The 52,785-nt window shown below is 43.1% G+C and overlaps 1 protein-coding gene across 1 annotated transcript; it reads left to right on the top strand.

Moving 5' to 3' along the window:
- The first annotated feature begins 3,496 nt into the window (after positions 1-3,496).
- LARS1 (leucyl-tRNA synthetase 1) lies at positions 3,497-38,937 on the top strand. Its single transcript, XM_072146137.1, has 32 exons — positions 3,497-3,656; positions 6,678-6,790; positions 6,979-7,066; positions 9,420-9,500; positions 9,574-9,714; positions 9,871-10,032; positions 10,890-11,002; positions 13,995-14,058; positions 14,205-14,272; positions 15,363-15,588; positions 16,019-16,106; positions 16,188-16,264; positions 16,818-16,871; positions 17,229-17,369; positions 18,232-18,309; positions 18,402-18,487; positions 18,650-18,715; positions 18,821-18,903; positions 19,511-19,649; positions 19,733-19,945; positions 20,126-20,183; positions 20,308-20,371; positions 23,303-23,486; positions 24,350-24,440; positions 25,061-25,201; positions 27,977-28,117; positions 28,430-28,540; positions 30,342-30,452; positions 30,749-30,853; positions 31,843-31,938; positions 36,020-36,152; positions 38,332-38,937. The coding sequence occupies exons 1-32, from the start codon at positions 3,651-3,653 to the stop codon at positions 38,535-38,537; spliced, it is 3,528 nt and encodes a 1,175-aa protein (XP_072002238.1). The 5' UTR covers positions 3,497-3,650; the 3' UTR covers positions 38,538-38,937.
- Positions 38,938-52,785: the final 13,848 nt, after the last annotated feature.

Here is a 52,785-nt window from a genome sequence, read left to right as displayed (position 1 = left end):
CTAATGAGACATGTTATCATACAATAGAGTCAGCAGCATTGCCAAATGTTCCTGACTGTGCAGACTGAAGAATAGAGACATCAACAAGGGCTTTAAGTAACCTTTTAGTTACAACCTAAAAACAGCCCTGGAAGTGATGCTTGACAATGTTTGTCATGAAAGACGCCAGTCAAGAGCTGGAGTGTTTTTGTTTGACTTTTTAATAGAGTTGCGCCAAAGTTGTGACATGTAGAACATATCCACCATTACAACACCCTCTGGCAGAGAGTTCCATAGTCCAACTGCTTGCACAGTAAATACTACCTGTCTATGGTAATGGTAGAATCACCTCTCTTTTAGGTGTAGAGGGTGCCCCCTGTCTATGGTGATGGTAGAACCACCTCTCTGCTAGGTGTAGAGGATGCCCCCTGTCTATGGTGATGGTAGAAGCACCTCTCCTCTAGGTGTAGAGGATGTCCCCTGTCTATGGTGATGGTAGAACCACCTCTCTGCTAGGTGTAGAGGATGCCCCCTGACTATGGTGATGGTAGAGCTGCCTCTCCTCTAGGTGTAGAGGATGTCCCCTGTCTATGGTGATGGTAGAACCACCTCTCCTCTAGGTGTAGAGGATGTCCCCTGTCTATGGTGATGGTAGAACCACCTCTCCTCTAGGTGTAGAGGATGTCCCTGTCTATGGTGAAGGTAGAATCACCTCTCTTCTAGGTATAGAGAATGCCCCCTGTCTATGGTGATGGTAGAACCACCTCTCCTCTAGGTGTAGAGGATGTCCCCTGTCTATGGTGATGGTAGAACCACCTCTCCTCTAGGTGTAGAGGATGTCCCTGTCTATGGTGAAGGTAGAATCACCTCTCTTCTAGGTGTAGAGGATGTCCCCTGTCTATGGTGATGGTAGAACCACCTCTCTGCTAGGTGTAGAGGATGCCCCCTGTCTATGGGGATGGTAGAACCACCTCTCCTCTAGGTGTAGAGGATGTCCACTGTCTATGGTGAAGGTAGAATCACCTCTCTTCTAGGTGTAGAGGATGTCCCCTGTCTACGGTGATGGTAGAACCACCTCTCTGCTAGGTTTAGAGGATGTCCACTGTCTATGGTGAAGGTAGAACCACCTCTCTGCTAGGTGTAGAGGATGCCCCCTGTCTATGGTGATGGTAGAACCACCTCTCTTCTAGGTGTAGAGGATGCCCCCTGTCTATGGTGATGGTAGAACCTCCTCTCCTCTAGGTGTTGAGGATGTCCCCTGTCTATGGTGATGGTAGAACCACCTCTCCTCTAGGTGTAGAGGATGTCCCCTGTCTATGGTGAAGGTAGAATCACCTATCCTCTAGGTGTAGGGGATGTCCCCTGTCTATGGTGATTGTAGAACCACCTCTCCTCTAGGTGTAGAGGATGCCCCTGTCTATGGTGATGGTAGAATCGCCTCTCCTCTAGGTGTAGAGGATGTCCCCTGTCTATGGTGATGGTAGAACCACCTCTCTACTAGGTGTAGAGGATGCCCCCTGACTATGGTGATGGTAGAGCTGCCTCTCCTCTAGGTGTAGAGGATGGCCCCTGTCTATGGTGATGGTAGAACCTCCTCTCCTCTAGGTGTAGAGGATGTCCCCTGTCTATGGTGATGGTAGAGCTGCCTCTCCTCTAGGTGTAGAGGATGCTCCCTGTCTATGGTGATGGTAGAACCTCCTCTCCTCTAGGTGTAGAGGATGTCCCCTGTCTATGGTGAAGGTAGAATCACCTCTCCTCTAGGTGCAGAGGATGCCCCCTGTCTATGGTGTTGGTAGAACCACCTCTCCTCTAGGTGTAGAGGATGCCCCCTGTCTATGGTGAAGGTAGAATCACCTCTCTTCTAGGTGTAGAGGATGTCCCTGTCTATGGTGATGGTAGGACCACCTCTCCTCTAGGTGTAGAGGATGCCCCCTGTCTATGTTGATGGTAGGACCACCTCTCCTCTAGGTGTAGAGGATGCCCCCTGTCTATGGTGATGATAGAACCACCTCTCTTCTAGGTGTAGAGGATGTCCCCTGTCTATGGTGATGGTAGAACCACCTCTCCTCTAGGCGTAGAGGATGTCCCTGTCTATGGTGATGTTAGAATCACCTCTCTTCTAAGTGTAGAGGATGCCCCCAGTATAGAGGATACCCCCCCTCCATGTGTTACCAATGTTTTGTATAAAGGTAAAACTATGAGGGGCAGTTTTCAAACTTTTAAAGTTTTTTCTTTCTTGCACCTTTTCAGCGTTTTCGTGTATTTTATTGTAGCTTTTGCTGCCGTCTTACAAAGTTCGCCATGTTTGTTTTGTCAGAGTTGCGCCTGATTTGTCATTAGTTTCCAGATGTTTGACGAATGAAAATGTTGCAGTTATGGCGCAAATCTGTTAAGAAGTCGCATAAAAAGTCGCAAAACACTCCAGCTCACTACAGGCGTCTTTCATGGCAAACAATTTGAAGCGTCAATTTCAGGGCTGTTTTTCGTTGGAAACGCATGCGTTTCAGGTAGACCCCCCTCCTCGTGCGTTTTGGATGTGTTTAAAAACGCGACGAAAATGGCACGTGGGAAGTCGTCCTCAGACTATTATCTACAAGCAAGTTTGATGCTTGCTACATCAAATTTGTATCAAGTTGTTGCCGAAATGTCCGGCCCAAACGCTCAGAAAGAGGAACTAAATTCTGCATGTCAGTTTACTTCCGGTTTCTGAGTGTGCGGGCCGGACATGAAAGCACGTGATGTGGATTTGATCGAGTTGGACCCATCAAACTCGCAAGAGGCCTATGGCTCCCTGCACATGACACGTGCAGGTATACAGCACGCAAACAAGGATCCTCTAATTCACAGCAGTGTGCATGAGCCTATAGAAGCACATGAGGATGTGCGCTACATGTAGTAAATACATCCGCAATTCAAGATCAGAGAAAAACGGTTTTCAGACGGATGCAAATCGTCCGTTACGTGTAGAGATTCGGCACATTCATCTGCAAGGGAGTATTAGGGTCTACTCATACCTCGCCCCTTTCATATTTTTTTCGCTTTTGCACCAACATCTACATCAAATTTATTAGCACCAACAATAAATGAATTGTGATGTTTTGTAATAGATTATTTACACATTGTGTAAACCTATGAGAAAACTGCTTATGCTCATACAGATCAGCAGAGCATCTGCCATGAGCCCTCTAGTAAATATGTGAAAGGTTTATCAACCTGTGTGAACATGCCCTTATGTTTCCTAGAAATACCTCCCCTCACAGGGTATCAACAGGACCATGTATTATTGTACTCCAATACAAGGGAAACCCCCCCAAAACCTAATACCTCCTATTGTACACGAGAGGGCTGAGCACTAAGGACCATTGGGAGCAGTTGTTATCCAGCACCTCAGTGTGAATGTGCCCCCATGAATTCTGGTTCTCCAGCCGTCCCATTGGAGAACCAGTGACATGTAACGAACGCTATTTGTCAATAAAGCTGATGCAATGTCCTGCGCGATGCATGCTGGGAACTGTGGTCCCTGGTGAATTCTAGTGTCAGTCGCTGGAAGGAAATAAACACTACATTGCCCGGCATGCTTTGCAGGGGAAAAGTCTTGGCTTCCGCTTAGTAGCCGGCAACGTGTGTGACAGAGGGGTGAAGCCTGCAGTGTGAGCGGCCTGTGGAGCATCATGACGGTGGGTGCACATAGGGAGGGCTTATTACCGGGTGTGCAGACGCCATCTGGACGTATAATGTAGGGGTCGGAGGGGAGGGCTCCATATACGGACATGGCTGCTACATGATCAGATCACTGTGTGACAGCACCCGTAGAGATCCATACGCAGTAGTGAGCACAGCCCTCAGTCTTGTATACCGACTCTGAGCCTCTGGCCCTAAATCATGCCCCCCCCCCCTCTCATCACATCACAGCTGTCAGTCATGCTCCTGGTGACAGCTGGGGAAGTGCACGATACTGCCCCCCCCCCCTATTATATTCATATGTAACTTTCTGTTCTTATGTTGCTCAGTTAAACCTCCTGTATATAAATGAATGGATTTTGTCTGACTTTTTAGCCAGTGCTAGTAGTCAGCCTGTGCAGACCCCCCCGCCTTGTAACATATGGAGCAGTAGTGAATTCTACTATGTACCCTTTGTATATGGATGCATGTAATGTATACTATATTACTGCTTATAGCTGTGTGATATGGTACAATCTGGCAAAAGTATTAGTAATGTATTATGTGGATTACTTAATATTACATTTTTCATTATTATGTTCTTAAATAAAGAAAACTTACCATCTGAATGAAGCATGAGAAACCAGGGACAATTACTGATAGATCCAGGCACTGACAATAATCTTCTTATATTTGTTATGTATAGCCTCCTTCCTTCTAAAATCAACTTTTAAAATTATGATAATGAGCCTGAACGACTCCTGGGGGTGTTCTTCCCTGCTGCAGCTACACAGGTTGTTACAGTTGGTAAAGAGCACCGTGTAACAACCTGTGAAGCTACAGCAAAGGGCTCTTTTAACATCCTTATTTAGCAATTAAAAATGTAGTAGAGCATGCCCCCCTCAGACATGACCACTGGCAGAAGGGCACACAATCAGATCTGTCCTTCATTAAATACATTGGATAATATAAGAAGATTACAGTAGTCACAGTGCCTGGGTCTATAAGTAAGTGCCATTGGTACTAAACACTGTACTGTCCTGTATCAGGACAGATCTGGTTGTGTGCCCTTTTGCCAGTGGTCATGTCTGAGGGGGGCATGCTCTACTACCAAGAGGGGCAGTGGTGCTCGGTGGGGGAGAACCAATTTCAAAATATTAATAATTTGTAGTAATTTTGCCTGCATATTTGTAAAACTGATGATAAAGAGCTCAACCCATTTGTACATTATCAGCTTTTGCCTCAAATTTCTCATTACACTTTTAATGGAGTTGTCTGAAGTTGTAAAGTTATCGCCCATGATCCAAAGTCCCCTCCTATTTCCCCAGTTTGCTTAAGCAGCAGGTTGAGCATATGCACATCTGCTTCATTCATTCTCTATGGGATTGCTCGCTATGGCTGGCCTATAACAGTACGCTTTGATAGAAGAGCTGCACTTTTCATTTCAGTAAATAGGAGCCCCATTCTTGTGATCAGTGGTGGGTTCCCATATGAGGACCCCCAATGACCAGTAACTTGGTTATTTTTACTACTCAGGAAAGCCCTCTTTTTGGTGATAGCTCTTTGATACGTATGTTCCTATAGCGTTTTGGATTATTTACAATGCTGAGTTGTTCTTTGTGCCTGTACATCCAGCTTAATAAATTCATCCAGTGTGCAAACTTCCTTGGAAGACCTTTCTCGTGCTGCTCTGTGTATACACTGTGGTGTTTGCAGTAATCCTCGTAATTAAAGGAAACCTACCACTTAGTATGGCAGGGGTAAGCTGTAAGTACCGAGCACCAGCTCAGGGTGAGCTGGTGCCGGTACTTACTTTCGTTAGTGTTAAAACCGCGGTATCGCGGTTTTAACACTTTTTAAACTTTAGGGCAGAAGGGGCTTCGGCGCTGCGCGCGACCGTGCGCGCGCAACATCTCCGCTATTTCCTATGGAGGCGCGCGCACGATCGTGCGCACGCAGCGCCGAAGTGTCTTCTGCCCTAAAGTTTAAAAAGTGTTAAAACCGCGATACCGCGGTTTTAACACTAACGAAAGTAAGTACCGGCACCAGCTCACCCTGAGCTGGTGCTCGGTACTTACAGCTTACCCCTGCCATACTAAGTGGTAGGTTTCCTTTAAAGGACACCTGTCATCAGGTCTGTGTCACTTGTCCTGTCACTACTACCTGTTGGAGCAGCTCACAAGGATCCCATCCCAACCTTTATCTAGTTATTTCATACATTAATCATTGTAAAATCATCTATTCTTTATCATGTAAATGAGGCTGGTCACATGGTCAGAGGCAGTGATGTCACCCCTGTTACCCCTCCCCTCTCCTCCCCCTGCTCATGTCTGTGTATAATGTATAGTAAAGCATGGCTAGTGTGTGTGCTGCATCTGCTGACATACTGCATCCTCCTAATACACAAGTGAGAGACACAGACATCAGCTACACATGAATCTGACATGTTCTGCTATAACATGGCTGCCTGGAGCTGCTGTATCTCTCCTATACACACACACATGCACACACAGGCTGCAGGGGGTGTGGCCACCAGCACCAGGAAGCACATCATTATACAGCCTCACATCATTATACAGGCTGTCAGTCATGCACTGGGGGTGTGGCTGTGCCTCCCACTCATGAATAGAGTGGACAGCTTGAATATGCTAATGCTTCATTGGACATTTCACAGGTCATTTGCATACAGCTTTAGGACCTCATTGCTTAGGTTTACAGGCATGTAGAGGGACAATGAAGGGATAGAGGCAATGCTCTCTAATGGCAGTTTATGAAAATATATTTAGTTTAGGGGGGTTATTTTGCATGACGGGTTCTCTTTAAAGACATATGGACAGTCACTGAAGTGAGGACTAATGTATAAATGCTTATAATTATAAGGCTATGTATTTGGCAGCCCCCCATAAAATAGTACACCTATTAGATGTCACTTTTTAAAGCTTGGCTTTAGAGCATGCATCAGGGGTGAATTGGAATAAGTTTCAGCATTCTGAGTTTTAAAGTGCTGGTACGTCTCTAACATTGTCTTTTAATTTAAGGAGCGAAAGGGAACGGCTAAGGTTGACTTCCTTAAGAAGATTGAAAAAGATATCCAAGCACAATGGGAGAGTCAGAAGATCTTTGAAGTCAATGCTTGTGATAAAAACAACAGGTAAGTTTAAGTTTATTAGCACCAGTTCACATTAGTCAGTTTTTTTAACCTCAATTTAGCACTAATGCAAAGATGCTGACTGCAGGTTAATAAACTGATGGGAACTAATACACGGACTGCTACATCCTTGTGATACAGAACTTGATAGTACCATCTTCATTTATGGTTTCCCTTACTTTCTGTTATAGCAAAGACAAGTACATGGTGACCTTCCCTTATCCCTACATGAATGGACGTCTTCACCTGGGCCATACATTCTCCCTGTCTAAATGTGAGGTAAGACATCATGTGTGCTATAGGCTGCTTAATAATATTTGTTAGGGCTCATTTACATGGCCGTTTGCTCTTTCTCCCTCCGTCAGTAGCTGCACCCACTTTTTGTTCCTTCCTGCTGTAGCTCCTGTCCCTGGTTGAAGATGATATAACTGGAGCTCAGTCTTTCAGTAAAGATTGCTGATGCTACAGCCTCTCTGTGCTTTTGCACACCTTACTATCTGCAGGATCGGGCAGTCGCAGTCGTTTTAACCATTCATGACCCGCACCCTTTCAGACACTTGCCAGTTGACATTTTGCATTCATTGGTTCATCTCTAGGTTGACTGGCGTCGTTCCTTCATTACCACGGATGTCAATCCATATTACGATTCCTTTGTAAGATGGCAGTTCTTAACCTTGAGAGACCAATACAGAATATTGCTTATACTAAGTGCAATACCTGTAGAGGGATCCCTTTACATCACTAATGACACTTGGGCTGGGTTGCCCGGGCTGCAAGGCGCCAGCCGCGCTCTGGACTGGTCTGGGTCGGGCTGCGAGGCGTCAGCCGCGCTCTGGTCTGGGTCGGGCTGCGAGGCGTCAGCCGCGCTCTGGTCTGGGTCGGGCTGCGAGGCGTCAGCCGCGCTCTGGTCTGGGTCGGGCTGCGAGGCGTCAGCCGCGCTCTGGTCTGGGTCGGGCTTGGTCGGGCGTCAGCCGCGCTCTGGTCTGGGTCGGGCTTGGTCGGGCGTCAGCCGCGCTCTGGTCTGGGTCGGGCTTGGTCGGGCGTCAGCCGCGCTCTGGTCTGGGTCGGGCTTGGTCGGGCGTCAGCCGCGCTCTGGTCTGGGTCGGGCTTGGTCGGGCGTCAGCCGCGCTCTGGTCTGGGTCGGGCTTGGTCGGGCTTCAGCCGCGCTCTGGTCTGGGTCGGGCTTGGTCGGGCGTCAGCCGCGCTCTGGTGTGGGTCGGGCTTGTTCGGGCGTCAGCCGCGCTCTGGTCTGGGTCGGGCTTGGTCGGGCGTCAGCCGCGCTCTGGTCTGGGTCGGGCTTGGTCGGGCGTCAGCCGCGCTCTGGTCTGGGTCGGGCTTGGTCGGGCGTCAGCCGCGCTCTGGTCTGGGTCGGGCTTGGTCGGGCGTCAGCCGCGCTCTGGTCTGGGTCGGGCTTGGTCGGGCGTCAGCCGCGCTCTGGTCTGGGTCGGGCTTGGTCGGGCTTCAGCCGCGCTCTGGTCTGGGTCGGGCTTGGTCGGGCTTCAGCCGCGCTCTGGTCTGGGTCGGGCTTGGTCGGGCGTCAGCCGCGCTCTGGTGTGGGTCGGGCTTGTTCGGGCGTCAGCCGCGCTCTGGTCTGGGTCGGGCTTGGTCGGGCGTCAGCCGCGCTCTGGTCTGGGTCGGGCTTGGTCGGGCGTCAGCCGCGCTCTGGTGTGGGTCGGGCTTGTTCGGGCGTCAGCCGCGCTCTGGTGTGGGTCGGGCTTGTTCGGGCGTCAGCCGCGCTCTGGTCTGGGTCGGGCTTGGTCGGGCGTCAGCCGCGCTCTGGTCTGGGTCGGGCTTGGTCGGGCGTCAGCCGCGCTCTGGTCTGGGTCGGGCTTGGTCGGGCGTCAGCCGCGCTCTGGTCTGGGTCGGGCTTGGTCGGGCTTCAGCCGCGCTCTGGTGTGGGTCGGGCTTGGTCGGGCGTCAGCCGCGCTCTGGTGTGGGTCGGGCTTGGTCGGGCGTCAGCCGCGCTCTGGTGTGGGTCGGGCTTGGTCGGGCGTCAGCCGCGCTCTGGTGTGGGTCGGGCTTGGTCGGGCGTCAGCCGCGCTCTGGTCTGGGTCGGGCTTGGTCGGGCTTCAGCCGCGCTCTGGTCTGGGTCGGGCTTGGTCGGGCGTCAGCCGCGCTCTGGTGTGGGTCGGGCTTGTTCGGGCGTCAGCCGCGCTCTGGTCTGGGTCGGGCTTGGTCGGGCGTCAGCCGCGCTCTGGTCTGGGTCGGGCTTGGTCGGGCGTCAGCCGCGCTCTGGTCTGGGTCGGGCTTGGTCGGGCGTCAGCCGCGCTCTGGTGTGGGTCGGGCTTGTTCGGGCGTCAGCCGCGCTCTGGTGTGGGTCGGGCTTGTTCGGGCGTCAGCCGCGCTCTGGTCTGGGTCGGGCTTGGTCGGGCGTCAGCCGCGCTCTGGTCAGTTCGGGCTGCTTCACCTCAGAACAAAATTGCTAAACCAAACAACTAAAATGTGTGTCTAGGTATCTGAATGGGATTATTTTGGTTTCAGCCACGTTTTTGGCAGCTTCCATGAGATGTCTGGAACAGTTTCCAGTATTCAGCTGTGTATGATGTAAATGTGTATATAAATTCTCGTAACTCTTAGTTTTTTGCTGTCGGTTTCAAACATATGCTGATTTGGGTAACTATTGTGTATTTAGTTTTCTGTAGGCTTCCAGAGACTAAAAGGCAAGACATGTCTGTTCCCTTTCGGTCTTCATTGTACCGGCATGCCCATCAAAGTAAGTGACAATGAGAATGTGTTGTGGTATGGTGTGTTCATAGATTCTCTAGTGACATGATTCCTTGCTTTAGGCGTGTGCCGATAAGCTGAAGAGAGAAATGGAGTTGTATGGCTGCCCACCACAGTTTCCTGAGGAGGAAGATGATGAAGAGGAGCCATTGTCTAAGAAAGAGGATGAAATAGTTATCAAAGACAAAGCTAAGGGGAAAAAGGTAATGAATTATACAACCAGCAACTGTGGATGTGTCTGTCTCAGTAAATACTTGAGTTCCAGTAGAAGAACCTCTGCTGTAAGAGATGTGTGTTTTCTTTTAATTCTTTGTTGAATGTTTTTAAAAAAGAAAAATTACCCCTATGTTGTCTGACAGAGTAAAGCTGCAGCAAAGAGTGGTTCATCCAAATACCAGTGGGGAATAATGAAGTCCCTGGGCCTTTCCGATGGAGAGATAGCAAGTTTTGCTGAGGCTGAACATTGGCTTGGATATTTCCCCCCTTTGGCAATAGAAGACCTCAAGGCCATGGGGTTAAAGGTAAAGTCCATTGTTAAAACATATATTCAGCTTTGCAAAAATAGCATTGCACTGTGGCTTTGACATCTGCATTTCCATAAAAGTAATTGCTACATGAGCGGACCGCCTTCTCCTTAATATATATCTATTATTATTATTATTATTATTTTTTTTTTTTTTTACAAATATGCTAATGAGATCTAAGTGCTCCTATTGCCATCTCCAGAGCTCCGGCTGCACAGTGCATTGCACGGAATATTAAATGTTGCAGCTAAAAAGTAGGGTTTGCCCTCAAACCCTCAAACATCTCTGTAAACAAAAAAAAATTATTATGGAATTACGAAAGTGGGGAGTGAATAACAGAAATGCAAAAATGAGGATGGGCTGTGTACTGTAAGGGTTAATATGTAGCACATAGATTCCCCACTTTTATGATTGATCACGAGTATGATTGGGGGATGTCCCAGTGGTCAGCCTCCTACCATGTAGATAGTTTTAACCTATATCTGTGTATGGGAAATAACCAGAATATCCCTTCAAATTCCCAATTAGTCTCCGGCCGTCTGAATATTATTGAACATAGGAAAGACAGAAGTTACTTCATTTCTGAATAAATTATACATGGGGATAACGGGCTGCAACACTATCATGGCAATTGTCCATTCCACTTTTTTCATTACTTGTAGATAAACAATGGCCTCTTCTTTTATGTGGTTCTACGGGTGTAACAATGTCTTGGACACGTGTTCTCTGCACCGGCAGTTGCTCTTGACTTTTCCTTGTTCTGCACAATGTCTCGTATTGTTTTAACCATTCATGACCCGCACCCTTTCAGACACTTGCCAGTTGACATTTTGCATTCTTTGGTCCATCTCTAGGTTGACTGGCGTCGTTCCTTCATTACCACGGATGTCAATCCATATTACGATTCCTTTGTAAGATGGCAGTTCTTAACCTTGAGAGAGAGGAACAAGATCAAATTTGGCAAACGGTAACATTTTAATGATCATTCTGCTGAGGGTAGGTTGTGCCCTCATAGTGGACTGCTTCATATTTACAGTATACAGTCTTGAGTTTTGAGAATGACACAAATATTATATTTTCACATGATCTGTTGCCCTGTTTTTTTTTTTGTGTGTGTCAGATGTTTTTATCACATACAGAAATACAAGTGCAATCATATTATGGGTAACAAAAGCTTTTATTGACAGTTATAATGAGGTAATGCAGCAAGTCAATATTTGCAGTGTTGACCCTTCTTCTTCAGGACCTCTGCAGTTCTCCCTGGCAGCTCTCAATCACCTTCTGGACCAAATCCTGACTGATAGCCGTCCATTCTTTCACAATCAATGCTTGCATTTTGTCACAATTTGTTGGGGTTTGTTTGTCCACCCGTCTCTTGATGATTGACCACAAGTTCTCAATGGGATTAAGATCTGGGGAGTTTCCAGGCCATGGACCTAAAATCTCTGTTTTGTTCCCTGAGCCATTTAGTTATCACCTTTGCTTTATGGCAAGGTGCTCCATCATGCTGGCAAGGTGCTCCATCATGCTGGAAAAGGCATTGTTGATCACCAAACTGCTCTTGGACGGTTGGGAGAAGTTGCTCTTGCAGGACTGGATTCTGGTACCATTCTTTATTCATGGATGTGTTTTTAGGCAAGACTGTGAGAGAGCCGATTCCCTTGGCTGAGAAGCCGCCCCACACATGAATGGTTGCAGGATGCTTTACAGTTAAAATACGAGAGGGCCATGTGCTATACCAAAAACAACAGTCTTTATTCAACATGAATGAAACAAATGACATATACACCAGACCAACAATAAAAACAATTAAAAAGGAAATGATCCTAAAAACTTAGACCCAGGGGAGGTTTGGGCACATGATAATGCCCCTAAAAGCAAATACCTCCCTACCCAGCCCTACACCCAAAGCCTGTCCAGCAAGATGAATCAAGTGACAAAGACCATGAAAAAATAACATGGCAAGTGCAACCTTGCAACTAAACAATGATAATAAAATAGGATACAATAATTACCAAACAGGCCAGACAGCTAGGGGAGGGACTGGGAGAGCCCCACGCGTATCGCCACTCACAGTGGCTTCCTCAGGGGTGACCCCTCACCCCTGAGGAAGCCACTGTGAGTGGCGATACGCGTGGGGCTCTCCCAGTCCCTCCCCTAGCTGTCTGGCCTGTTTGGTAATTATTGTATCCTATTTTATTATCATTGTTTAGTTGCAAGGTTGCACTTGCCATGTTATTTTCTCATGGTCTTTGTCACTTGATTCATCTTGCTGGACAGGCTTTGGGTGTAGGGCTGGGTAGGGAGGTATTTGCTTTTAGGGGCATTATCATGTGCCCAAACCTCCCCTGGGTCTAAGTTTTTAGGATCATTTCCTTTTTAATTGTTTTTATTGTTGGTCTGGTGTATATGTCATTTGTTTCATTCATGTTGAATAAAGACTGTTGTTTTTGGTATAGCACATGGCCCTCTCGTATTTTTGCTTGATTTGTATTTGCATGTGCCCAACTCTTTACTACAAGTATAGTTCCCCCTCGTTATAATAAAGGATGCTTTACAGTTGGCATGAGACAGGACTGGTGGTATCGCTCACCTTGTCTTCTGCGGGAAGGGGATTCATCAGAGAAAATGACTTTACCCCAGTCCTCAGCAGTCCACTCCCTGTACCTTTTGCAGAATATCAGTCTGTCCCTGATGTTTTTTCTGGAGAGAAGTGGCTTCTTTGCTGCCCTCCTTGACACCAGGCCTTGCTCCAAGAGTCTCCGCAGTCTCACAGTGCGTGCAAATGCACTCACACCTGCCTGCTGCCATTCCTGAGCAAGCTCTGCACTGCTGGTAGCCCGATCCCGAAGCTGAAACACTTTTAAGAGACTGTCCTGGCGCTTGCTGGTCCTTCTTGGGCGCCCTGGAGCCTTTTTGGCAACAATGGAATCTCTCTCCTTGATTCCTTCTAGGCAAATATTGACTTTGCAATTAATTGCTGTTAAGCTGATCACTCTTTATAACATTCTGGAGTATATGCAAATTGCCGTAATAAAACCTGATGCAGTGGACTAAAAATTAACATTTGTATCATTCTCAAAACTTATGGCCATGACTGTAAGTAAATGTAATGATGCCACAATTTTAGGGACATATAATCCTTTTTTCAGGGTTCTTCTGTATTCAAGTCAGGTGAAAAAAACTTGAAGATCGGCTTAAGCCCAGTTCACATCTGTGTTTTTCTGCTATTTACTTCCATCCTGGAAGCACATACTTCCATGGAGGCTGTGAAAAGTCTGTTGTGGATATAGTGAACATTTTAACAGGGGGTTATCGTCTTATATTTGTTATCCATGACCTCCTTCCTTCTAAATCAAGTTTTAACATTATGCTAATGAGTCGGGAAAGAATGGCTATGGGGGATTTTTTTCAAAGCCCCTTGGTGGATATGCCCAACACAGCCCTTCTTGTTCATTAGCATCACTTATATATAAATATACAAATATAAGAAGATTACCACAGTCATGGTGCCTGGATCTAGGAGTAAGTGTCCCTTGTTTATTATGCTCGATTTTGATGGTAGATTTCCTTTTGAAGTGAACCTGTCACCAGGGATTGGGAATTGTAAGCCAGCTCACCTGGAGTGATGTCAGTCCCGAGTGGATAGTCGAGCACGGCTCCTCCAATCAGAAACAGACGTGATCCGGCTCCAAGACAAACGCTCCACTATTTTCTTTTAAAAATTCCAGAATTTTATTGTCATCTTAGCATAAAAGCATTCACATACGGAGTCAATCACAGGGGGGTCACCAGGAATGTGATTTTTAGCTGGTGACAGGTTATGCTATGCTGAATATAAAAATTACTTTGTCGGCATTCTGAATCCTTTTTGTAGTTTATAGAAGTTTAATTTGAATTAACTGGCTCACTGCCAGCAGCAGGTCAACTCTCAATGAGTTTTGCTTCGTTCCACTCAGGTACACCATTTATTCACCACGAGATGGTCAACCATGCATGGATCACGATAGGCAGACTGGAGAGGTGAGGATTTTGGTTCATGTTTTATTAATCTTGTATGTTAACTTATTTTTACATACAGTTTAGATATTTGGGTTTTATTAGATTCAGAGATAAAATTTTTAAAATTTAAAAGTGTTCATCTTTATGATTTTTTTTTTTTTGCTTAGGGCGTGGGACCTCAAGAATATACTCTCATCAAAATGAAAGTCCTGGAACCTTTTCCAGCAAAATTGAGGTACAAGTCAAACAACTTGTCTAATAATCTTGATTACAACCTCTATATATCTCCTATGCAAACCTATATATTTACAATCTACCCATCTGATATGTAGTTTCTATACATTTATTCTTCCTCAGGCTCCTAATATTGCTAGCTAACTCCCGTGAACTCTAGTTACAGCATATCAGTATTATTTACACAGGGCTTCATTCTTCCAGAAACTACACCTTTAATCATTTAAAAGAGGATATAGACACAGTCTAGTGCATTCATAAAGGGGATAGGAATAATAGTAGCTTTCATATGGTGTGCTACCTGAGCTCTTAACTTGTAGCTCCACAAGCAATATGTGGGGATAAAGTGGACATTAGAAGTAATTGGCGGACAACATTATGCAATTTCTACCTTTTTGAATAATGCACACAAAGAAAAACACTCTATAACTTGCATTCTTTTTTTTTTTTTTTTTTTTATAACTCTCAAGCCCCAACAAGCTTTTTGGCAACGTGTCCAACAGGACAACTTGCTTTCGTATACATTAAACGTGTCTTTATACATGGCAGCTGTGGACATCCTTTTTGGCTTCGTCTGCACAGTATACCTCCAGCAGGAAACGCTAGATGAAAAAAATGTGACAATCTTCGAGTCCTGGGAGGTCACCATTGATGGTTTTTATAAGGACGGTTACATTAATTGGTCAGCAGCGGTGATTTACTGATGCTGATGTTCGCTCCTCCGACTTTTAAGGGGGGGACGTATTCGCATATAGTAGAATACGTCGCTGCCGTCCGGCATAAGGATGTCCGGAATCCTTCCAACATATCGATACAGCGAGGGCTAAAAACGTACCGTGAATGTAGCCTTGCTTTCCAAACCTCGGCTCAGGGAGAACCAAGAGCTATGATGTACCTCACACTCGGCAGGCAAATTAGAGGGAGTCTACTCATAATCATATTGGACATAATAGAAAAGTAGTGATGTGTGTTTGTGTCACCTTTCCCTCTCTGTTTTTATGTATTGTAGAAAGACTCTGAAGTGTGAATGTCAGTTTTATTTGACATCCGTTTGCCAATAACAACTTTTTACTCTTCGTATACATTTCTAGTGGTCTGAAAGGGAAGAATATTTTCCTAGTCGCTGCCACTATGCGGCCAGAAACCATGTTTGGACAGACTAACTGCTGGCTCCGACCTGACATGCCCTACATTGCATTTGAGACCGCCAACGGTGATATATTTGTCTGCACGCAAAGAGCAGCCAGGAACATGTCATATCAAGGATTTACCAAAGACAACGGGGTTGTCCCAGTGGTCAAGGAACTTATGGGAGAGGTTAGCATGTCATGTTTACATAAGCCTGTACTAGGTGTGCCGGATTCTCGGAATAAGCAGTCCCCTACTTAAAAACACCTGACTTACAGACGATCCCTAGTTTCAACTGGACCGCTGGATGTTGGTAATTTACTGTACTTTAGCCTTAGGCTACTATATACAGCTTTAACATCAAATGTTTCCGCAATTTAAGCTGTATTGTTAATCCTGGTTCTTATGACAACCCAACATTTTTAAAATTCAATTGTCACAGAGAAAATTTTTTGGACGGGTTTACAATTATAAAATATACAGTTCCAACTTGTATACAAATTCAACTTGAGAACAAATCTACAGAACCTATCTTGTATGCCTGTATATGTAACAGTTGTTTAACTCCGCTGTCTGTAATTTCTTCCTCTTGTGATGTATATTTATCTTTAACATTTAGGACCTCCTTGGAGCTGCCTTGTCTGCACCATTGACTTCCTACAAAGTGATCTATGCGCTTCCCATGCTTACCATTAAGGAGGATAAAGGTACTAGTCAATGACCGTCCCTCATTCAAGTTCACGACTTTAGAAGGATTATTTATTGAACATCCTTTCTATATACTACAGGCACTGGGGTGGTCACTAGTGTCCCTTCTGATGCTCCAGATGACATTGCAGCTTTAAGAGACCTCAAGAAGAAACAGGTTAGTACTGATTTTCTGTTACATACAGTACGTCACATATGTGTCGATGGCATTGAGCGGACTATCCATCAGTTATTCACCCTGTGCCTAGAACATAGTTAACCATTGCACAAGCTTTCCTTTGTCCTACTAAGTGAGTGTCAAAATCTTACAAATGTCTTTTCTGACTATGATTCCTATGGTCGGCTTCTATTGCTATACATTTGCAATATTCAGACGGCAAAAGCCAACCTTGCTGCATTTTGTATCATCTGATCAACCCGAGTATTTGTGATCTATGAATACATTGTCAGTCTGTGAAGCCTGAAGTGCTAGTGATCTGGGTCATGTTGCAACAACAAATTCAGTGCCTAATCCTTATACAGTTTAGGGTCCCGGTGCCACTCCATTCACTTATTTACTTCAGTGGTCACAGGTAACATGGCAATCTTTGAACATGTGTAACAAGTCACGGCCAAGATCAGCATGTACCCCTAACTTTGGTCATTTTATGGATTTCCTTATAATTCTAAACTACTGTACTTTGTTTTGTTACTGTTTTTACCCTATCTAGGCACTGAGAATGAAGTATGGGATTAAAGATGAAATGGTTTTGCCCTTTGAGCCTGTAAGTATTGTTGTATTGTGGTGTTCGTTTCCACTTGATGGTGCATTTGTCAAGGAGCAGAGCAGGTTGCCTGCATATTATCTTATGGTTGTTTCAGATGACCGTGGTCGTGACCTGCAGTGGCAGGATCTCTAGAACTGATAACTTCCTGCTACTTGTATCATATACCACTATGATGCTCAGCATCCCATCCCTTATAATGTGGTCGGTTTGCAAAATCTAACCAGTTCATGGTCCATGATTTACAGACCTACAACAGCTGTCTGAAACATCCCTTAGTTTGTAACCATTTTTCCATTTGATGTTATATGTGAAAGAAGAGAGTAATCTTCTGACCTTCATTTTTTCTTCCTTTAGGTACCCATCATTGACATCCCTGGATATGGAAATCTTTCTGCTCCATTGGTCTGCGATGAGCTGAAAATCCAGAGCCAAAATGACCGGGAAAAGTTGGCAGAAGCAAAAGAAAAAGTTTATTTGAAAGGATTTTATGATGGAGTATGTAGATGTTATTTTTCTGTTGGCTCATTTATTTTCCATTGTTTACGATTTAATGGTTTATAGTCTTAGGGGGTTTAAAAAAAAAAAATAAAAAATTCGGGTTAAGCCAACCTGAGTCAGAACAAGTATTTACACTTTAAATGCTGATAGTCATCGCTTACTGGCATACCACTAAATGATGGAACTGACCATGGGGATCATGAGAATTACGGCACTGTGTTAGGCAACATTCACATTAACGTATACGGCCTGGCGGGCAAATATTTGCTGCGAAGGAGAGGAGGAGGGGTGATCCCTCTCGATAGAGATGCATGCCGCACGGTGCTGTAATACGGGGAAAGATGGGACATGTCCTATATTTTCCCCGTATACAGAGTGGTATAATAACACTCCGTGCACCCATTGACGGCCTATGGGGGATGTATATACAGCCGCAAGCTTGTACGCCCCCCAATGGTCTGCGGACCGCTCAATCGTCGGATATTCCGATTTGCGCCGCATTTAGCAGGGGTTTTTGGTGCACGTGATTGGATTTTGGCGCATCGGCACCGACATTCATGCGACTCAAATCAGGGGGGGTCCTCACTGATTCGGACTAAGTGCAGGATTTAGCATTTAAATTGTGTTGCAATCCATGCACTTACATGTAGAGGGAAGAAGATGGTGAACTCCGGCGGACCTGAGCGGGGAAGGGACACATGCAGGATATCGGGCACACGATGTAAGTGAATCGCGCCAGCTGTGCATTCTCATCAAAGATCGCACCTCTGGATCTGTTAAGTAAATGCACCCCACTGTCTGTTAATACTCTTAGTATGGGTAGTTTATCTGATTTGCCTACTTTTTCTTTGTGTCTTAGGTAATGATAGTTCCTGGATATGAAGGCAAAAAGGTACAAGATGTGAAGAAGACCATCCAGAAGAAGATGATTGAAGATGTAGGTTTTGTTACTGGTTTACTTACGTTTTGAAGGCAGAGCTGGTAACATTATTTCCTAAAGTTTGTTAAATGTATTTATTTTTTTTATAGAATGCTGCTGTGATTTACATGGAGCCAGAAAAGCAGGTTATGTCCCGCTCAGCAGATGAATGTGTAGTTGCGCTATGTGACCAATGGTGAGTACAAACTTTAAAACGTTTTTGCAAGTTTCTTGGAAGTAAGAAATTTTACATATTTTTATTGAATTCCTTTATTATGTTGAAGTTATCACTTATTCTTTAAGGAAACTGCTTTGATATTGCAATGACTGGTGACCTTCTGTTGTGTATACTACTCAGGTACCTGGACTATGGTGAAGAGAGCTGGAAGAAACAGACTTCAGAATGCTTAAAGAATTTGGAGACGTGAGTTTGGCTTAATCTCACCGCTTGGGGATGTAATATTCACTTAGGGGTCTCTAGTATGTCTGCATTATATGCAAGTAATAAGTAAATTTGTATTCATTAAAGGTTCTGTGAAGAGACCCGAAAAAACTTTGAAGCCACTTTAAGCTGGCTACAAGAACACGCCTGCTCAAGGACCTATGGCTTGGGTAAGTCTTGTTACTCTATATAACACTGTTATTATTGTAATAAAAATATAACAATGGGGTACAGCATAAACTGGCTCTCTTTTGATATGTTGAATTTCAAGTCTACCCAATTCTATAGCATTTTTAGCTGCTTGATCAGAATTAAGCATGAAGTTTCTTAAGCAGAGAAAATCCATTCTCGCCATACTCTGCATATATTTCCGGGTCATCAGGTTCTGTATTGTCCTCTCCTATGAATCTTAGCCTTTAGAACACATGCAAGTGTCAGTGAATAGAGCAGTGTAAAGTTAGTCTGACGACTTCACAGTTGAATTCTGTGCCAGATATATCATAATTTATTATGTATCTCAGTAGTTTACAACTGTGGAGTCATACCTTAGTCTAGAAGACCCTATGGACAGTTTTGGCTTTTCCTTCAAACAATTTGACAACTGCAATACTATGATAAAATTATGTCCTTTTTGGTTTTGAACTTTCATATTTTAATAGATTTTATTGACAAAAAGGTGTTTGTTTGTTTATTGGCAACCAACAAATGTGTGCTCTATAAAGTAACTTGTAAACAAAGTCCTAATAATAATGTTCAATCACTTGTGTCTTTTTCTAGGATCCCGCTTACCTTGGGATGAGCAATGGTTAATTGAGTCTCTTTCAGACTCCACGATTTACATGGCCTATTACACAGTGTGCCACCTTCTGCAGGGAAATGATCTCAGTGGAAAGCAAGACTCTCCCATAGGTATCAGGTAATGCATCTTGGTCCAGTTTTCAGTAGAAATGCCAGTTGCCTTGTTCCCCCTTGGTGCTGACTCTGTCCCTTTATCCAAAGGCCAGAACAAATGACCAAGGAAGTGTGGGACTACATATTTTTCAAGAAGGCACCCTTCCCAAAAACATCCATTCCTAAGGAGAACCTGGACAACTTAAGGAAGGAGTTTGAGTTTTGGTATCCGGTTGATCTGAGAGCATCTGGAAAAGATCTTGTCCCAAATCACTTGTCGTATTACCTGTACAACCATGTGGCTATGTGGCCTGAAGACAGGTGAGACAAAGGCCTGACATTTTACATCATTCTCTTTTTAATCTTTGCTATAACAAGTTGTTTCTATTCAACCGTGTAGTTAGTTAAAGGTTCATAACATTGGGGACATCTTGTGACTAATTTGTATGAACAATGGATCTATACAGTAATCCTTTATTCTTCTCTGTATTTTTACATTAGTGGAAAATGGCCAGTGGCTGTCAGGGCAAATGGACATCTTCTGCTCAACTCAGAAAAGGTATATTGGTGTCACTAGACTGTTCTACTACTTGTCTTTATGTAATCATTAAGCGCACATATTGAATTATATTATGTTTCAGTTCACTATGTTTTCTGTAACTTTTTTTTCTTGGTCTACTTAGATGTCCAAGTCAACAGGAAACTTCCTTACTTTGAAAGAGGCTGTTGGAAAGTTTTCAGCCGACGGTTAGTAGTGTTTTTATGTTTTTACCTCCGGTTTCTTTAAGGGCTCCTAAATTCTGATATGTGTGACATAAATGAGACTGGAGTCAAATTGTAACAACCAGTTTAGCCTATTATTCAGCAATCTTGATCCAGAGGAAGGTAGAACCCTACGAGGTAGAATACAGTGTTTGTTATCTATTTGTGGGTGGGGAATAATATAGGAATATATAGGCAGCCTCCATACACACACACTATACAGCCAGGAATATATAGTCAGCCTCCATACACACACATTATACAGCCAGGAATATATAGGCAGCCTCCATACACACACGCACTATACAGCCAGGAATATATAGTCCGCCTCCATACACACACACTATACAGACAGGTATATATAGTCAGCCTCCATACACACACACTATACACCAGGAATATATAGTCAGCCACCATACACACACACTATACAGCCAGGAGTATAAAGTCAGCCTCCATATACACACACTATACAGCCAGGAGTATAAAGTCAGCCTCCATATACACACACTATACAGCCAGGAATATATAAGCAGCCTCCATACACACATTTTACAGCCAGGAATATATAGGCAGCCTCCATACACAAACATTATACAGCCAGGAATATATAGGCAGCCTCCATACACACACACATTATACAGCCAGGAATATATAGGCAGCCTCCATACACACACACTATACAGCCAGGAATATATAGGCAGCCTCCATAGACACACACTATACAGCCAGGAATATATAGGCAGCCTCCATAGACACACACTATACAGCCAGGAATATATAGGCAGCCTCCATACACACACACACTATACAGCCAGGAATATATAGTCAGCCTCCATACACACACACTATACAACCAGGAATATATAGGCAGCCTCCATACACACACACTATACAGCCAGGAATATATAGGCAGCCTCCATAGACACACACACTATACAGCCAGGTATATATAGGCAGCCTCCATAGACACACACACTATACAGCCAGGAATATATAGGCAGCCTCCATAGACACACACTATACAGCCAGGAATATATAGGCAGCCTCCATACACACATACACACTATACAGCAAGGAATATATAGGCAGCCTCTATACACACATACACACTATACAGCCAGGAATATATAGTCAGCCTCCATACACACACTATACAGCCAGGAATATATAGTCAGCCTCCATACACACACTATACAGCCAGGAATATATACTCAGCCTCCATACACACACACTATACAGCCAGGAATATATAGGCAGCCTCTATACACACACACACACACACACACACACACACACACACACACACACACACACACACACACACACACACACACACACACACACACACACACACACACACACACACACACACACACACACACACACACACACACACACACTATACAGCCAGGAATATATAGGCAGCCTCCATACACACACACACACATACACACTATACAGCCAGGAATATATAGGCAGCCTCTATACACACAAACACACTATACAGCCAGGAATATATAGGCAGCCTCCATACACACAAACACACTATACAGCCAGGAATATATAGGCAGCCTCCATACACACACGCACACACACACTACATCCAGGAATATATAGGCAGCCTCCATACACACACTATACAGCCAGGAATATATAGTCAACCTCCATAGACACACACACGCACACTACAGCCAGGAATATATAGGCAGCCTCCATACACATAAACACACTATACAGCCAGGAATATATAGGCAGCCTCCATACACACACGCACACACTATACAGCCAGGAATATATAGGCAGCCTCCATACACACACGCACACTACAACCAGGAATATATAGGCAGCCTCCATACACATAAACACACTATACAGCCAGGAATATATAGGCAGCCTCCATACACACACGCACTATACAGCCAGGAATATATAGGCAGCCTCCATACACACACGCACTATACAGCCAGGAATATATAGGCAGCCTCCATACACACACGCACGCACGCACACACACACACACTACATCCAGGGATATATAGGCAGCCTCCATAGACACACACTATACAGCCAGGAATATATAGTCAACCTCCATAGACACACACTATACAGCCAGGAATATATAGGCAGCCTCCATAGACACGCACACTACAGCCAGGAATATATAGGCAGCCTCCATACACACACACTATACAGCCAGGAATATAAAGGCAGCCTCCATACACACACACTATACAGCCAGGAATATATAGGCAGCCTCCATACACACACACTATACAGCCAGGAATATAAAGGCAGCCTCCATACACACACACTATACAGCCAGGAATATATAGGCAGCCTCCATACACACACACTATACAGCCAGGAATATATAGGCAGCCTCCATACACACACACTATACAGCCAGGAATATATAGGCAGCCTCCATACACACACACTATACAGCCAGGAGTATAAAGTCAGCCTCCATATACACACACTATACACCCAGGAATATGTAGGCAGCCTCCATACACACAAACACACTATACAGCCAGGAATATATAGGCAGCCTCCATACATACACACACGCACGCACACACTACATCCAGGAATATATAGGCAGCCTCTATACACACACACTATACAGCCAGGAATATATAGTCAGCCTCCATAGATGCACTATATACAGCCTGGAATAGAGATGTAAAAGTTACATTTGCCTAGAACTTCAATTATAAAATATACAGTTTCGACTTACATACAAATTCAACTTAAGAACAAACCTCCGGACCCTATCTTGTATGTAACCCGGGGACTGCCTGTACTCGAGTATATACGGTATAATAGTAAATTGTTCAAACCTGACACAAGATTAAAGTGATCTCACACAACAGTTGCACTTTAGGTTGCTGTTACTGTATTTTCTATTAGGAATGCGACTTGCCTTAGCTGACGCTGGGGATACCGTGGAAGATGCCAACTTTGTGGAAGCCATGGCTGATGCAGGCATTCTTCGTTTGTACACCTGGGTTGAATGGGTTAAAGAAATGCTGGCCAACTTTGACAGCCTGAGAAGCAGCACCAGCCATACATACAATGATCGTGTGTTTGAAAGGTAAATTTATAATTGTATTCAGACTGTGTGAAAATTAGAGAGTACATATTCACCTGCCTGCTACTGCAGGGATCTAGCTCTGACTTTTTGGTATCTGTTGTCTTGCTTGCAGCATGTGATCTGCTGCTGATACATATTTACTATGCCATATACTTGTAGTGCTTTAAAGCTGTTATCCCATTCTTGATTGTTATGCACAGGATAGGGGATAACCATTTGCTCATTGGGGATCTGACTATTGGGATCCCCACAGATCAAGAGAATGAGAATCCGGTTCTCTGTATTTGATGGAGCTGTAGGTTGAGCGAGTGTCCTGCCCTCCCTGCAATGTTTATGCGAGTGCTGGATATAGCTGTTATACAGTAGGGCAGTGATGGCTAACCTATGGCACTGGTGCCAGAGGTGGCACTCAGAGCCCTTTCTGTGGGCACCCAGGCCATCACCAGAGATGACTCCAGGTATCTTCCTGCAGTCCCAGACAGCCCAGGACTTGCTGTGCACAGAGCTATTTTAAAGTGACAGCTCTACCTGGGACTATTTTCTGCTTTATTGGTGTCCTCAGGGGCTGGTATCAATGAAATCTGTGACAGAGAAGGGAGTATAAATCACAAATTAAATTTCTGTGTTGGCACTTTGCGATAAATAAGCGGGTCTTTGTTGTAGTTTGGGCACTCGGCCTCTAAAAGGTTTGCCATCACTGCAGTAGGGGATAACAATCTTACTTAGGAGAAGACCTATATTAAATAATACTACCAGAAATAGTATTACTATATTAATACCATCACACTTATCATAGCCACATGAGTTTCTGCTGCCATATTCTCCTTTATCTCTCTACTTTTAATACGGTGGCTTCTTTACAGTGAGATGAATGCAGGAATCTTGAAAACTGAACAGAATTATGAAAAAATGATGTTCAAAGAAGCATTAAAAACTGGATTTTTTGAATTTCAGGTGAGATTTTAAGAAGTCCTTCATGCATTTTGATGAATCTTTTCTGCTTTGCTGAATATATTATTGTCATTGTGTGTCTTTGAGGCTTCATGCACACAAACTAGTGCAAGAATGGGCTGCTTTTGTGCCCCGTTTTTGGCTGGGTGGAGTAGAGGGATGTGAGCGCCTCTTCATAGGCAGCTGAGAAGCCGAGCTGATAAAACTGGCTGGAATAGATGCGTCATGCAACCCTATTCTATACAGTGATCTATTGTGTCATACCTATGGCTTGACCTAAGAGCTGTCAATTACACTGCAGCAGCTCTACATGTGGCTCCCAGATATATGGATAATACCATGGACCACTTCTGTCGAGCTGGGTTTCAATCAATATGTTGCCATACATTGTACGGGCATGTTCAGGCAGATTTTCAACATATGCACCATTTCCTTGCATATGGCACAGACGTATACAGTGTAGAGGTGGTGGGTAAGGAGCTTTCTTGATGTATATGTTGAGTATATACCATAAACGTGATGTGAACCAAGTCCTATCAAAGTTTAGGAGTTGTTTCCATATTTTGTATCTAGCAAAATATCATAATGCATATCTTACATTTCTGCTAACAATTGCCCTGCAGGCTGCAAAGGATAAATACAGAGAACTGGCTATTGAAGGCATGCACCAAGCCCTAATTTTCCGCTTTATCGAAACGCAAACGTTGCTGCTGGCTCCTATCTGTCCTCACTTGTGTGAATATGTGTGGTCACTACTGGGAAAGGTAAGTCATTCCAGTTTTGAAAAATACTGCTTTTTACACGGTCTTCTGCATATGTCATATACCGTATATTCCGGCGTTTAAGACGACTTTTGAAGACAGAAAAATCTTCTGTCTTCTCTGGGGTCGTCTTATACGCCGGGCTGAGCCCTCTCCATAGCCGGTAAGTCTTTGCTGCATATTGCAGCAAAGGCTTACCGGTAACACCCGCGATCGGTGCTAGCACCGATCGCGGGTGTTTTCACAGCGTTGGCAGTGAGGGGTGTACCGCACACGGGGAGGTGCTGGATCTGACAGCTCCAGGACTTGAGGGTGAGAAGACAGGACAGTCCCGGGTAAGAACATGCAGCCTCGCCGTCTCAGCAAGCACTCCGTGTTGGGCAACAAGCTGGGCACTGCCAGGGCTGCCCCCAAGACTGGCATGAAGGAGCCGCTGCCGGCGCTGGGCACGGGGTCACCGGCAAGGCACGGACGTGGCGAGGACCAGGAGGAGGACGAGGAGGTCGCTGTGCAGGAACAGGAGGCACTGAGACCCCAGTGCCCGCGGTCTGTGAGGTGCCCGTACCAGGTGGGTGCCCGGCAGGAGTGGGTGTGCGCGGGTAGCCATGTGCTGCAGCAGGCTGCTTGTTTCTCTGCTTGTAACAAAGGGAACTAGTTCTCGTCATGTAGAGAAATGTCTCCAGATTTACTGATCTGCACCTAATGAGGCTTTGTGCTGCCTGTGCCCCCTCATCCCTGCCAGGGGTGCCCCACATCCGGGGGTGAGCTCCATCCATGCAGCACTGGCACAGCCTCACACATCCCCTTTTCTGGAGAGAGAAACACGTGCCCTGCCAGTGGCTGTATCTCACCCAGAGCTGGGTGCCAGGCTCTCACCCATGCCCTCCCCTGTAGGCTACAGTCATGTGGGGGGTCATTGTGTGACAGCAGCCCCCCCAGGGAGTCACCTCTGTGCCATCTAGAGATAACCATCTGATGTATCAGTGATTGGCACAGAATTGTCTCTGATGCCCCCGTAAACAAAGCAATTCAAGTTGTCAAAATCAAAAAAATAATTTTTGTACAGGAGGTTTTCATTTTTGTAAATGTATGAAAACATTATAAAACCTATTCAAATTTGGTATCCCCTTAATCGTACCGACCCAAAGAATAAAGTAGACATGTCATTTGGGGCGCTCAGTGAAAGACGTAATATCCAAGCCCACAAGAAAATGGCGCAAATGCGTTTTTTCACCATTTTCATTGCATTTGGATTTTTTTTCCCGCTTCTGAGTACATGGCATGGAATATTTAATAAAATAAAAATTTAAGGTAAAGTATGGTAAAATGGACGATGGTAATGTTGTTGTTGTATGCCTTATGTTTATGATGAGCTTCCTGCTATATACCTGCATGTCATAAGAATTTAAATTAAAAAAAGGACCATGTTAAATTCAAATCTGTTTTTTTTTTTTAATTTTTACCGGTGTTTTGTATGCGTTGGAAAAGGGGTAGTCTTATACGGCGAATATATCTTAAACTCTATATTTTAAACAGGAAAGTAGGGGGGTCGTCTTATACACCAGGTCGTCTTATACGCCAGAATATACGGTATTTATGTAAATTTTCAGCAGGAGAAAGGCAGCAGTGGTTAGAAACACACTTTATTTTACTTTATTTTTCCTCTCTTTGGGTAAATAAGGATATACGTGTCAGACTTTACACCACCTCCTTAATTTTGGTAACTAGCAGTTGTCCCATAGAAATGAACCTGCTTCAGTCTTAATATGATTAGCATATCCCAGTAATATGCCAGAACTGTCAGTATGGAGGAGCCTCCAATTCAATGCTTCAAGGGGTATTCCAGGAATCAGCATAATTCATATGCAAATGGGTACTCAAAATATAAGCTAATGTGTAATTAATGGTTATTTAAAATGTTGCTCCCCTTAGCAGAAAATGCTGGTGACATAGACTGTAATGAAGAATTAAAATGCTACCGGCCCTTTAATCAGTTAATTTCCTCCGCGCGGAGCAGAGACAGGACAGAAGATGGCCGCTGGTCACATGTCCACATCACATGTCCTGTATCTGCCTGGGCAGGTCATGTGATCACCACTACGTTTGGCTGTAGTCAGTTGGTTGCAGTGCATCCATTATGGCCAGTGTTGTGGTGATGGCAGTTACACATCATTACTATGGTAACAGAGCAAGAAAACCTGTTACATCATCACTGGGAGCAGAGCATAAGAGGGAGGAGGAGTTACTGAGAACTAAAGGATCATGGAACTTGTAGTTTCCAGTGTCAGCCATCTTAGTGATAACTCCACCTACTTTAGAGAGGCCATCAATTTTGTAAATCATAAAATCAAACTATTTAAGCTCCATTTTGTGACTAATGACATTGAGTATTGTTGTATTCATTTACTTATATCATCACAGGTTTTTGTGTCAGACGTTCATATTCCCGGAATACCCCTTTCAGTTCCACTCGCAGCCCGTGGAGCAGTGTAGTGCTGATGTCTGGGAAAGTAGCCATGATTGTAATCCCACCGACCTAGAGTCAGGCCCACCAGATTAGTACTTGTACCCTTAGAACTACAGTAAGGAAAGGCTCCTTTTGCAGATTTGCTAGAACCGTGTATTCAGATTTGGTTCATGTGTGTATATACTGTAATTATTTGAAATGAGGATACATACTACTGCAAGTAATGGAGACATTGAAAGAGTAATATTTCACCAGTATGGCTGAATCCACTGTTATTTTCATTGTGATATATCTTGTCACACTTACTACAGCCGGGATCCCTTATGAATGCCACATGGCCAGTCGCAGGTCCAGCAGATGAAGTCCTGATCCGCTCCTCACAATACCTGACAGAAACTGCTCACGACCTTCGATTACGGCTCAAGAACTACTTGGCTCCAGCTAAGGGGAAGGTAAGAGGGTGGCTTTGTGCCACACCCTGCACAGCCGAGTTGGTTACAGCCGTGTCCATAGTTTTTTTGCTGTTTATGGTGTTTATATTTGAATTGCCTCTTATTAAACAAGGGGGCGGTAACCTTATATTTCCATTCAAATCCCTCAAGAGAAAATAAAAGGCTCACGCCCTCTTAGCTCATCCACACTGAAAATGGGCAGGGGTTACCAGCTATTGGTATGTCTTGATTAGGAAATGTGGACTACAATTAGTTTTTATTGTGCATTTATTTGCTACTACGATTCACACCTCATATTTTCTGTTCTTTTAGAAAGGGGACAAGCTGCCACCACAGAAGCCGTCACATTGCACCATCTATGTGGCCAAGACCTACCCCCCCTGGCAGCACATCACTTTATCAACTCTTCGCAAGCATTATGAGGTGAACTGTCTGATTACTAGAAATGTATAAATTCACATGGGGAGTGTTGTGTGCAGAGGTCTCATAGACATGTGTACAGGGAATTTTACTTTATTAATAAAGCCCTGTGTGCATAAATCTGCGCAGGACATTTCTCTACCTGTTGCTGTCAACTCACAGCTCAATGTAAGGTCGTGTGACTCTAGCGGTGTTCCGGGCACATGACCTCACACAGTGGCTGAGAGGAGCCTTGCCGTTCTCTATGACACTGTTAACTCCTGCACACATGGGATTGGCATGATCGGGCAGTCACACTGACAGCCCAATCCTGTACTTTGACAGAGGGACGAAATCCTCAGCATACTGAGCGCTGAGAGGCATTCCGGGAGGATGTTATGTGCATCCTCTCTGTATGTACTTATACAGATCACTGATAGCGGAGATCCTGTGGGCTGTTACCATTAGATCATTGTTATCTATATAAAAGAGCGGCAGGGAACACATGAACGTGCTCCCTGCTAGCTGTTGCCCCAGTTCCATAGTTTGGTCTGGGGTAAGGCAGGGGCACCATCATCCATAGTTTAAGGTGCGGGAGATTGGTGTCATCAGATATAGTCCTATCTGTAGGTTTTAGTTTATGAGGAGATGTAGAAAAGTTGTGCTCCCTTTGTTTCATGCATAATCAAAATTACTAGAATGATCTCAATTTTTCTAGGAGGAGTATTATTACCTTCTGGAAAACTGTTAGTGGGATCTCAGGTTATGTGTTCAGCTGACAATATACTGGAGAAATAAAGTTGGCCATAGCCATATGACACATGAAGAAGGCGACATTTAGGCTAAGAGGCATACTTTGACAGTGTTACCCAATCCAGTGGTATACCGGGTACAAATTAAGGAACAGTGTCCAGACAACAGATCCCCTCTGTCAGTGTGTGGTACCCTGGAGGTATGGGCCCTCAAACACAGACCTGCAAAGAGCTCCAGAACACCAATAACATTTGCCTTTATTGCAGAATATTCAGCAAGAGAAAAAACTTGAACACCTCAAGATAATCAATCTGTTTTGGCTTTATGCCTTACTTGTGATCTCATTGGATCTCATTAGGAGGTGTAAAGCAGAAATGCATAGATTTTTTTTTTTGTGGTGGTTTTAGTCCACAATAAGGTGAACTCCTTCCTTACTGGAAGATATAGGATACGTATTAGAGGGAGTTTAATCTCTAAATTAATGAAGTGACAGGCTGAGCATGTTTTCTACTGCTCCATTCTCTGCTATAAGAGTGTTGGAAATTGCCCGACACAGCGCTCAGGAACCTCCATTACTCCCGTAGACATTGAATGGAGCAGCAGTAAATATGTTCGACCTGCTCCTCCATCGATTGGTGAGAAGAGGACCGTAGTTCTCATGAATTGTGGTGATCTCAGCATTTGAACCTCCACTATCAAATTATCCCCTAATATGGATAGGGATGTTGAAAACTCTTGGGATAACCCCTTTAAATGTGAGTGAAGGACAATATTTACCCTACTTTTATCAGTCCCCACCTTTCTGTTAAAATTCCAAGCACTTATTATACTATATATGTTTGTGCAAAATAAGGATATGTATATGTAAGTTTGTGTATGTTGGGGGTTTTTACATAAAGTGGCATATGTCACCCATAAATAGTGGTATTCTGGAGTGTGCAAAGAGGTTATGGGAAACCTTTATTGGGTGATTGGAACAAGCCCAAGTTGGTAGCTGAGGTCACAGGCTGTATAGCCAGCTTCCACCTGCTTTATCCTGGATTATTATAGAGAACTTTGTGTATTTCATTAGGCAAATGGCGGCCACCTACCAGATAATAAAATCATAGCAACTGAACTCAATGGTTTACCTGAACTGAAGAAATACATGAAGCGAGTCATGCCATTTGTTGCCATGATCAAGGTGCGTAAAAGGTTTCATTTATTTTATGCAGATGTCTATTGAATGTAATTTACATTCACTATTGGGAATGCTGGCGATCTTCCAGTGTATCTCCCCATACAATAGTCTGTACATGTCTAAGCGATGTCTCTATTAGTATGAGCTCAATGTTCAGAACCCATTGATATTACTTATACTATCTACGTATTTTCTGGAACTCCCTTTGGACTCCCTTTCTGTATCTCTTTTATGTGTTCTGTAATCTTTTGTTGTACTAGTATTTGCTTGTGTTGATCTCTCTCATTCCTCTCCCACAGGAAAACCTAGAAAAGAAAGGAGCTCGTATCCTGGACCTTGAGCTGGAGTTTGATGAGCGGGCTGTTCTTGTGGAGAATCTGGTCTATCTCACCAACTCCCTGGATGTCAGTACCGTGTGCTTGTGTTCCTTCCCATTACTCTTGTGTTTGTCCAGGCTCTTAGTAAATGGCGGGTGCGGCGTCTGACATTCATCTCCATATCGGATGATGGCGTAGGGGAGTGAAGTGGGCTCTGCTAGGCATTGAGATGTTGACAGTGGCGTGCGGCGCTGATTGTATATGCTCTTTACTAAAGATGAAGGGATTAGAGGTTAATTCTGCATTATTTTTCCTGCTGCTAAGAGCTTTGGAGTGAATGTTAATTTCTAGTAAATTCTATCCGGTTGTGCCATGTTCTTCTATTATCTTTCCTAAGGTTAATGTGACAGACCTCTTGGCTGTTCTACATCACGGATGCCTCGCTTACCTCATTTAATATTGCAGCCGCATCTCTGCTTGTGTCAGTCACTCTGTCGCTTATTTTTTTACCTCTGTTTAAGAAGCCGATAGGAGTTAATTATCCACCAGCAGACATAAAAAGAGCTCATAGAGGTTGATAAATTGTGAGATTGGACTGGAAGTACTTACCATCTGATCCCATATTATCACGAGCTCTATGGACAGAAGAGCAGTCCCATTAATGATGATAACTCTTCATCTCATGTACTGTGTGTTGCTCTCTCTCTCGCTCTTTCATGTCCTGTTTGTGGCTCTCTCTCACACGTCCCCTGTGCCCGCCTCCCTCTCACACACGTCCCCTGTGCCCGCCTCCCTCTCACACACGTCCCCTGTGCCCGCCTCCCTCTCACACACGTCCCCTGTGCCCGCCTCCCTCTCCCACACGTCCCCTGTGCCCGCCTCCCTCTCCCACACGTCCCCTGTGCCCGCCTCCCTCTCCCACACGTCCCCTGTGCCCGCCTCCCTCTCCCACACGTCCCCTGTGCCCGCCTCCCTCTCCCACACGTCCCCTGTGCCCGCCTCCCTCTCACACATGTCCTCACTGAGGCTCTCATTGTTTGTTTGTTTTTTTTTTTGTTTTTTTGTTTTTTTTTTAGTTGGATCAGATTGATGTTAAATTTGCATCAGACGCTGATGATAAAGTTAAAGAAGACTGTTGTCCTGGTAAACCATTTTCTGTCTTTAGAACCGAGGTAAGTGGTAGTAATATTCCAATAATGTAAACTGTAACTTGAAGCTAATGTGCCCCACCTGATAATAATCTATGGTTTATACTACTAGTCTTCTCATATGGTAAAGTAACACCTTATGGGCCCCTTAAGCCTCTAGAGCCTGCTTGCAACCGCACCCTCTGCACCCCCTCAAGTTACTGTCCTGAATGTAAATCAGTATGGCAAACTCCTTATGGTAGTTCTCTTCATAATATATGGTCAGCACATGAGCGGTTGTTCTGGCCATATTATAGGGATTGGGGAAAGACCAGACGGTCAGCAACGGCATTAAAGGTGTTGTCCCCTTTCAGCAAATATTTGATATTGTTTGTGTAAGGAAAAGTTATAAGTCTGAAGCTTATGCATTTCATATTGACCTATCCTAAGGAGGTCCTGCCAGTGACCTCATCATCTGTTCACATACGCAGGGTGAGGCCTTGTACACACAACCTCAAATGGGGGCCTTGAACTAGCTGCAAAAACGGCAGCTATTTCACAGCCCCATTGACTTCTATTGTGCGTTGGGGCTCTGCATGCACCGTGTTTCAGCACACTTTTAACGTGCCAATCGGGCGCTCCACGGATTATAACACCGAAAGTCCATGCTTGGCACTCAGTTTCAAATTGAGGAGATTTATTATTTTTGTTATCATCGAATTCAATCAAAATAAAAAAAATGTACATGTCTGGCTATAAGACTGAAGCATCAGGAGAATGGTGACGCTGCCGCACTTGTGTAGGGCATCGTGTGCCGACAGCCCACCGGCTCCTTAATACGGAAAAGGTGACTGTGCCATGCCGAACACCGATGCATACTGTATAATGGAACCTTAATGGTTCTATATGGATAATGTGTGGGAGGTTTCTGTGTGTATTGGGTTTTTTTTTACATATTTTATATTTTTCTGATTTGGTATTTCTACTTGTATATTTGAGTATCTGATAAAGGTCAAAAATGTTATTTATAGTGAGTGAATTCATATTTTCCGGTGATATAACCGCAAAAAAAATAAAAAGTCTCTACAACTTGAAATTGAATGTCAAGTATGGATTTACTGGTATATTCAGTGGCGGTACTCCAATTTGAGCACCAACAAATCACATAAAGACCTAGAAGTGACGTGTATTAAATCATTACCTTGCATTATAAAACTGGTTTATTGCTGCTCCAGTTTGTGGAGAGGCGCTCATTTTCTATGGACATGGTCAGGGTCAGTGGCGCACAAACGCTGATGTCAAATGGTCCATTTTCCCTGTTTGCAGTCCATAATGAACAGACTTGGGTGTGCATAAGGCCTTACAGTGTAAAATCTGCTCGTTTAATGAGTACATTATACAGTACACATAGCACAGTGTTATCCATGCTGCTATCTTGGTGTACTGTAAGGACACACTCCTATGAATAGGCAACAACAATGCTGTAATAACCTGCTCATAGCCGGGTGGGAATACGTCCAGTGCTCAGGAGAGGTGGATCCACGGCGTACAGCCGTGCGTGCAAGGAAAAGTAGGACATGTCCCATCTTTTTGCCATGTATTGCTCCATGCGACCATTGCCGTCTATGGGGGGCGTTTGTACAGCCACAAGCTTGCATTCAAGTGAATTCGGCCTTCTATCTAGAATATAATGGCATCAATTTTGGTACAGCCTGTTGCCCATTAAGGTGTACTGTAAAAATAACAGAATTTCTCTCTCATTTTCAATTATAGATGTGTCCTATTACATACTGTATAAGGATAATGGCCCAGATTTATCAAAACTTCACTATGTGCCTCACTAATTTGCAGAGTGCCCCAGATTATTGAATACTGGGGCACAGTCTTCATTAATTTGGTGCACTGTTTGGGAAGTGTGTCTGACTTTTTTGGTGCTCCTTTAAAACCCCTTAAGGACCAGGCCCTTTCTCGTTTTTTTCGTTTTTATTTTTCACTCCAACCTTCAAAAATCTATAACTTTTTTTATTTTTCCATGTACATAGCTGTGTGATGTCTTATTTTCTGCGTAACAAATTGCACTTCGTAGTGATGGTATTAAATATTCCATGCCGTGTACTGGGAAGCGGGAAAAAATTCTAAATGCAGTGAAAATGATGAAAAAACACATTTGCGCCATTTCTTGTGGGCTTGGTTTTTACAGCTTTCACTGTGCGCCCCAAATGACATGTCTACTTCATTCATTGGGGCAATACGATCACAGGGATACCAAATTTGTATAGGTTTTATAATGTTTTCATACATTTTACAAAAATTAAAACCTCCTGTACAGAAAAAAAATTCTTAATTTTATAGTGTTCTTGCGCTAATAACTTTTTCATACTTTAGTGTACAGAGCTGTAGGTGGTGTCATTTTTTGCGACTTCTGGTGACGTTTTCAACGCTTTTATTTTTAGGACTGTGCAACCTTTTGATCACTTTTTTTATAGAATTTTTTCTATTTTTCAAAATGCAATTTGCGACTTCGGGCGCTATTTTCCGCTACGGGGTAAAACGCAGTGAAAAACCGTTATTATATTTTGATAGACCGGGCATTTTCGGACGCAGCGATACCTAATGTGTTTAGGATTTTACTGTTTATTTATATTTATATCAGTTCTAGGGAAAGGGGGGTGATTTGAATGTTTGTTTTTTTAATATAATTTTTTTTTTTTACTATTTTTCAGACTCCCTAGGATACTTTAACCATAGGTTGTCTGACTGATCCTACCATACACTGCCATACTACAGTATGGCAGTACAGGTGGTCCCCTACTTAAGGACACCCGACTTACAGACAACCCATAGTTACAGACAGACCCCTCTGCCCACTGTGACCTCTGGTGAAGCTCTCTGGATGCTTTAAAATAGTCCCAGATTGCAATAATCAGCTTAAAATTGTCTGCAATGAAGCTTTATTGATAATTCTTGGTCCTATTACAGCAAAAAAATTTGAAACTCCAATTGTCACTGGGGCAAAAAAAAAATTGTCGGGAACTACAATGATAAAATATACAGTTTCGACTTACATACAAATTCAACTTAAGAACAAACCTACAGTCCCTATCTTGTATGTAACCCGGGGACTGCCTGTATATGGGGATTTTGCACACCATCTATTACAATGTGCAGATTGCGCATTGTAATAGATGGCCTTGATCATGATAGCCTTGGATCTTTGTGTGATCAGAGGCTGTCATGACAACAGATCGCCGCTCCCCGGTGACGTCCCGGGGAGTGACGATCGGAGCCAAGATGGCTCTTTAATGCTGCCGGCAGCTTTGCCGGCGGCGATCAAAGGGTTAACACCCGGGTGTTAGCGATGGGCCTTTGCTTCATTATGAAGCAAATGCCCGGTGAGTATGAAGAGGGCTCAGCCTGTGAGCCCTCTTCATACTCCCCCATGCGCAGCAAGACGTAAGGGTACGTCTTATTGCGCTATGTGGTTAAAGTACAGCATGCAGTTGCAGTAATAAATGTGGTGCATGGCACAGAAAAATGGCACAGATGTTTTATAAGTACAGGTGCAAGCAGATTGCACGTTCTTTTTAGACAGAAAACTGGCGCAAACGCTTTAATAAATGTGGCCTAGTGTGTCTAATATAATTGCTGAATTAAAGGGTGTCCTACAGTTCTGACGGCAGACTGTTCTAGGTAGCAGCCCCAGAGAGCTGTGTAACCATATATTTATGTGTCTTGTTAGTAGCAGTAGAACAGTGAAAATGCATCTGTTTCCAGATTGTTGCTGGACTTCTGCTGTACTGGTGTGTGAGATCTTTTCACTGAACACAACAGCCGATCTCCGCCGATTAACTGCTAACTCCTAGAGAAGCTGTGCTGTGTCTAGGGAACGGATCTCATACAACAGTGCGCCATATCTACAATTGCTGTACTTGACTATTTAGCATGAGATGTCAGCATCAAGCCTTTGTCTTCTGCCTTCAAAAAAAAAGTCTGGAGAGTCTGTGAGAGATGTCATCAACACAACCTGTGGCTGATTGTATATTTATGTGTGAAGAATAATATTCATATATTATAATTGTCGTTAGAAATAGAAGTCACGTTATTATGTTTCCCCTCCTGCTCGTAGCCTGGTGTGTCAGTATTCCTGGTGAACCCGCAGCCATCGAATGGTCACTTCTCCACAAAGATTGAGATCCGCCAAGGCGACAGCAGGGATTCGGTAATAAGACGCTTAATGAAGACTGATCGTGGGATCAAAGGTAACTTGCGGACAGGAAGAGGGCGGTATAGTGATGAGCTGGGCTGAATGTTCTTCACAGGTCTCGGAGGATCTGAACAAATGACTGGCAGTAAGGGGGATTTTAATGAGCAATTATTGCAGTCTGAGTGCTTTTATGATCCTTATTGCAGAGGCTGGAGACGGCGTCTTTCAGTAACCATCTTGTTACTATGCATGATGACCAAACGCCCAAGAGAGCCCTACAGAACTCTGTGTAGTGGGAAATCCGAGCCCTGTAATTTGTAGAGATCATACAGAATATGTTTAATTTTCAGCAGAAGAATATAATTCCTTTTCAGACAGGCCGCCTCTCAATTACATTGTAACCCTCCCCCTATCAAGGGAGGCTTTTGTCATTATTAAATGGTGTACTGTGCCGATGAGCTAAAATGTAACTCCTTACCCATTGTCAGACCACTGAATGAATACAGCAAGTCATGGACTAAGATGTAGGAAAAGGTTTAGGATTGTGACTTCACTTTAATAGATACTGTGACCAGGTTCTACACATAGAAATAAATGTGTTGTCATTACAGAAGAATTTAGAAAAAACTGGTGTGGCCCATCTCTAGGCACCACACGAACCCTGAACAAAACAGAGGATGAGCCCGGAAGCATATAGTGCCATTCTCTTTGTAGAGGGCAATATAGGCATCTATAACTCAGCTGTTGCTGGCTTCTGATATATGGAACACCACAAGCAATGCATCTCCATGGTAGCAGACTGCAAACAAACCTAGTGTAGTCATCAGATTCTGCAGTCGTACTCCCTTCCATCTATCCCAGTGGTGGCGAACCTTTGGCACGGATGGAGAGCCCTCTTTTTGGGCACCCAAGCCATCAGCATAGCTCAGAGTTCGCCTGACAGAACTCAAAGAATCATCCTGCAGTCCCAGGCAACTTAAGAAATGCTGCTATTTTAAAACAACACATTCTTGATTGCTTGGGACTGCAGGAAGAGGTAGAACATGTGGAAAGGGGCATTATCTCCTCCTAGCCCCACGTTTCTTTCTGTACAGGAGGAACATAGCGAGATGCTACAACAATAATCCAAATTTGCCCTTCTTCTTTCAGATGTTTTGTTGTCGTCAAGAGACTGATATGATTGAAAGTTGTGGTAGAACAGGTAGCAATAAATTACTACTTAACCCCTTACCGACGCGCGCATTATAATGAATGAGGAGGAAAATCCACATATACTGCCATATACAGTAGTATGGCAGTATATCATAGGATCGATCAGACAACCTAGGGTTCAAGTATCCTAGTGAGTCAGAAAAATAGTAAAAATTAAATAAAAAAGTTTAATAAAAAAAAAACCTAAAAATTCTAATCGCCCCCCCCCCCCCTTTCCCTAGAACTGATATAAACAGTAAAAATCATAAACACATTAGGTATCGTTGCGTCCGAAAATGCCCGATCTATCAAAAAATAATAGTTTTTTCACTGCGTTCAATCCCATAACGGAAAATAGTGCCCAAAGTACAAAAAATTACACTTTTTTGCCATTTTGAAAAATATAATAAAAACAATAAGAAGAGATCAAAAGGTACCACAGTCCTAAAAATGATTGCAATGAATAGGTCATCAATAGTCGCAAAAAATGACACCACCCACAGCTCCGTGCATGAAAAAGTTATTAGCGCCAGAAATGGCAAAATAAAAAAATTTTGTACGGGAGGTTTAAATTTTTGTAAATGTATGAAAACATTATAAAACCTTTACAAATTTGGTATCCCTGTAATCGTACGGACCAAAAGAATAAAGTAGACATGTCATTTATGGCGTACTGTGAAAGCTGTAAAATCCAAACCCACAAGAAAATGGTACAAATGCTTTTTTCACTGCATTTGGAATTTTTCTCCAGCTTTCCAGTACACGGCAGGGAATATTAAATACCATCACTATAAGAGCATTTTGTTACGCAGAAATCAAGCCATCACACAGCTCTTTACGTGTAAACATAAAAAAATTATAGATTTTTGAAAGTGGGGAGTGAAAAATAGAAATGATGAAGCAAAAAAAATGCCAGGTCGTTAAGGGGTTAAATTACCCTGATGGTACTTTGCAATAAAGAAGTGGGGTTTGGTTCTAGCCCTTACTACTTTATATTATATGCATTTATTATTCTAATAATGTAACAACATCATTTTTTTCAGATGTTACCAAAGTTAAGCTTATGCGTTACGAGGACCCAGTTCTGGGACCCCGGCGAGTTCCAGTCCTTGGAAAAGAAGAATCTGGCAAAACCCTGATCTCCCAGCAAGCTGCCTTCCATGTTGACCTTAATGACAAGAAAGTACATGTGGCAGACAATGGCCTGAAGGTCGACATTGGAGATACATTGGTGTATATGGTGGATTAAAATGGAGTAGGGGCATCAGTGACATGGGAACCATCACCATTGGACCTGTAGACTCTTGTTCACATGTTCTTGTTATTACACATGATCATAGTTACGATGGTTGCACGGTGTGTCGTACAGTATTGGGAAACCATACCTCTGGAGCTTATCCTACACAATCCAATGTCCTGCAGTATCTGTCCATCTGACTATACTCAAAATGTTGGCACCTGGACAGTGCAGTCCAGATAACATTGTCCATGTAGGTTTTACCTTACAGGTACTGTATGGTTCCATAAAAGACCAGTCATAATCTCTACAGCAGTTACAGAATATTTTAAAGATATTTTCAGTTTTTTTTTCCCATCATTTCTGTTTATGTTCTTATAAATATTTAAAATAAATCCATCTCTTCTACTAATCTGGTTTCTTTTATCTTTTTCCTCCAGATTTTCATCTGCTGTTTACATTCCTATATTTAGTTCAGTTTACTATCTGAGGTTAAGTAAATGACCCTCTTCATCCTTACCAGGTTTTCTGCAGAGGATTTTTATTTCGGCAGTATTTGGCTCCATAGTTACAATCAATGGGATGGAATCCATAGAGAAAGTAGAATTGAAAGGTTTGTTCCTATTCTTATATGTGAACATACACTGGAGAACAAATTTGAAGAACAATTCAGTACATGATCACTTGTTTTTTTCAGAAGTAATATAATCTTCATAGATCAACATTTGATAGATTCTATTTCTAAGGTGTACACCATGCCACTAAAACACAAGTAATTTGAGAACAGCAATGATTGTAGCACAGCGGTTCTCTCACTGTTGTGGGTTTCTTGGCCATAACTTTGTCGGCAAGGGTTTTCTATTTGGTTTAGAACAGGACTCTGGGCTGGCCATTCCTTTGTATAAATGTTTTCTGTTTCAAGAAACTGTTTTACCCGTTTTGCTGGTTGAATAAGTGAAGAACACTTAGATATTCTGATATACACTTGTATTTCCTCTACCGTGTAGCTGTGTGCGAGGTTCAGCCCTTGCTGCAGTAAACATTTCCCGAACCATGACACTTCCTCCACCACCTTTCTATGACTTCCTTGCACACTTTGGGTTCAGTCTTTCCCCAGTGTGTTGACAATGTTTCCCATCAGATCCTAAATAAACTTGCTGTCATCCCTAAAATAAACTGTGCTCCTAGTAGTCTTTTGATTATTTCTGCTAATGAGAAGTTTGGTCACTGAGAGCATTAAGACTGAAAGCCTACTCTGCAAATGTTGAGATACTGTATGACGCGACAGATGCTTATTCTGTTCAGTGGTGAACTAGCGAGCAATTCCACCGATGGTGTTGAAGCAATTACCCATCGAGATTCTCTGCATTATCCTATCCTCTCTTGAAATTTTTTGAGGATGACCAGTCTTCTCGAGGAACTTCAATGAGTTTGATGTTGTAAAGATGCAATATTGCAATATTCTAGAATCACAGACTTGGAATGACTAACGTCTCTTGCTGTGGCTGATCGGGTCATCCCCCCTGCCTCCATCTGGACAACGTGCTGCCAGGAGGTTTGTCACTTTTGAACAGGACACCATTTTTTGCAAAGTTGGTAAACTGCAAAGTTAGGCTGCTGGTTAAATGCCGCTTGTCATAAAATTAAGGCAATTAGCACCAGGTACCTGATTACCACCAATAACTTTCATGTATCTGAAAGTGTTCTCTAATTTTATCAGTATTTTTTTTCCCAATAATCTTGTTTAGATTTTTATTCTGTGCTTTACAATATATACTCTTCATGAAGTGTATATATAATCTTAGTTAAAACTGGTCAAAAACGCATGCGTTTTTTTAACGGACTGCTTAAAAATGGCCCAAAAACTGGTTCAAAACGCCATGTGTGGCTTCATGTGAGATGTAAAATGGCTGCGCCCTTAAGGGGTTAATATAAACCTGTTTTAGACCACCAAATTCATGGTAACTGGTCAAAAACGCATGCATTAAAACGGACCAAGAATGCCACGTGTGGTATCACCCTATGGCACGGGTGCCAGAGGCGGCACTCTGAGCCCTTTCTGTGGGCACCCAGGTCATCACTCCAGAATGAAGTTCACCAGACAATACTCAAAGAATCTTCCTGCAGAATCTTCCTACAGTGATAGACAAATTTGCCCTCCTCCTTTCAACTGCGTTGGTGTCCTTAGGAGGCTGAACGATTGAAAGTTGTCAAAGAACAAGGAGAAATAAATTACTGCTTAAATTGCTGTGCTGGCACTTTACAATAAATAAGTGGCTTTTGGTTGAAGTTTGGGCACTCAGGCTCTAAAAGGTTCGCCATCACTGCCCTATGGGATACACAGTACTAACTGCAGCTACTGTACAATGTACAGCACTTCTGTAAACAGATGGGTGAGAATTTTTTTAAATTCCTGGTATCCCCCTTTAAGGCCCCTTCCACACTTGTGAGTGTGATGCGCTGAACTCTCATCACACTCTCAGCGAGTCCGGCCCGGATCTCCCGGCCCGAACGCTGCAAACCGGAACTGAACTGACATGCTGAGTTTAGTTCCGGTTTGCAGTATTCAGGCCGGGAAATCCGGGCTGGACTCGCTGAGATTGTGATGAGAGTTCAGAGAAAGCGGCCTAACTGCCTTCTACAATTATACATTTATTACATCAATTGAGATGCAATTAACCCCTAGGCGCACCAGGACATTCTAGTACGTCCCCGGGGCTAGATGCTTAGCGCACTGGGACGTTCTATAACGTCCTGCTTCTGGCACCGGCTCACGAACAGAGCCGGTACCAGAAGCAGCGGCTGTCAGCTAACACCCGCGATCGGAGCCGGCTCCGATCGCGGGTGTTAACCCCTTACACGCCGCGGTCAAACATGACCGCGGCGTGTAAGGGTGTTTGCGCTGTGGATCGGATCCCCCGTGCCGCTTACCGGGGGATCCGATCCACTTCTGGGCAGCTCCGAGGACTGGCATGTGCCCCGGAGCTGCCCGGTCTCCATGGAACTACCCGACTTACAAACGACCCCTAGTTACAAACGGACCTTTGGTAATTGGTAATTTACTGTACTTTAGTCCCAGGCTACAATAAACCGCTATAACTGTTATTAATGGTATCTGTAGTTAAGATTTATTGTTAATCCTGGTTCTTATGACGACCCAACATTTTTAAAATCCAGTTGTCACAGAGACAGAAAAAAATTTGGCCGGGGTTACAATTATAAAATATACAGTTCCGACTTACATACAAATTCAACTTAAGAACAAACCTACAGACCCTATCTTGTACGTAACCCTGTATAGTGAAAAGTTAAACAATTTTCTATTATACTTTCTGAATAAATTCTTCACTGTTTTCTAGACTTCTACTTGCTGTCCTGCTACAGAAAGCTTCTATGTTTACTTCCTGTGGACACAAATCTGGCCATGGTCACACAGGTGCACGTCTCGTTATAACACACGGCTCTGATTACTCTCTGTGATACTAACGAGCCTGAGCACCTGTCTGACCATGGTCAGATTCCTGTCCACATAGATGCTTTTTATAGAGTGGCAGCAAGCAGAGATCTAGAAAACTGAGGAATTGATACAGAGTATATTGTAAAAATATATAGTTTTTCATTTAGCAAAAATAACAGTAATTTGCTGAAGTGAGAATACCCCTTTAAGCCATCCAGCATCATACACACATCCAGTCTCTGAATGGACAGCAGGTGTCAGTGCTTCTCACATAGCAGCACATAAGTGAGGAAAGCTTACAATAACTGATCAGAGGAACAGCGCCGGAAACCAGAACAAATGTTCTGTATTTATAAAATGTGGGCCTTCCTAGTGAACAGTATTGCTTAAGTATTTGGTCACCTGTATCAAGAAATGCACAAAAATCTAGATCTTGTCTAGAGTGACTCTTTTACTAGGTTTACATCACAACCTATTAACTATCATGTGGATAGGGCACAAATTGTATTCCTAGGGAAAAAACGGCTGCCAGGTCATGTCTAGTGTTCTACCTAGCAGGACGCTATAGAATTTTGCAGTGTGATACTGGCCTGAGGGTGATGCCGCACATGGTGTTTTGAACCCGTTTTTGGTCCATTTTTAAGCAGTCCTTTAAAAAACGTGTTGTTAAAAAAACCCAGGTTTTACCAATTATCTTAATTAAAACTGGTCAAAAACGGATGCGGTTTTTGGATGGACTGCTTAAAACGGACCAAAAACGGGTTAAAAATGCCATGTGTGGCATCACCCTAAGGGTGATGGCACACGTGGCATTTTGGCCCGTTTTTAAGCAGTCCATCAAAAAACGCATGATTTTTTTTTTTGAAAGGGCATCCGTTTTTGACAGGTTTGACCAATTATCTTAATTCAAACTAGTCAAAAACGCATGCGTTTTTCACAGACTGCTTAAAAACAGGCCAAAAACGCGTTCAAAACGCCACGTGTGCCATCACCCTCACGTTTCTGGAACACCTTTTTGTAATCTTCATCTGTTGTTACTATGAATGTGTATAGTGGGTGCTGCCAGTTGTCCAGATGTGCCCTGATCTGTGTGACCCTGTACAATTACAGATGTCTGTGCTTAAAAAGAGACCAAAAACGTGTGTGGCATCACCCTGAGGGCTCATTCTCACAGCAGACGTTTCTATTTCCCTTTAGCCGACATCTCAAGGATACTATTCCTGGCTGAGTATTGAGCTCGGGCAATGTTCGGTTATTGGTGCATAAGTGGACCTTACGCTTCAGGATCATGCAAGCCACAAACAGACCACGGCTCTGAGATTTCACATGTTTATGCGCATGTTTGATTATATTATTATTATTATTATTATTGACACATCGTGTGACCAAGGCAATGGTAACACCCGGTTGTCATACATTATTCATACAGTTCTAGGAGGAATTAAAATAAAATTCCACAACCCAGCATTAAAAGAAACATTGATGCTCTAATTTCTCATAACTAAGGAGTATCTGCTAAAACAGATAGGCTAGGAGGAAGAAGCCCTGTTGGCTCCTAATATTCTTAATAAACACAGGGAAACCGTATGGTAATCTTCAAGCTCTCTTCCAACCCCGCTGAAGCAGAATTCGAACAAAAAAAAAAATTGGCCATAAGGAACAATAGAGACCTACAAGGACTCAAGGTTTCCAATAAAAGCTGCTCCATGTTTGCCGATCTCCAGCCTCGGACGTGCTCATGAGTCCTGTTTGTGTTTTCTCGCCAGCGCCGATTACTGAATCTATTACATAAGCTAATTGTTTAACAGCCGCTTCTCCTCATGTTTTTATTCATCATCCACAAAAGGCTAAAGATTTCAGGTTGTCACACTTTGCATTTAACTCCAGCGATACAAAAATTAAAATGGCAAGAAACCAGATTCTGATGCTTTGAATGACATGCAGAAAATGGTAATTACACAAAACCTCCTGAATTAGGAGGGAGTATCGCTGTGTAAATTGTTAGCTGTCAGTATGATGCAGGAGGACGCCGTTCTTCATTTCCAGAGAGAAAATATCTTGGGGCGATTGAGCTACAAGAGCAGAGCGCTCAATAGGAATCGCTGTGCTTTGGGGTGGTTTCACATCAGTGATTTATCACTGAACCCATTTTGCCCAATGGACACATACAGACTGGTTTTCTCTTCCTGAATTCAGTGATTTGTCACTGATGCCTTACTGACCTATTCTTTTCAATGGGCTTTTTCACACTTCAGTTTTTCAGTTATCAGTGATCAGTTTAGAACCTGATCTTTTTGTGTTCATTGACAACAGTGGATCAGTGGAAAAAACTGAAGTGTGAAAAAGCCCATTGAAAAGAATGGGTCAGTAAGACATCAGAGAAAAAGCCCCGAATTCAGGGAGAGAAAACCAATCTCTATGGGGCAGATTTATCAAGCTGTCTGAAAGTCAGAATATTTCTAGTCGCCCATGGCAACCAATCACAGCTCCCCTTTAAAATATTCATGAGCACCGGTAAAATGAAAGCTGAGCTGTGATTGGTTGCCATGGGCAACTAGAAGTACTCTGATTTCCAGACAGCTTGATAAATCTGCCCCTATGTGTCCATAAGGCAAAATGGGTTCTGTGAGAAATCACTGATGTGAAAAAAAAACAGCAACGTGAAACCATCCTGAGGGTGCCTTCCCCCCGTTTTTTCTCACGTTGCATAAATGCATACAAAACACAAGTGGGAGGGGGGTTTACATTGCAAACTATTTGCCTTCTGGTCAAACCTCCTCCCACTTTTTTTTATGTGTTTAAAAACGTGAGAAAAACGCCATGTTGGAAGGTGCCCTGAGTCTTAATTCCGATTTTAGCTTCTGATTTTATGAAAAAAAAATGAAATATTAAGAGGTTGTGTTCACACATGGTGAAATGCAATTCAACAGCTGTGGAGAGGAGATCTGCCTAGCTTAATTGTGTTAACACTAAGGGCGCGGTCACACGTTCCGCTAGTGTTGCGTTCAAAATGCGAAACGCATATGTGATAGGGCCGAGGCCCGCCCCCTGTGCGCTACCGACGCATTGTGAACATAACACTGGCGGAATGTGTGACTGCGCTCTGAGTTAACCTTACATTTACATAAGCACAATATTAACGCAATGTAAACGCTGTGTAACATCACATTCAAATTGCGTTTAGAAAACATGTTAACGCAGTTTTAGGGCTCTTTCACGTTGGCGTTGATATCCAGCTTCAGTTGCACATCTGTTTTGTTTTGGTTCCATTTTCTTCTGTTTTGTCTCAAAAAAAAAACGCTAAAGGTTTAACATTGCTTTGAAAACATGACACCTCGGTTCTCAACGCCTCTACAGAGAAAGAAACGGATGTTGCATCATTTTCTTTTGCGGACCCGTAGACTTCTATTACCTTCAGTGATCTGCATCAATGAAAAAAATAGGACGTTTCATCATTTTTTCCATGGACAATGGATCAGTGAAAAACCAATCAAATGTAAAAAACACCCCTGAAAATCAATGGCTTTGTGAGGCATCCGTGGAAATCACTAAACCACGGACATGAAAAACAACGCCAATGTGAAAGAGTCCTAAGATAATGTATTTACATTTTGTTATTAGGCAAATCTCCCCTCCACAGCTGTTGGAAATGCACCCTAAAAAATAAATCAAACAATGGGGCAAATTTAGTAATGAAAAGGCCAAATGACCAAAATTATCACATTTTAGCCAGTGGTTTAACCACTTAAAGTTACATCTATTTTCCACCTAATAACCGATCCAGCTCTCGGTGTTTGTAGGTCACCTTGTCACATGCTATGTTGTGCTCAGCAGGGTTCAATCATTGACAAGTGCTATTTGTCATTATTATAGACACACCAAACACAACACAGAGAGTAGCACTTTTATTCGGGACCTAATGGATTGTATGACTGGTACCCCCCTCCCCATTAATGTGACGGCAGCCATCATTTATGTGTACAAAAGACTTGGATAAATCTTGCAGGTTCTGCTTCAGCCCCGGGGTAATTAGTAACACTCGGCTGGAGATAGTCACTGGCTCCGTTCTGATAATAATTGGGAACAGGAAAGCTGGAAATGCCTAGATCGTAAATGATAGAGGAAAGCGAACCACTGGAACCATCACGGACCATGAGGAACTAATCTGTCTCGTATAACAACTACCATTTTATTAAATATCCCCCTTAGACTCCAGGGAAAGGGATACAGACTTCATACATTTCATTGTAATTTACAGCTTCCACACACAATGACTACCCAACTTTCCACGGCTTCTGAATACTGATATGGGAGTAGAGATGTGATTTTGTATAAAGTGACAGACTTGTTATTCTAAGGTTTAGGAAAGCTGTGTGACTGCACTTCGCTATACAGAGGGTTAAAAATATACTCTGCAATATGTATTTTTTAACCCCTTCCTGCGTTTCTGTTTTTTTGCTCCATTTTTTTTCATGTACGTTTCAGGATCAGTGGTAGTGGATCCTCTGTACAACCATGGACGATGACTTAAGCCGACACCTGTGAGCGGAGTCTATGTGGCACCCAGTTTTCACCAGAGCCCCCAGGGGTTGGACTTGCCGCCATGTGGTAACACCAGGTCGCTCCACAGGCGCAACTTTGGCGGCCAAGGCAAAGTACAGTATCGTGGTCAGGGTCAGGCAGGAGATAAGGACAGGCGGCACATGATCGGGGTAAGGAGCAAGGAAAAGGTCAAGGCAGGCAGCCGAGGAGCGGAGTCAGGAACGGAACCAGGAATTCAGCAGTTGCAAAGTTTTCTCTAAAGCTATGAGGCACAAAGATCCGTCAGAATTTAACAGAATTGGCAGCCAACCAGTGCAATTATCGACGTGCTGGCCCTTTTAATCTTCGGAAGCCTAGGAGGTGGGAACGTGTGCGCCGGACTGCCGGAGCCTGCGCTGGATCGAGGAAAGGAGAGAGCAGCGGCGAGGGTCCAAGGGCACAGAGAGGACCACAGATGCGTTTGTGACCCGGGACGTGGGTCGCAGGAGAACCCATGACAGTACACAGCTCTATAAGGGCTTGTTTTCTGCATAAGCAATTGTACTTCCTAGTGACAGTATTTAATTTGTGATCCAAATATACTGGAAGTGGGAAAAAAATTCCAAAAGCAGTGAAAAGATGCTTATGAGCCATTTTCTTGTAGGTTCTGTTTTTTCATCTTTCACTGTACACTCCAAGTGACACCTCCGCTTTATGATTTGGGTTGGTGCAGTTATGGGGATATCCAAATTTATATAGGTTTTATTTGGTTTCAATAAATGTTCAAAAATTAAAACCTTTTGTGCGAAAAAAAAATGTCTTTATTGTGCCACATTCTGACGCTGATAACTTTTTCATATTTGGCGTATGGAGCTGAAAGGTGTCATTTTTTTGTGGGACCTGATGACATTTTCATTGCTAGCTGTTTGGAGACTGTACGACCTTTTGATTGCTTTTTATTAAAATTTTTATGTTTTGCAAAATGGCAAAAAAGTTCTGTTACGGGATTCACCGCTGGAAATAACAGTTTTTTATAGACCAGACTTTTTGGCATACAGTGATGTCTATCATGTTTATGATTTAAATCAGTTCTAGTGTAAGTGGATCATTTGAACTTTATTTATATATTTTTTTACTTTATTTGTAGACTCCTTAGGGTACTTTAACCCTAGGTGTCAAAACCACTTACACTTCAGTATTGCAGTATATTGTAAATTCACTGAATCTGTGAAAGAATCTGCTGATAGCAGGCTTTTCTAAAGACCTACTGTGTCAGGTTTCTGACTGTCATAGTCACCGGCCAGCACAATGAGTGTAAGCTGTATAATGCAGCTAACACCCGCTGTGTATGTAATGGACATGCCCATTATATACTCCAATATTCAGCTTTTTCAGCAAAAAATATTTTACTCGAGTATAGATGGTATACATCATGGTTGTGGATGCATAACAAAATTCCACATACACTGGGGAAATGTGCAGATTTAGTATCCATAGAGGTTAAGGAACATAAAACTGATGGAAGTGTGACAGACACATTTTTATTTTCAGACATGTTCCCAAATTTAAATTGGGAATGCAGTCAAACCCTCGAATGTATGTGAATAAAATAATCCACATATACTAAAGGGCTGCAAGCTAGACCTATTGCGGGAGGTAAGCAGTTCCCGGGGATGGAGGGGCATCAGTGACAGGTACACAAAATAAAGGAAATCAATCAAAATTAAGCATCATAAATCAGAATCACTTACAGATCCAGGCACCATGGTAATCTTATTTTGTCCTTCCTTTTAAAATCATTTTTTGAATTATGCCAATTAGCTTGAGTAGCTATGCTGGCCACTTCCATGATCTGGCTTTAGTCTGTTACCTTGTCTTGATAAAGCTTACCCACCTCCCCCCCACCACTACTCTTCGTTGAAAATTGCAGTGTCTGCTCACTCCTCCTGACAGTAAATTTCTTCCCAGAACCTTTCCCATTTTAGTCTAAGTTGGCTCCGCTCACTGTCATTTTGGCCGCCACTAGCCCATCACATGTGGGGGAAATGGCGAGAAGATTTGTAGTTTCCCGCCCAGTGCTCACTGCTAAATATAACATGCAGTGACAAGGTAGGACAAGGAGAAGACTTCCTGTTTGCTCAGGCAGACATTTGAAGAGACACAGAGCGGTCAGTTACTGGCAGCCCACGAGAAAACTTGACTCTTCTCTTCAGAAGTTGACTCTTGTCTATTCATTTCCATATCAGAAAAACAGCTGTAATTAAGATGCAATGCCTTAGTGGCAGATAATATTAAGTGATATGGGGTAGACTTTTAACCCTGTACCAGCACATATTACTGGTGTCAGGGCTAAATTTCTGGTTACAGGTGTATTTTAAATTCAGTTTTGCTGGAGATGTGACCTTTTATGATCTGTTAAGTCTATCATCACATGTTAATTCCATTTAGAAGCCTTCCCTTTACTGGAGTGAGATAAATCTGCATTTTTGTGATATCTTCAATAACGTCTAAGTTGCAAAATCTGGCTACAAAAGGATTTTAAAAATCTTAAATGCCTTTTTTGTCACTTTTTTAAGACAAAATTGAGTAAGGTTTGATTAATGTCTCCTATTGTACTATAAATGATAAAACTTTTAGAATGTGTCGGTGCCACTTGTGATCACTAGGTGGTAGCATCAGACTGGCAGTGTCTTCTCATAAAGCCTTGATATGACTGTGAATTCTTATCTGTGAGCCTTGAGGTTCACTTTATAATCTTTACCGTCAGATATCTATCAGTTATCGCTGTAAATATAGACACAGCAATAAGAATATTGTTGCCATTAAGCAGATCACTCGCTGCTCTCAAGAGGCCGTGAGGGAACTGAAAAACCTTTACAACTAGATATAGTGATGTTTATAGCTTTATATCCGTTTTTATGAATAATAATTATTCTTTAGGACAACACAGGGAGATGCGGGTTTTGTTCACAGATGTGCATTTTGCTATAACTTAATTTCCCTAAAATTGATGTTCCCCGGATGTAAGTAGTTTTTGTGAATGTGGGCATAGAAAAGAAAGTGAAAAGCACAATCCAGTCATTAGTACATTTGGAATCTGTAGACCATGGCTTTGAGTTATTGACCATGTGCAGGAGATGCCACCAATACTTTAACACAATTAGAGTTCTTCTTTAGTAGTTCTGACACCTTGCCTTTATACTTTGTCACATAAATCTATGTTTTTTTAATATACCTTTAATAACTTTGAAACAAAATAAAAATTAAATAAATTGTGGTACAGGTAGTCCCTGGGTTACGTACAAGATTTGTTCTTAAGTTGAATTTGTATGTAAGTCGGTATTGTATAGTTTATAGTTGTAACCCCTAGACAGAATTTTTTTTTTGGCTCTGTGACAAGTGGATTTTAAAAATGTTGTATTGTCATAAGAACCAGGATTAATAATAAAGCTTAATTGCACCTTTGATAACAAAATAACTAGGGGTTGTATGTAAGTCGGGTGTTCATAAGAAGGGGACCACCTGTATTGCCATCCATATCTTTCATATACAGACCTGTGTCAGGTCTCTTTTTTCATGGGAAAAGTTTTCAATGCTATCATTCTCAAGACATAACCATTTGATCACTTTTTGTCCAATTAATTTTATGAGTGGGAGACGCTTTTTTCTTTTAACGGATAATTATTTTAATAGGTTGGATATTGGGACACCTAACATATTCATGTTTTCAGTGGCGCACCTCTGGTTCTGTCATTTGGTGTCAGACCTTTGCGCATGAGGTAATACTTCTCTACTACATCTGCCCCCCCCATGCTCCTCCTCTCCTCCCACAGCTCCCCATGTTTTCCCCCTCACACAGTCAGCCCACCCCATGTTTGCCCCTCTTCTCACACCGAACCCCCATGAGTGTGGTATTTGGGGGGTGACAGTACTGCCCCAAAGATACTGCCCCATTATCCTGCACCACATATCTGTAATTGATCATCTGGGCAGAGAAGGAACAGCATGTGGAAAGAGGCAAATGCTATCATAGTGTTATCATATTAAACAAGTATTGGGAGGCAATCGGAGCATGATATGGAAATCTGAGCCTATTAACCCCCTTCTCGCATGAGGATGTCCTTGTGCTGTTGGGGTGTACGGAGAGGGCTCACGGTCTGAGCTCTCAACATACGCAGCTGGTGTCAACTGTATAATACAGCTGACACCCGGCTGTTACTGCCAGGATTGGTACCAGCACCTGTTGACCTGTTAAGTCCCGCGGTTCAACCACGGCACCTAACTTACCATTCCATGGATGCTGCCAAATTGGATGGGCAATTGCCGCCCCCATGATGTCATCGGAGGGCGGAGATTGGTTGCCATGGCAGCCTACAGTAATATTGAGACTGGTAGGCTTGCCATGTGTAATGATACCTAATAGCCAGCAGATGGCAGGTTATTAGAGATCAGCAATAACTGCAATACAGTAGTATTGCAGTATATAGTATTAGCAATCAGACACTGCAAGGTTAAAGTACCCTGGGGGGTCTGAAATAATTAAAAAAATTAATCACATAGGTCCTAAATTGATATAAATTAATACGCCAGCACATATTGCAAAAAAATGACACCTTACATAGGTCCGTACACCAAAGTGTGAAAAAGTTATTGGCCTCAGAATTTGGCAAAATGGAAAATATTTTTTATATACATTTTTACGTACAATTTTTAAAAATCTTTTAAAACCTAATAAAACCTACAGTATATCTCTTTGATATCCCTGTGATTGTAGCGACCCAAAAAAATAAAGATAAAGTGTCATTTGAAGCGCAAGGTAAAATCCGTCAAAACAGAGCCCACGAGAAAACGCCCCAATGTGTTTTTTGTCAATTTCACTGCACTTGAAATTTTTTTCCAGCTTTCCAGTGCTTGGAATATTAATTGGCACCACCTAAATGTACAATTTGTCCCGCAGATAACAAGCCCTAACACATCTCTGTAAACATAAAAATAAAAAAGTTATTGCTTCCAAAATGAGGGGAATAAAAAACACAAACACAAAAACATATTGTCGCTTATTTACTTAAGGTCCGTGGCCGCACTTTCGTCAGTTTTTCCGACGTTTTCGTGATTTGCGTCGTTTTGACAGGGGGGCATGCCGTCAGACAATCCGATGATTCGGACTGAGTGCGGGATTTAACTTTCAAATTGTGTCGCAAGACGAAGCCCTTACATGCACCAGAAAGAAGAAGGTGAACTCCGGTGGACCTGGGCAGGGAAGCGACACTTGTAGGATATCGGGTTCCCAATCTTAGTGAATCGCGGCAGAGTACATGATCGGCGGACAATGCACTCTGAGAACGCGGGAACGCGTCAAGACAGGTAAGTAAATGTGGCCCAATGTTCCTTACCTTCTTGTCTAGCTGCTCCTTCCTGCTGCCGGTGTCAGGTGCAGTCCTTACTATGCTGAACACATATCAGCTAAAGATCCTTATTACTTATTCCTTATTATGATCACTCTTTAACCTGAATTATTTTAGTTGACATAAAAATAGCTGATGATGTAAAAAGCAACTGCTTATCAAGCTATTCAGTGAGGTAATGGTGAAGGGGCTCCATTATAAAGTTTATTATAAATAGTAAATATAGGTGTACCTAAAGGCTTTTTGGTTCTTGTACAAGAGTTCAGAGTATAATACATTCAAGAATATTACCAGACAGATCCCAAAACAACACCCACACCCCAAAATCAGAAAATGCTGATAACATTAATCATTACTGATGACTTCTCTGGATGAAACTACATCCTTTAAAGGGGTTGGCCATCTTTCAATAAATCTCTTCCATTAGACAGGTCTCTGCATGTATATGTGCCTGCACCTTTGTCTCCTGTGAGAGCCTTAGCCTTTCCCTGAACTCTACATACATACACACACAACTTTGTGTTTCACACTCCTTCATTAGGTGCATTAGGACTGTCCTGTAGGTACAGCTGGTTTAGAGTGAGGGTAAATTCTAGCAATCATCTTTCCTGCACCTCTTACCGACATCTAAAGTTAAAGAGATAACCATTCAAGGATAGGTCTAAAGAGCAAATGTTGTTGTTATTATAATTAACACTTTATAAAAATTTATAAAAATGCAATCCACACCAGCCATTTCGCAGATCACTGATACTCTACACCTAGTGTACTTTAGTTTTCAGATTACAGCCTTTTTTTTCAGAAGAAATATGAACCACCAATAAAAATTCCATCAACAATTCACAAGATCAGAATAAGTCACCAATTTTGTATCATT

The sequence above is a fragment of the Engystomops pustulosus genome, chromosome 4 (genome assembly GCF_040894005.1).
Source record: "Engystomops pustulosus chromosome 4, aEngPut4.maternal, whole genome shotgun sequence".
Taxonomy (NCBI): domain Eukaryota; kingdom Metazoa; phylum Chordata; class Amphibia; order Anura; family Leptodactylidae; genus Engystomops; species Engystomops pustulosus.
This window is presented reverse-complemented; position numbering and strand designations above follow the sequence as displayed.

Coding starts and splice junctions, on each gene's coding strand:
- LARS1 (XM_072146137.1), top strand. Junction 7,067..9,419: donor TCTCCCTGTCTAAATGTGAG/GTAAGACATCAT, acceptor TTGTGTATTTAG/TTTTCTGTAGGCTTCCAGAG. Junction 15,589..16,018: donor TCAAGGAACTTATGGGAGAG/GTTAGCATGTCA, acceptor TTTAACATTTAG/GACCTCCTTGGAGCTGCCTT.